At 38.5% G+C, this 72,089-nt stretch overlaps 2 protein-coding genes, 1 long non-coding RNA gene, 1 other non-coding gene and 1 pseudogene across 4 annotated transcripts; 1 reads left to right on the plus strand and 4 right to left on the minus strand.

Annotated features, from left to right (window-relative positions):
- The first annotated feature begins 17,653 nt into the window (after nt 1-17,653).
- Nucleotides 17,654-19,204, plus strand: LOC147497493 (pentatricopeptide repeat-containing protein At5g27110-like). The gene is made up of 3 exons (XM_086562911.1): nt 17,654-17,817; nt 18,314-18,593; nt 18,707-19,204. The coding sequence occupies exons 1-3, from the start codon at nt 17,654-17,656 to the stop codon at nt 19,202-19,204; spliced, it is 942 nt and encodes a 313-aa protein (XP_086419037.1).
- LOC147497494 (small nucleolar RNA snoR114) lies at nt 17,799-17,883 on the minus strand. Its single transcript, XR_015197271.1, has one exon. It is a non-coding gene; the product is annotated as a small nucleolar RNA snoR114 (small nucleolar RNA).
- A 7,464-nt stretch (nt 19,205-26,668) lies between the features above and the next one.
- LOC147497495 (U-box domain-containing protein 44-like) lies at nt 26,669-27,560 on the minus strand. Its single transcript, XM_086559133.1, has 2 exons — nt 27,495-27,560; nt 26,669-27,041 (listed from the first exon to the last, which is right to left on the minus strand). The coding sequence occupies exons 1-2, from the start codon at nt 27,508-27,510 to the stop codon at nt 26,728-26,730; spliced, it is 330 nt and encodes a 109-aa protein (XP_086415259.1). The 5' UTR covers nt 27,511-27,560; the 3' UTR covers nt 26,669-26,727.
- A 6,101-nt stretch (nt 27,561-33,661) lies between these two features.
- Nucleotides 33,662-34,870, minus strand: LOC147497496 (uncharacterized). The gene is made up of 2 exons (XR_015197123.1): nt 34,240-34,870; nt 33,662-34,095 (listed from the first exon to the last, which is right to left on the minus strand). It is a non-coding gene; the product is annotated as an uncharacterized LOC147497496 (long non-coding RNA).
- Nucleotides 34,871-42,946: 8,076 nt separating this feature from the next.
- On the minus strand, nt 42,947-43,040 carry LOC147497497 (small nucleolar RNA R71; annotated as a pseudogene).
- Nucleotides 43,041-72,089: the final 29,049 nt, after the last annotated feature.

Genomic DNA, 72,089 nt, shown 5'->3' on the forward strand with positions numbered 1-72,089 from the left:
TGATAACTATAAAATGAATAGTCTACCTACGAAATGAACGATGAATTCAATCCGTAAGTAAACTAAAACTGATCTTACAAGTTTCTATTATCAAAGCTTCTACTCTCGATGCGAATTGCACTAAGTGGAGTAGGAAGTTCGTTCCACCCCTAGTTCCCTAGCATGGATTGTTTTCTAAGTCTAAGAAATCAGTCTTAAGTCAATGAGAGCTTTCACGAAAATGTTATGCTAACAAGGCGCCGTTAATTTAAATAACAAGATATAATAAATAACAAGATAAAATATAAACTAAAGTCAATCTACGAAAGCTACGGAATTACGATTGTTTGAATCTAGATAGAGAAATAGAGGGAATTAAATCCACCTCGATTCCAACTTAATAACCTAGTATAGATTGTCGTATCTCGATTCTTACGTTTTCCGGGCAAGAACTTCGAAGTTCTAATCCCTAGTGTTCATGGCATTCCTACCGGGATACTAACTAGCATGTGAGGTCGTCCACCCATTCTCATGGCGAAACACGACCTTCTAGAGTGGAATAGATTCTACAACCAATTCTATACTAACCACTAAGTTTTCATCAAGGCTTCATCAACCCCTCTAATGGAGGTTTTAGCCTTGAGTCATCAAAACATCATTTCCCATATTATTATAACTAAACATAATATCAAGATTCGAATTTTACTTAATCTAACAATAATGAATCTAATTTAATGGATGGAATGAAATAAGAACAAGAATTGAAATTAGATCTAGAATGGAAATAACCAAATTCGAAATTGACAAACTAACTATTTTATTTATCTAATCAATCAAGAACAATGATTCAAGAATTTAATCTAAAAGCAGAATTGAAATGGAACTAAAACTTAATTAATTAATAAAACTAGATCTAGAATTCTATATCTTAATTTAGGTCTAACTAGCTACCATTAACAAAGAGCTAAGCTTTTGTTTTATACATCCAGATCCAAAATCGTGCATGGGCTTGGAGCCATGTTTTGGGCAGAAGAATCGGGCCCAAAACCCAATTCTTCAATCCAAAAGGCCTCTTCAGCTGCAGTTCGCTTCAACAGACTTTTCGTCCACTTCTGCTCCTCTGATTAGGTCAAGGCTTGGACCATTGGAAAGCTCTTTCCGAGTTGGTCGTTTTGACATAAGGTAGGCCCAATTCCGAGGTCTGAGTCTAAAGATATGGTCTTCGGAAGTTCTGTTGACTTTGTGCACTTGTTTACGCACTGCGTGGACTTTGACTTTTCATCTTTTGACGAGGCTTTACAAAGGCTTCGTCTTCTTGAATCTTGGCCTTTAATCACCGAACTCCTTAGTAACTAACCATTGCTCCTTTATCTCATCAAAGTGGCACATTCCTGCACATAATTGACTTTGAAGCCCGAAATACATAAAAACACGTGTCGGTATTAACTCTTTACTTATTACTCACATAATTGGTCTAAAAGTATGACTGCTAAGGGGTTAAAACTACAGTTTTGGGCTCTTATCAACCACCCCCCAAACAGCATTTTGCTTGTCCTCAAGCAAATATGAGAAATTAGCATAAGTGACCAAAAATGGAGTTCTATCTACTCTGCGTCACCATTTGAGTCGCGATTGCATTGACCATATGCAACAAGGCCTTAAACCACTAGGAATTCCCTAGTGGGCCGAGTTATAACCTCGTGAGAGTTTTCGATGAAAGGTACTCACAAACTTCATCTATACTACAACGACTAAAAATTAAAACTATTGTTTTCTCCTTCATGTCTCAACTATCTATACATCTCACTAGCAAATACATAAGAATAACCCAGTCAGAACCCTAAACTAATATATGCATAATAATCAATCATCTAAAATAAACATATAACAATGAGTAATACTATGAAATGTAATAGCAGGTTCGTTTCTGAAAACTCGGAATAGCGTCCTTAAGTAGGTCCTCACATAAATGTCAAGACAAAAACCACTCTGATTTTTCCACTCAAGTTTCGCTGCTCCAGTGTGCAGTGGGCACACTTTACCTTACAATCTCAATGACAACAAGGAAGCCGGAGTCGATCAAACACATCTGCCACTTACTATCACACTAACCTATTCCTAATTGAGCTAGAGGTCTTTATTAGGTATTGCGGGGATTAGGAGATGGTTTAAGAAGGAAGGAAATGGATATTCAAAAGGACAAGTCTGAGATAATAGAGTCTTCATATTATGTAACTTAGAGAAAACCTTGTTATTTCCTTTTGCTTCTATACTTTGTTTCCATCCTTAGCCATATTTTTTTCTTTTTCTTTTCTTTGGCTTTTGACTCCTTTATTCTATTTTTTGGAGTTTTTATTTATTTCTATATATTATTTTTTTTTTTTTTCCTTGGATGGAAACTTCTTTTTTTTTTTCCTGAAGCAACTAACTAATTTTTGTTTACCGGGTTTTCTCTTCTTCTTTCTTCACTCATTCTATTCTCGGACTTATTCTAAATTGGGTAGGTTGATTTATTCTCTTTTTTTTTTTTTTTTTTGTTTTGTAGCGGGGTAAAGGAATTGTGGTTTATGGAAGGCTAAAGAAAGGCTCGAGGAGGCGACTAGCGGAAAAATAATTCATAGGTTTGAATTTCTGGCTATATCGATCCAAAGAGGGGGCCTAAATTCTAAGCTTAGGATATGGCATAGTGATCAAGCAAGTGGGCGTGTGATTTCTCTATCCGGTTTTACTTCTCCCTTGTGTCATTTCTCAAATGTTTAGGCTCATATAAGGCTTTAGGCTATATTCTCACAGGATTTGTAGAATAAGTACTCTAGCCTAGATTTCAGAAACTTACTGCTAACAATCATAGATACTCATGTAATAAATTTATAGATAGATGCAAAGATTATTACCTACATATTAACCTAAGTTTCTAACAATTATTCTGATGCAAAAGCTATGTGAGACTTCTAAATTGTTAAGAGCATAGAGAAAGAAAACAATACCAATATTCCTAAGTGTATAGCATACTTTTTTATTTATATTTTTGAATTTTTTGAAATTTTAACTAGAAAACAAGTGCATATTATACATATCTATATCCTAACAGATGTCTTAATTACACGTGTTTCTATGCCCCAAACAAGAAGCATGCTTTGTCCTCAAAGCATTTAAATAAAGAGGGTAGGAAAAATACCATTGAAGCGCGTGAAATTCAGGAACATCTGCAAAACAAGGTTAAAACATACAAATATAGTAATAAAAAAAACTGACGCAACTCTATAAGAGTTCCACCCATTATGGGGTTAACGGAATGAAATTGCTTGGGACATAAGCAGACACTAACTTAACTAAAAACTTACCTGCACCCCAGCATTTACTCGTCATCCTCCTCTTCTATATGAGGTTCTTTCGCATCCTGCCATGCCATAACAACTTGCCACGCCTTCCGTCGTGTATCATCAACTAGTGCTAACCTCTCTAGTGTTACTTGGTCTGATGGGGTGTAAGGGGCAACCAAATGTGGTTGCACCTGCCATCCCGGCCAAGTCATGGCTCGGAATGATCTTACCACACGATTGGTGGGTCTCATGGTTTCGACCCTTTCCCAATCTGTGTACTGTGTACAGAATATGGGTAGGCAAGCGGCGTAATCACGGCAAACCAAGACAGGCATAAGAAGGTACTTATGCCTCAAGGTATGGCCTCGGCCTGTAGCAACTAAAACTTCGGGGAATGTCATACCGGCGGCGTCCCTCAAAAGCAAGGAAAAGCGTCACCGGTATTATTGGCGTATAAACTGCCGTTCCCTAGAATGTTCATCATGATGAACAACATGGTTATGCCTACATTCAGCGATAGGCTACTTTCGAGGCGATGTTATATTGGTCTTGGTCCATGATCTGAAACACCCCTCCCCATAATACTCATGGAAATAGGCATATTCATATAGGTATGAGTTATCATCATATATCCCCACGTGTGCATAGAGGGTCGGGGTAATGGCAACCCGAAACCAAAGCTATCAATTGCTTCTTGAATTCCATAGTCGTGCCATCAATAGCAAGGGAAAATTTTTGTTCTCCTTCTTGGGTACAAAAAAGTAATATTATTATAGAAGAATTCAGTTAGCTTAGGTGAAAAGAATCGTCATCACTCACGGAAGATGCATGCATCCTAATCGCTTCGATCCGCTCGCGAACGATGCTCCATAGGTATCGGTTCCCATCAAGTCTTCAAATGACTGTTCAGGAATCACTATAGGAGGTGTCATCTCAAAACTACTCAGTAGAACAGCTCGCGAAAACCTGGAAGAAACCTCGAGAAAATTGAAATTTCACATTGCTTACGGGGAGAGAGGCGGCGCCATAGAGGCGAGTCGCTCGTAGGTTTTGGAATTACGGTGTTTGAAGCTGGTCGGTCGCTCTGCTTGAAGCGCTGGCGGCGCTCGTGAGTTTTTCGATTTACAATGTTGTAGGGCGAGTCGGCTCTGCTTGAAGCGTGCGACTCGACAAAAAATTTATGGAAGTGTATAGAGCGGTGGCGCTCTCTAAAGCGGCCTTTCGTAAGAATCTTGAAACTTGATGTTTACAAGAAAAACAAAGCGAGAAAAAGCTTGGAGTGAAAGGTGAGAGATGATTGTGGGGTGTAGTATGGGTTGTGAGTGTAGAATGATGGAAGTTTAAATAGGTTACGGGTTTCCCAAAGCGAATCGGCAAGTTGCCAAATTGTTTTAAGGCAATTTCGAAATAGAAAAAAGCGCCAAACCAGCGGAAACTAACCATAGTTTTGATTTCCTAACAACCCTGGTATCTTTTAAACTTGGTTTAGAATAGTAACTTCTAAACTCTCCTACATATCATGCTACCACTATAAAAAATCATAGATATGCCGATATCGGCCTAATTTTCAACTTTGACTCCAAGACAACCTTACGAAAGATGATCAAAATAAATTATATTAAAATAATATGAAATCCAAGCAATCGAAAACCAACAACTTAATATTTAAATCTAACTACTGAAATAAAATTCCACTAACAAAACAATAAAAAAAAATGAAATAACGGGACACCATGCGATGGGTGAACACCTAGGCGTGTGAAAGAAGATGGTCCACGAGATGGAGAGTTACGTGGTGAAGAATGGCGAGCCATCTGGCCTGTGGCGGCGATGCTCATGCCTCTCGGACTTCGGTGAGACGGACTCATCCACGAGTGGCATCGTCGTAGCATCTCTATCTGAACAAGCGTGTGCTTCCATCTCGATCTTGAGTCTCGCATCTTGGGCTTGGTGATTACGGTGGATAATCTCCAAGTTAGACAAGATATCTTCTGACCCTTTTTCGAGCATTTCAACTCGTCTGAAAAGTTCGTTTGCTTATTTCGAAGTATAATTTGTCTATGTCGGGATATCTTCACGAATCGATAACCGCGCCAAAAACCGGTTCGCGATATTATCATTAGTTCTAAATTAGAAGTATGACTATCGAAATTATCCTCAACCAACCATGTCATATCTTCCCTTCATTATCCGACTCAACTTCATTCTCTGCGGACAACGGCCAAGTCTCTTGGATGCATTCCTTATAAATACTTGCATTAGAATGCAATTTGATCTTAATAGGAGCAGATTTAGCGACAGCTCTAAATGAGAGCATAATCTTAGTGATCAATCACGGGAAGAGGCCATGCTCTTTCCCACTCCTCTAATCACATTCAAAATTAAATCGAGGATGCAGAAATTATACTCATTCGTTTGCAAAATCCAGGAGGGCGTCGCGGAACATCTTGAAGTCGATGTCGCCGACTTTGTCTTTCAGGGCGTTCCTACCAATCCAGCGAGCTACTGCCCGGTTGATTGGTTCTCGAAATCGTCTGGCGAACCCAATGAGATATCGTATTGTATTCACCCTCTATGACCGTATCTTTCATCAAAGCAGGAACTCCGATTATCGGGGATTCCTGAATGGTTAAATATCTAGGTTGGTTCTGAGTGATTCCTAATAGCTTCGACCAACAAGCTGTCTCGTTACTTCCCTCCTCGTTCTGCTATCCTAATGAAAATCCTATTTCCCTCCATTCTCGTTTCTTATAAAACTGTTCTACCAAATCATAGTGATAGAACTCATCTGTCGAATACCACAGTCTGTTCCAATCCCTCTTAATCATATTGGCGTCGTAAAATGGTGCGAAATGGTCGGCCTCAAATGCGTGCTCCGGCAACATTCTTCATCGTAGCGCCATTGAAGTTTCTTAGATAACTAATGGTTTTGTAGCACTGGGGGAGGCGAAGTTTGATAAAAACAATGAGAAACAATGGTGGTGGTGGTGGTGGATTCACGGTGGCAGGTTTGAAAACTTGAATTGGTGGGTGTTTTCTTGGTGGAAGCGGTTGGAGATTGTGTTGGTGTTTCACAAAGGCGTGGGTGGTCTTTCTATTTTGATGTATTCTATTTTTATTTTTATTTCTTTATTTATTTTTTATTTTTGGTTGCTAGGGTTTAATTTGAATTAGTGAAAGGCGGTTTGAGAAGATGAAGTCGCGATTCTGTTTTGGAGGATGGGAGGATGGCTGTGCGCTGTAGTATGGAGCGAAGAGTTGGCCCAAAAGCCAATTCGATTTTTCGATTTTAAAATCGATTTTTAAGCGCAACTTCAAACTAAATTTCCCGCCGTTATCGGTCCGATTTTTATTGAATGAGATATGGAAATGATCAGGAGAGAATTTCCAATCAATGATCCATAAACTACTGTATTCCGACCGTGGGTGACATATAAGATAGTGGAAAATGCCTCGAAGTGCGTGCATGGCGTAAGTTATCGCGAGCGAATGAACACTAAATTAGATGATGTCAACCCCAATGAACTATACTAATGGACCTAAGCAACACAAAATAGAAAGTTCGAGCAATCCGGATGGAAAGACTGATTTCCCACCCCAAACAAATTTTTAAACACAAAATTTGTTTTAACATGGAGTGGATTTAAAGTCGATTCCCAAGACTTGTTGTATTGCTAGTTCTCACGGGTTTAGATATATATCTATATCTAAAAATGCAAACAATTATTATTATTATTATTATTATTATTATTATTATTATTATATATATATATATATATATATATATATATATATATATTTTTTTTTTTTTTTTTTTTTTTTTTTACAAACTAACTATAAGCAAATAAAGACATAATTCACACCATAGAGAAACATGACTCAAAAATCCGAGAAAACATGCAAGAGTGGAAAACGTGAACTATGTGAACCGTGGACTTAGGATCCGGTACTTACAGCCACACACTCCATAGGGAGGGCCCGGTTACCTTAATGGTGCACTTACCATTAAATGGAAGTGAAAGGAAGTACACCAATGACAAGGGTCATTCCTCATATATAGGGTCCTGTAAAAGGACTTCCTCTATATCCAGGGGGACAAAGTTCATGAAAATGTTTTAATCGTTGACCGTTAACTTGAAAGGTACTGTTGTCCTTGGGATTTACCAAGGTAATTGCCCCGTAAGGGGTGACTTGATAACGAGAAAAGGACCCGGACCAACGGGTTTTAGTTTCCACAGGGAAAATATGTAGGCGGGGAGTTGTAAAAGCAAAACCTTTTGTCCGACCACAAACTCTTTGCGCAAGATATGTTTATCATGAACCGCGTTTCATGTTGGCTTTATAATCCTTGGCGAGATCGTAAGAATGCGCTCACGAATTTCTTCAAGCTCATTTAATTGTAACTTGCGTTTGACACCCGCCTCATAAATATTGTAGTTAAGGCTTTTATAGCCCACGAGCCGCGGTGCTCTAATTCAACGGGCAAATGACATGGTTTCCCAAATACAAGTCTAAAGGGAGACATACCTATAGGAGTTTTGAAAGCAGTTCTATATGCCCATAAGGCATCCAATAGGCGCAACCCGACCGATCTTTCCTATCGGGGTTTCTGTTGTTTCTAAAATCTTTTTGATTTCCCTATTAGAAACTTCTACTTGTCCGCTAGTTTGTGGATGATAAGGAGTTGCTACTTTGTGTGTAACTCCATACTTTTTCACTAGGGATGCAACAACTCTGTTGCAAAATGTGTTCCACCATCACTAATGATGGCTTTAGGAATGCCAAACCCGACCAGAAAATATATTCTTTAATAAAAAATACAACGGTCTTATGGTCATTTACTTTCGACAAGCTAGGGCCTCTATCCATTTAGACCGTAGTCCACGGCAACTAGAATATAAATATAACCGTGGGAAACAGGGAAAGGGCCCATGAAATCAATACCCCAAACATCAAAAATTTCTACTATCAAGATTGGATTTAATGGCATCATATTACGGCCGTGATTAAGCCCAAGTTGTTGTTAGCGAATACCGTCTTGCAATGCACTTGGGCATCCTTAAAAAGGGTAGGCCAATAAAATCAACATTGAAGAACTTTAGCGGCTGTTTTCATTCCACTAAAGTGGCCACCACACTCTTTGTCATGGCGAGCGATAGTACTTCATTATATTCCCAGGGGGAATGCAACGGCGAATAATCTGATCCGCACAATACTTAAAAGGTAGGGCTCATCCCAGTGAGTATAACTTGACTCGGCCAAGAACTTCTTACGTTCATTTCTTGACCAATTATAAGGCATAACATCAGCCGCTAAATAATTTACAATGTCCGCATACCATGGTGATGAAAAAATAGCATAAAGATGCTCATCGGGGAAAAGAGTCCGTATGGACTCGGAATCACTACTATCGTCATTTATAAGTCTAGATAAGTGGTGCGGCAACTTCGTTTTCGACCCTCTTTTGTCCTTTATTTCTAATGTGAACTCTTGCGGAGAAGAATCCATCGGATTAATCTCTGCTTAGCATCCTTCTTTGCAAGAAGGTACCTAAAAGAAATTGCATGGTCCGTGTAAACTAAAGTTTTAGAACCAACCAAATAAGGATGAAACTTATCTAAAGCATAAATGACAGCTAAAATTCTTTTTCAGTAGTTGTATAATTCCGTTGGCGTCGTTTAATGTTTTACTAGCATAATAAATAACATGGACTTATTATCTAGTTTACGTCCCAAAGACGGCACCAACTGCATAGTCACTAGCATCACACATGAGTTCGAAAGGTTTAGACCAATCAGGAGGCTGTATAATAGGTGCAGTGGTTAGGGCGGCTTTTAAGGTTTCAAAAGCATGTTTACAGTTAAAATTAAAATCAAAGATTGCATCCTTCAAAAGCAGGTTAGTTAAAGGCCTAGCTATTTTCGAAAAATCTTTAATGAAACGCCTATAAAACCCTGCATGGCCTAGAAAGGCTCTAATCTCACGGACGATCCGTGGTTTTAGGTAGGGTAAGCTATCTTATCTAGTTTGGCTTTATCTACTTGATGCCATCACTAGATACAATATGACCTAATACTATGCCCTTTTGACCATGAATTGACACTTTTCCCAATTTAAAAGCGAGGCTCTTTTCTTCACACCGTGTCAAGACCTTAGACAAGGTTAGACAAGCATTCTGTAAAGGAGTCTCCATAGATAGAAAAATCATCCATGAACACTTCCATAAAGCTCTACCATGTCACTAAATATATGAAGCATACATCATTTGGAAGGTACGGGGGCATTACAAAGGCCAAAAGGCATTCGTTTATAGGCATATGTTCGAAGGGACATGTGAAGGTTATCTTTTCTTAGTCATCAATATCAATAATAATCTGAAAATAGCGGAGTAGCCATCCGAGAAAACAATAAAAGGCATGACCAGCTAGGCGTTCTAGCATCGATCTATAAATGGTAAGGGAAAGTGATCCTTTAGGTGTCATAGCATTTAAGCGTCACGTAATCAATCTGATTCTCCATTTCATAGGACCTTGAGTGACAACATAGTCACCCTTCCCGTTCGTACCATGGTAACTCCCCGATTTCTTAGGAACTACATGAATGGGACTTACCCATTCGCTATCGGAGATTGGGTATATAATACCCGCGTCGAGTAATCGCAAGACTTCTTCCCTAACCACCTCTTTCATGGCGGGGTTCAAGCGGCGCGAGGTTCATGAGAAGTCTTCTCGTTATCCTCAAATGGATCGATGAGTGCAAACATTAGGGTCAATTCCCTTAATGTCGGCTAGGGACCAACCAATCGCAGACCGATGTTCCCTAATCACCCTTATTAAGCATGTCTCTTCATCCTTAGTTAACAGAGAAGATATAATTATCGGGTGACTACCATCCGGATCAAGTTGAATATATTTTAACTCGGGGAAGAGGTTTAAGCATCGGGTGTGGATGGAATGTCCGTTGATGTTTCATAAGTGTCCTTATCTTGCGTAATGAAGACTTGCTTGGTAGCAAGTCTTAAAATCGATATATGGAGCAACCGACGGTCTACAATTGGTGTGGACTCGGGATGGTGTTGACTTCCTCTAAGTAGGAGTCATTTTCAAAATCTGAAGTTCCAAAAAAGAAAGGAATTTGTACATATTGTTTTCGTGAAACGTGTTGTTAAAATAATCTTGAGCTAAACTCTCGATCATGCTAACCTCCCCATCTACGGCGAATCACGGTAATTGTTTCATCATTTTAAAACATTTACCTCGGCGGAAAAGATGGCCAAAAGATAAGGACATCTTTCCATCGCGACAATTTATAAAGCGCGTTGGCGGTTGCCAAGAAGGGGCGTCCTAAGATGATCGGTGCAGAGTCATTAGCGACTTACGTATCGAGGATAACAAAATCAGCGGGATAGTAGAAATCATGAACCTTAACAAGCACGTTTTCCACTACACCTTTAGGATACTTAATTAACACATCCGCTAATTGCAACGTTATTTTTGTAGGTTGCATTTCACCGTAGACCTATTTGTTTATACAAGTAATACGGGGAGTAAGTTAACACTTTCGCCCGTGTCTAGTAAGGCGGTTAATCGTGTGGGAATCTCCTAAGGTGCATTTTACTGATGGGGCGACCGGGGTCCTTGTACTTAACAATTCCATTATTTTTGGGATAAAGTTGGGAACTGCTCAGTTAAAAGGCGTCTTTAGGTATGTTGGTCTTACCCTAGTAGTGCACAACTCTTTAAGAAACTTAAGCGTGGTTAGGTAGCTTTTAATAGCTTCGAGAAAAGGAAGGTTTATCGTTAGATTCTTGAAAACGTTCCTAATTTCCTCAAAGTTTGTATCCACGGTTAGCATGGCTAATTTTTGAGGAACGGTGGTTTAAAACTCTATATTTAGCATATGGCTCTACTTGTTGTGTAACCTTGGCTTTTCGGTTTCTTTGGTTGTGATTTAACCGGTACCTCTACCGTGGTAGGCTCCTCGATTTCTATTCGCGGTATCTAGTTCGATATCTAGGTGTAGAGAATCTTGATGGGGTAACTATAGGCGTAGTTACTTTGTTATCAACCACTCTTCCGTAAGCGGAGAGTGGTGATGGCATTTAGGTCACCTACGATTGTAGTTTCCGTGACTAGAATTACCGTTTACCTCAAAGGCTGTGTTTGCTGTTTTAGGGTTTGGTATCGCTTGTCACGGAAACACCTTTTTTGTTGGGCTTTAAGCTTGGGCTAACTGTTTGTATGCCCCGATTTATGGATTGTAAAATCTGTTGGTTTGATTGAGTCATTATGCGGAAAAGTTGTTGGGTAACTTGTATAAAGGCGTCGATCTGATCGGTTGTGTAGGTGTAGTAGTCACGGGTGGTGCGATTTGGAACTATCTCTCATTGATTATTTATGGGTGGGTTGTGATAGTTATTATTATTAACCTGGAGCGATACCTCTATTGGTATTATAATTATTATAATTATTCTAACCTTGTGCTTGACCTTGTCGTGGTTTAAGCTTGGTTGTTATAATTATTATAATTCCCTAGACCTTGTCCTTGTCCTTGTCCTTGCCTAGGTGGAGCTTGGTTATAATTGTTTGCTTGCCTAACGCTTTTGATTATTGTACCACGGAGGTGTTACTTGTTGATTATTTCTCCAACCGAAGTTGGGATGTTGTCTCAAGGGGCGTTAGGAATAGGATAGTTATTAATAGAGTAAACATTATCTTGTTACGGTGGTTGTTGTTCATAAGCTAGAGGACAATAATCGTCGAGTGCTCTGGACTCAAACAGAAATTACATGGGTTGGAGTTTACATTCATGACGGGGATAGGCTTTTGTTGAGCAGAAATAGCCTCTACTTTTTAGTTAGAGATTCGATTAAATTTTTAAGTTACGGATCGGTTTTATTCTCAAACATACCGGCGTGACCTTGACTGAAGAAGAAGAACTAGGCGGGGGGGATATCATCACTACCCCCCAATTATTATTCCGTTTAGTTTGGTCTTCTAAAATTTGTAAGCCTCAGGGCTCCTTTACTTAGGAAACTACCCCATTCATTATGTCAAGGACTTCTTTATGGTGGTGTAGAAGACCTTTGAAAAGGCACGAAACTAACGTGTCTTTCACTAAGTTATGATGTGGACACTCTATAAGGAGATCGGTGAAAAGCGATTCCATGCCTCGAAAAATGATTCATGAGGATTACGCCGGAAAAAAATGAATCTTGGAAAGCATCTCATCCGTCTTTAGGGGTGGGTAAAATGTTCCATAAACAACTTTGAACAAGTTTAGCCCACGAGTCCACGAGAATTAGGCGCTTGGGCAGTTAACCAAGACGCCGCCTTATCGGCTAATGTGAAAGGGAATACCCTCAGTTTAATTTGTTCCGCACCTACCGTAGGATGATGGAATGTTGTAAGGACTTGTTCAATCCTACGCGTGTCTTTTGATAAGGTTTTCATGGTCTAACCCATGAAAAGCGGGTAACAAATTAAATATGTTTGGGGGATTCGAAAATCCCCAACTGGGTCTGCTAGAACGATGCACGATTTAGGGCTATCGCTCAAGGCTTTGTAAAAGTCGGAGAGAGGAGTCTCTCTTTCTTCCCCCATTATGTCAGGTGGTGTGTGTGAAATAGTAGCTAGAGGTGTGTAGTGTGTGGTATACTAGATAGACTTGTTTGTTGCCGTGTAATTCGTTTGTTGTTTTGTTCGACCCGGACCTTAATCTCATGCAAGACTAAGTTGAGCTTAACTAAACATGCAACACTCCAAACAATTCTGATATACTAGTAGAAAACCTCTAACGGAAATCACGAGGTATGGAAGAAAGGAATACGATAAGCGTCCTTGCTTAAACTTATAAATAGCGTCTTGTATGCGCGTGTTCGGTGTATATAAGAGATTAGAACACTGAAAAAATATGAAAGATCAAAGTTTGAATCAAAACTGTCGAAATTAGAAAAATTTAACCGCAGTGCCCAAGCGCGCGCCAGAAGCGATGATCGGGCTCCCGAAGTAATTTTCAAATTACAGTGTTTTTAGCGCGGGTCGCGCTCCACATGGGGGCGGGTCGCGCTCAGTGTAAATTCGAGTTCCAGTGTTTTAGCTCGGGTCGCGCTTGGTATGGGCGCGGGCGCGCTCAGTGGTAGACGAAATTCCAGTAACTTAGCGCGGGTCGCGCTCTCCTTGGGCGCGGGCGCGCTCCGTGTATTTTCTCGCGGAATTTGTCAAAGCTGAAATGGGCAACCACAGTATGAAACAAACAAGGGTGGGTGGGTTTAATGGGACTTAAAAATGACTACTTCTACTATGAAAACAATGCTAAAGTGCAACTAAGATGGCAGCGGCGCCATTTGATAAATATAAAATGAATAGTCTACGTACGAAATGAACGATGAATTCAATCCGTAAGTAAACTAAAACTGATCTTACAAGTTTCTATTATCAAAGCTTCTACTCTCGATGCGAATTGCACTAAGTGGAGTAGGAAGTTCATTCCACTCCTAGTTCCCTAGCATGGATTGTTTTCTAAGTCTAAGAAATCAGTCTTAAGTCAATGAGAGCTTTACGAAATGTTATGCTAACAAGACGCGTTAATTTAAATAACAAGATATAATAAATAACAAGATAAAATATAAACTAAAGTCAATCTACGAAAGCTACGGAATTACGATTGTTTGAATCTAGATAGAGAAATAGAGGGGAATTAAATCCACCTCGATTCCAACTTAATAACCTAGTATAGATTGTCGTATCTCGATTCTTACGTTTTCACGGCAAGAACTTCGAGTTCTAATCCCTAGTGTTCATGGCATTCCTACCGGATACTAACTAGCATGTGAGGTCGTCCACCCATTCTCATGGCGAAACACGACCTTCTAGAGTGGAATAGATTCTACAACCAATTCTATACTAACCACTAAGTTTTCATCAAGGCTTCATCAACCCCTCTAATGGAGGTTTTAGCCTTGAGTCATCAAAATATCATTTCCCATATTATTATAACTAAACATAATATCAAGATTCGAATTTTACTTAATCTAACAATAATGAATCTAATTTAATGGCTGGAATGAAATAAGAACAAGAATTGAAATTAGATCTAGAATGGAAATAACCAAATTCGAAATTGACAAACTAACTATTTTATTTATCTAATCAATCAAGAACAATGATTCAAAAATTTAATCTAAAAGCGAGAATTGAAATGGAACTAAAACTTAATTAATTAATAAAACTAGATCTAGAATTCTATATCTTAATTTAGGTCTAACTAGCTACCATTAACAAAGAGCTAAGCTTTTGTTTTTATACATCCAGATCCAAAAATCGTGCATGGGCTTGGAGCCATGTTTTGGGCGGAGAATCGGGCCCAAAACCCAATTCTTCGAAATCCAAAAGGCCTCTTCAGCTGCAGTTCGCTTCAACAGACTTTTCGTCCACTTCTGCTCCTCTGATTGGGTCAAGGCTTGGACCATTGGAAAGCTCTTTCTGAGCCGGTCGTTTTGACATAAGGTAGGCCCAATTCCGAGGTCTGAGTCTAAAGATATGGTCTTCGGAAGTTCTGTTGACTTTGTGCATTGTTTTACGCCGTGGGACTTTGACTTTTCATCTTTTGACCGGGCTTTACAAAGGCTTCGTCTTCTTGAATCTTGGCCTTTAATCACCGAACTCCTTAGTAACCAACCATTGCTCCTTTATCTCATCAAAGTGGCACATTCACGCATTATAATTGACTTTGAAGCCCTGAAATACATAAAAACACGTGATCAGTATTAACTCTTACTTATTACTCACATAATTGGTCTAAAAGTATGACTGCTAAGGGGTTAAAACTACAGTTTTGGGCTCTTATCACACACATAAGCCTTGATTGAGAATTTTGTCAATTTTTACTATCTTCCATCATAATCTATGAGTTTTTGCAGCAATGTAGTTAGTAATGGAGACCGTCTGTTAGAGTAAGTACTAAGTGGGTACGGAATTTCTCTCTCTAAAAAATACTATCATTCTTGAACATGCTATTGATTGATTTTGTGGGTATATCACCTAAAAACCCTCACGAGACTATAACTCATCCTTTTTGGGGAACTTAAAGGTTTAAAGCCTTGTTGCATATGGTAAATGCAATCGCGATGCCTGCGAAAGTGAGTTAGGATTTTATTTTTGTTTTATTATGATGTGATTTTGATCACTTATCTATTTTTTTATCTTATTTTCTAAGAGACTAACAAAAGGCTAGTTGGGAGTTGTGATAAGTGCTCAAAAAATGCAATTTAACATTCGATTATGCCTCTTGTTTAGCCATCTTAGTGGACTAATAGTATTTGTAAGTTATGTTTTATGATTCTACGGGTGAAAAAGAGAGTTTTGTGGAATGTTAGAGAAAAAGGGGTAAAACGGAGCAATTCAGAGCATTAAAGATCACATGGGAAGCCCGTGGACAATTATGGAGAAGGCCAAGGAATTGAAGCTATTAAAGATGCGACTTGGACCTATTTTAAAGCCTATTTGGAAGCCCAAGGCCAAAGGATTTGTTGCTTAGACCAAAGCCCACAAAAGAGGATAGAAGGATAGAGCAAAAAAAGGCAAATAGACTTCCGCGTCTGGGACGCATAAATCGTGCATCCAGACGCATTGCTCGTATCTGAGATGAAGTTGGACTCTAAAAGAAGTTGATTTGTATTAGGAAACAAATGGTAGTTTGGAATGCTTCTAGAACTCATTGTAACCCCTATAAATAGAGGACCTAAGTGCCTCATGTAATTTGTCAATTCACTTATACTCTTACCTCCAGAACTTGAGGCAGAGAGAGATTAATAATAAAATATTCAGTTTTAACTAGCCGAGTCTTAATAAGTTAATCTTTCTAGTCTTATGTTCTTTAACTCTTCTTCTTCTCGTTCTTCGTGTTCTTTCTTCTTTATAGAAGGGTAATTTTCTCCTTTAAGGGAGGAGATGAAGTCGATGCTTAAGGTTTAATGATTCTTCTAGTTCATGGTGTTCTTCAATCATGTTAGTTCTTTATGTTTTTAGTTATTAGTTACATTGCCCACACCATGGGATGGAAGTATAGAATAGGGTTTATGTTTTGCAATATTAATATCATGCTAGTGTTCTTTACTTTTCTTCTAGTAGTATAGTTTTTTAGAGTTAGGAAAGTATTCTTTGTGTTGCCATAGAAGGGGTAGCTAGGGGAGTGGCTGCCTAGGGGAAGTATTCTTCGTATTTTCCTTAAGTGGTGATTCATTGAATGGTCGCCCTATTAGGAAGTACTCCTTGATATTGCTCTCGGTAATACATTGAATGGCTGCCCGAGCTTACATAAAAGGAAAGAAGATATTAATAGCATAAACATAAGAACAACCTTAAGTAAAGTTAATTGTTAATGATGTTTCGTCCAAGAGGGCATTGGCACTCGCTCGATTGCTTAATTGTAGTTTACTTGTAAGAACAACCATGAAGCAGAAGGTCATAAGTCAAAAGTATTGGTGGATTCTAATCTCTTAAATTCCCTCTCTTATAAATTCTCAATAGTTTAGTTAATTTAGTTTAGTTTAGCATTAGAATCTAAAATTTCTACAATCATAGTTTTTAATCCCTCAACCCCCTTTCCAGTTCTGTCCTTCACATAACATACACTTAAAAGTGGAACGATACCCTACTCATCATTTACTTATTGAGGGATAATTAGGTTTTGATACGCTTCTATTTGTTCAACGACCATCATCATCCATCTACATCATCCATATACCATCTCATCTACACAAAAAGGAGCGCGTATCAATGTCTAGTAATTCCATATCCGAGAACGAGAGACTCTGAAACTATGGAGAAACAATCTCAGTCTACAAAAAAGGAACGTATCCAAGCCGCCCCCAATCGTGCTACCGAAAATGGAACATGATATGTTGGATGTCTCTTTGTATGCAGCTGTGTGAGCCAGTTTCCTGACCACTAACATCACATGTAGAAGAGTTCCAAGAGATTACACTCAGAGAAAATAAAGGCACAAGATTATAACCCAAAAAGGAGAAGAGAGAGAGAAGTGTACCTTGTATGGTATTGGGCTAAAGAGATGGGCCCAATATCATAGAGGTCCAAGGACTTTAACCTAAAAGGTGAGGGGAGAGAGAAAGGAAAGGGAGGAGGTAGGGAAGAAAGGGGAGGAGAACTACGGACAGCTTGATCCCTCGGTAAGGGGGTATGTAAGGAACCTAATGGGTTCAGCTGATCGATAAAAATGGGGAACATTTCCCATCTTCAAGATGAAAACGAGGGAGTGGAGACCTCGAAGATTAGAGGGTATGAATTGGGTTCATACAATGGCGTCGTCTATGGGGAACGATGAGTAGAGAGATGGGGGTGAGAAAAAATGTGCTCGCGAACACTATATGGGGTTTGGGAGAACCAGAGAAAGGTGGCACCTTTCTAGAGAAGAGGGAAAAGAAGCGTAACAGAGAGAGGAGGGAGTACGAGTCGAGATCTAGTGTGGTGAAAGAAAAAGCTCAGAAGCGCAAGCTGTCCGCCGTATAGGACGAAAGTGAGAAGAGACCCAACTCTCGCTTTAGCGCAACTCTTCACGGCTTGAATAGTGCATCTTCACAGCTTGGGTGCAAGTCCTTGTCAGGTACGTGCGGCAGTGCACTGGCCATGAAAATAGATGTATATTCCTCCATCCAGTCTCGTCCTTCCTCAAAACAACCACCCAACAACTACTTTCTCATACACCTTTCTTATCAAGCAACTCACTTCTTCTAAATGATACTTAGAATCCCTTTTCATTTTCAAGAAACTTCTTAACAACTTATCTAAACCCGCTTACCCTTTTCTATTTCCTTCACTTTTTAAGTCTTGCGTTAACCTTAACACTCCAAATGTCGGGTTTAGTATATATGGGTATATAGGTAAGTGTGGGTTTGGTGATTAGGTTGTTAATAGTCATTCTCTTGTTTATATGTATAGTAAGTTTGGTAGAGTTTTTTATGGTTACTTACTGTTTGATGAAATGTCTGACAGAGATGAGATATCGCTTAATTTTTTTATTTTTAGTTTTGGGTCTAATGGGTTTTATGAGGAAGTGTTGACTGTTTTTCATAGAATTGTAAAGTCGGGATTTATACCGAATACTGGTTCTTCATTGTATGCCATTACGGCGTGTACTGAAATGAGAAGTCTTGAGAATGGGGCTCTGATTCACGACTTTTTATATCGAAATGGGTTTGGTTGGAATCTTCGTGTTGTTAATTTGTCGATGTCTATGTACACTAAGTTAGGGAGATTGGATCTTGAGCGTCAAGTTTTTAATGACATGCCTAAGAGAGATTTAGTTTCTGGAAATTCAATGATCACTGGTTTTGCACATAATGGGAATTGGATTGAAGTATATGACCTTTTTTTTTGTCAATGAAGAAGGAGAGAGATTTGGTACCTAGTCGGGTTACGTTCTTGGGTCTGTTATTGGCTTGTGGACAAGCTCGGGATCTTGATATGGGAAAGAGTATTCATGGGCATTTAGTTCATTCTGGACTAGTATCAGATTTTTGCCTGGGTACTTCCGTCATTGATATGTTCTCAAAATGTGGGGAAGCTGAGTGTGCTGGAATTATACTTGACGAAGAATTACATGGAAAAAGTCTAGTTTCATGGAATTCCTTACTTACAGGGTATTCACAAAATAGATGTGACTTGGAGGCAGTTTTTCTCTTTCAGCGAATGCTATGGGATGTGAAACCTGATTCTATCACTATTGCTAATGTGATCCCTGCATGTGCAAGATTAGCCGATATGCAGATGATTAAGTTGGTTCACTTAATCATAATAGAGAAAGGTCTTGATTTGGATAGTGATGTAGATTTGGCTACATCAATGGTTGATGCGTATGGGAAGTGTTTGGCTACATCAATCTAGTATATCTTTGAATTAGTAAACTTACAGGTGTGCTCAAGGTCTGTGTTATCCAAATAGAATGTAACACCACCACGGCCAATAGTTCCATCAGCAGATCCGTGACTACGAGCCACCAACTGGCCTCCCAGTGGCGGTGTAAGAAGGACTTTATAATTTAATGTTTGCTTTGTTAGTACAAGGTGAATCTTGTGTCCCTTTCGAGATTGACACTTCCGCTCTTGAGACAAGGTATGGGCACTAGCCCTTTTTAATATCCTAAGAGCATGTCAAGCTTGAGTATCATGATTTTATTTGCTTAACACATTACCTGAGATGATACCATGTGACTCTAGCATTCAAACTATATTATTCCCTGAACATATTTTCTTGTCATGCCTTTATAACATCTATGGTAGTAGTGTTAGATGAATTGTCAGGTGGCAGATTTCCAGTATCGTATTTCAAAAGATAATGTCACAAAGTTATTCTAGTACGTAGAGACAACGGAGGGGATGAGCCCTTCGTGGATGATGAGGTCCAAAGTCAACTTGGGGGCAAACTGAGCTGCCCCCAACATCTCCAAGGAAGTAGGGGGGGGGGGTGGGATGAGCCCTACGTGGACGATGAGGTCCGAATTCAACTTAGAGGCAAACTGAGCTGCACCCAACACCTTTAAGGCAGCAGGGTGGATGAGCCCTTCGCAGACGATGAGGTTTGAATTCAACTTGGGGGCAAACTGAGTTGCCCCACGCGGACGATGAGGTCCGAATTCAACTTAGAGGCAAACTGAGCTACACCCAACACCTTTAAGGCAGCGGGGTGGATGAGCCCTTCGCAGACGATGAGGTTTGAATTCAACTTGGGGGCAAACTGAGTTGCCCCCAACATCTCCAAGGCAGTGGGGGGGATGAGCCCTTCGCGGACGATGAGGTCCGAATTCAACTTGGGGGCAAACTGAGCTGCCCCCAACATCTTCAAGGCAGCGGGGGGATGAGCCCTTCGCGGACGATGAGGTCCGAAGTCAACTTGGGGGCAAACTGAGCTGCCCCCCAACATCTCCAAGGCAGCGGGGGGGATGAGGTCCGAAGTCAACTTAGGGGCAAACTGAGCTGCCCCTAACATCTCCAAGGCAGCGAGGGGGATGAGCCCTTCGCAGACAATGAGGTCTAAATTCAACTTGGGGGCAAACTGAGCTACACCCAACATCTCCAAGGCATTGGGGGGGGGTGAGCCTTTCGCGGACAATAAGGTCCGAATTCAACTTGGGGGCAAACTGAGTTGCCCCCAACATCTTCAAGGCAGTGGGGTGGTGAGCCCTTCGCGGACGATGAAGTCCGAAATCAACTTGGGGGCAACTCAAGTTGCCCCCAACATCTCCATGGCAACGGGGGGGATGAGCCCTTCGCAGACGATGAGGTCCGAATTCAACTTTGGGGCAAACTGAGCTGCCCCCAACATCTCCAAGGCAGCGGGGGGGGGGAATGAGCCCTCCATGGACATGAGGTCCGAATCAAACTAGGGGGCAAATTGAATTGCCCCTCATCAAACTCCACTCCATAGCATAGACAGCAGGGGGGGATGAGCCCTCTGCGGACATGACATCCGAATCAAACTTGGGCAAACTGAGTTTCCCCTCATGAGACTCCACTCCATAGCAGAGACAGCGGGGGGGATGTGCCCTTCGCGGATATAATGTTGAGTTCTACAAAAGACAACGGGGGGATGAGCCCTTCGCGGACGTTGAGGTCCGAATTCAACTTTGGGGTGAGCTGTCCCCAACCACAAAGACAGCGGGGAGGTGAGCCCTTTGCGGACGTTGAGGTCTGAATTCAACTTGGGGGCAAACTGAGCTGCGTCCAATGCAAAGACCGCGAGGGATGAGCCCTTTGCAGAATCAACTTGGGCCCCCAACTGCCAAAGACCGCGTGGGGATGAGCCCTTCGCGGATATGCTTTGCGCTATCCGGCTAGTGTCAAAGGAATACACAAAAGAAAACATGAGATCAAGTTATATGGTTCTGTGAAGGTTTAGAATTCAAGTACGAGTACAGGAGAGGTCATGTAAAACCCCAAATTTTACCTTTTGGGCCTTATCTTATCACTATCGATATGGTGTGTGACATGTTTAAAATGCATGTAGCTAATTACTAAAAAACAATTTGATTAGTACAACCAAATGTTTGAGTCGAGTGGCGGCTGTATAGGTAATCATTTGTTTATTTAGTTGTATTAATCATCCCATTTCATGTTCTAATGGTATGGTATGGTATGTACAGGAGTGTATAGCTAGTTGTTTATGGCTTTTATAGCTAAGGTTTTAGTGTGTGCATGGCTATTGTTAAATTTTATTCTTGGCGATTGAGTACACATGGGACCTAGTATTCTTTGAGTTTGGTATCCTTGTGTATTAGTGTGAGATGGAAGAACTACGTATGGCTGGATCCCTGAAAGGGAAGCGGCTATGCCGGGCGGCTTCCCTAGGTAGGTACCCATCCCGTATAGTTAGTTCTTTGTTTATGATGTTTGATTGTTGCTTTATTTAAGTAACTATATATATATATATATATATATATATATATATATATATATATATATATATATATATATATATATATATATATATATATATATGTTAGAGCGTGCTTAGTTTGATCTGTGTGTTATGTTTAATATTGGATCCTTACGTATATCATTTGGTTACAAATAGGCAGATGCGGGCACTACTAAAAAAATGGCTTTTTATGATAGCTTTTAGCTGTCATGAAATACATATCATGACACTTTCTGATTGAAAAACTAGCCGTCATTACTGGGGGTGTCATAAAAAGTCAACAAAAACCGTCATTAAAATTATGACGGTTCATAGAAAGGTGTCTTAAAAGTTCCTCCCATTATGACATATATTAGTCTTTAAAACGTCATTGTACGTAAATTTTATTATGACACCTCATATGTAAGCATCATAAATTATAGTTAAAACCATCAAGAAATTCATAATATTTTCTAACACTTCACGTCAGAACTATCAAGAAATGCCCACTGACTACTGTGGAACCGTCATTTTATGGAAGAAAAATACGTCAACAAATAGTTTACACTATGATAGTTCTTCTAAAACCGTCATCTAATTATTATTATTTTTAAAAAAAAAAATATTTTATTTATAGTATTATTATATTTTTCTTGCCAAAAATACTGCATAATAACCTGTAATTCAATTCCTAATCTGTAAACTTATTTCACCAATAAAACAACTATAAAATTCTCAAAAATAAAACTAGAACATCCATAGTAACTTTAACCCCATGAATTGCATTACCAAATAAAACCAAAACATGATAGAAAACTTTTCCATTTCTGAATTTATTAGTAGCATAATAGTAAAAAGAAGACAAAAATTTAATTACATTTGTCCACATGTACATATCCTAGTTAAAAGTACATGTTGAACCTAATGCATCTAACAAATAGAGTTTTCGATAGTCTGACTAACAAAAGAAGCTAGCTTTCCATTGTTTGACTCTCATTTGAACCTAAAGAAGATTTCCACGATAAGACTCTTTCAATCGAAAATCTTGTCCAAACCTAGCTAAAACAAACATAGGTAAGAACAAATGGGTTAGTTTGTTTCTATAATAAAAAAAAATGGAATAATCAATTAATCAATTATATAATACTTAAAATCAGCAAAAAACTGAAAAAAATAATTAAAAAATCATCAATGCAAATAATGCACCATACATGGTAATTAACCCTTATAGGTAGCGTTGATGACAAACTATTCGATCTTCACTTAAAACTGCATATCGGTTATCCCATTCCATGGAATAAAATCATCTAATGAAACAAATGCCTAAATGTGTTACTAAACATGGAATTCGTACTTAGTATGCCTAACTAGGAACTAATTCTTAACTAAATATGCAATATCAGGTAATGAAACTTATGTGGACAGTCAAAAGTCACAACCCAATTTCCGTATAATTAAAAACGATAATAGTTATACACGGTTCGATCTTAATCTCAAGTTGCATTAGTTCAGGCCAACTACTTGTTCATTAGGTTTCAACAAGCCAAGCAAAAAGAGTACCGATGAACTTGACGCCCTATAAAAGATCCAAACATAATCAAAGTTGCAACAATTACAGTTAATTTCTACTAAGAAATTAAACAAGCCGGGGGAAATTTAGACCCCGACAACATCCCTTTCCCAATATCCCATTTCAGATCCTGCCACAGTTTTCCTTGGTTTAGTCAAGAAGTTCCAAGAAAAACTCGGGTGTGTAATAATGAATACAATACAACAATATGTGATTACCAATTATACATATAAATGATTCAATAATAAGGCAATAACTTCAATTATATATATATATATCAACTTTAATACTTGTAAATATATCGAAATTTCTTCAACTGTCTTCCAACTTTCCTCGAGCTGTTCGAACAATATTCACAAAATGAGAAGATTATGAATGTGTTCCCAACTATACATGTGTACCATTCACAGGTCACATAATCCCCAAAACCACAATTAAGATAATTCATTTGTAATATATAGTACAAAAGATCACTAACCCAAATTGAACTCTGATGGTTCTGTCTCAATTTGACTGAAAAAGACCTTGCACCCATTGCTCAATGCATAATTATGTGTCTGTTATTAGCAAAACAAAATCCAAATAAATTGGATCAACCAGTAGTTATCCATCATCTTTGAGGGAAAAAGCTATAACATTGTATGGAAATTAAAATTGGGAGTTACCGGCCAGATAATTAGCTTTTAGCACAACAAGTCATCCTCAATCTCAAAATGCTTGTCGTACATCTTTTGCTAGCGCTGCTCTTCAGCGTTGTTGCTAGCTATTAGGAATTTATTCAAACAAATCATATGTACTTGCACTAAGACCCCAGGGTAGCGAAACAATGATATGTTGCATTATATTGGTGAGAAAGTCAAAGAATATAACCAACCATTAAACCCCTTGAGGAAACCTTTACTTCGTTGCTGCTCCTTACTTTGTCAAGTTCCCTCACTTCCCCTTTCTTTTGGAGAACAAACCATTGAATTTAAAACAAGAAAAGCGAAACTTTTTTGTTCTCGTTAATCTGAAGATTGGTATGAGTAGGATATCAATAATGGAATTTCGTTTTTACCAACTATAAAAAGGATAACATATGTGTAAAGATTTAAAAAAATTTGATGGAAGGGTGAGAGAAATGAGTTTGTGAGGAAGGTGAATGGAAAAGGGATGAACTAAAATCATCAGGGAATGCAAGAGAGGGACACTGGAAATTAAATTTAGAATTTATAAATTTTTTTTTTTGTGAAGCTAAGCAAGCCGACCCTTAATTACCCTTTAGTCTACGAGTCTATCTTGGCATACGTACATCTGACGGCTCACGTTTTCTTTTCTTTTTTTTTCTTTTTTTTCATCGATAATCTTCGATAGTTCATTAGGCATTGACTCAATTATTAAAGATTAGAAAATGACAAACCTGTCATGAATTTTTTGTAGTAACATAACTTGACTTGATGGCTCCTCAATAAAAGTCACAAAATTCTATTGTTTTAGAAATATTAGATTAGACAATTTTTCACATGACGCTTGTCAAAAAAAACACAAAAATTAGACACGGAATATAAAAAGAGCCAAGAACTTTATGATGGCCGACTTATAATCGTCAACAACATTTGACATCAAGCGTCATAAATATGATGATAAGTTACAATTACTAGACACATACCTTGACACTTCCACATAAAAAGTCGAGAACTTTATGATGGCTGACTTAGAACTATCAACCTTTGATATCAAGCATCATAAAGAGGGTGATAAATTAGAATTACTAGACACATACCTTGACACTTCTTTAAAAAGAGTCAAGAAATTTATGATGGTTGACCTAAAACCGTCAACATTTGACATCAAGTATCATAAAGAAAATGCCAAGTTACAAATAATGACGACTTATAGGAAAGCCATCAAGGAAAAAAAAATAGCCGTCATAAAAAGTCCTTTTTTTAGTATTGGGGAATTGCACTGAGAGTAAAGTTTTACTATAACTTGAATAGTTATTGCTATGGGTGTCATTATTTCTAGTCATATTTGTATCCACCTGGTTGCAAGATTAGAGATATATTCAGTTGTTTAGTTTGTTTAGTCGATATTAGTTTGTTACTCAAGTGATTTGGCATTTATCCATCCTTCGTTTATGGGTGTATTTGGAATATATAGGGTTAGATGGTTTTGTTGAGGTTGTTCTGATAACGTGGAGATGTATGTTAGTTGCATTGTATAAGTCATATATTAGGGATCTCTGGACTGTTGTTTGTATATTTATAGTTTTCTTCTTATTCAAGGATTGGTTACTTGACTTAACTGGCATTGGTCGAGATGGTTAACTAGCTGGTTCTACAAATCAGTATATCTTTTAGTAGTTGGGTTTACGACTAAGGCATGAGGTTTTATATTTAGTTTGGATGTATTCTTATTAAATGTTCAGGTTATGACAGGTTATTATGTTTATGACATGTTGAAAGTACAAAGGAGGTTCTGCCAAAAAAATTCCAGAAAGGTCACGTCTTAGGTACATTTGTTTGAGTTTTGAGGCGCTACAGGTCAAGGTCTTCTCGAGTCCGCCGCCGTCTTCAGCGATGGACCCGAGAGAGAGCATCTATGTGAGCCAATTTCATGACCACTAACATCACATGTAGAAGAGTTCCAAGAGATTACACTTAGACACTACTAAAAAAATGACTTGTGATGACGGCTTTTAGCCGTCATGAAACAGGTTTAATGACATTTTTTCGTTTAAAAAACAACCGTCATTATAGAGCCCGTCATAAAAGTTAACAAAAAACGTCATAAATTTGATGACGGATCTGGAGAAGCTGACATCAAAGCTCGAATTTAATATGACAAAAATTCATTTATAAACGTCATAGCTGGATCTTTTTGCATGACATGTTTTACTTAACCGTCATAGTTTATTAGAAAAAGCGTCAAGAACTAAAACTTTGTTTATGACTATTTTTATTTAAGCGTCACCCTGAGAAACAAAAGCATCAAGAAATTAACACTAAAAACTGTCAATAATTGGTATGTAGCACGACAGTTCTTTGGAAGCCGTCATAACTTTTTTTTTTCCTGTAAATCTGAAAATAAATTCCTATAAACCAATACATTCAGACACCTGACAACTGAAGTCCATTACGGAAACAATAATCATACTTTTATTACCAACATAAATCATTCCAAAAACTTATTCATATTACATGATTTATTCACGGATAAAAAAAATAAAATAACTCAAGCACTTGATTCAAAATCAAGTATCATAATCCAACAACAATTTATCATAATCCAAGTATCATAATGCAATTTATATAACCCATCCAACAAATTGCTAATCAACTGATCCATCTCATACAAACTTAATTGATCTACCATGTTATCTCACTTCTAACCTAAAAAACAATATAAAGAAGAATGTGTTAGTTTGTTTAATAAGTAAACTAAAAATATAATCATATAACGACTTCTACAAGAGAAGATTAGCAAGGATTGTTGCAGAGACCTCTTTCAGCCGCGTGGGAAGCTGATTTGCACCACTAGTGAAAAGGTCCTTGACAAGTGGGGGCAGAATCCCTACTTCTATTAACACCTTTGCACTGGCATCAGAAGATGATATATGATTCAAAGCCTTCAGTGTAGCTTCTCTTGACTGCAGGTTGCTACTTCTCATGACGTTCACCAGTGAAGAACCCACCCTTCTAGCAACAACAACCTTTACATCATTACTAAGAACCAGCTCACCAAGATATGCACCCATTGCTAACTTGGTTTCAAGTGGACCTGCACCAAATTTCAACCGCTAAGACTGGTATAAAAACTTTATGATATATACCAATATAAAAAAATTATGTCATATTAACAAACTAAATTGACATTCAGGATGCTACTGGTGTACCTAAATCATTCAGGCAAAAAAAAAAGGGAGTCAACAAGATAAACAAACACAACAAAGTCAAGTCAAGGCCAAGCCACATCTAAACAAGCCATTGACATAAATGTTGAGACAATGTAACTTTTTGATGTTTTATACACAAGTGTTGAAAAAATCGTAGTGGGATATACGACACTGAAAGAGGGAAAAAAATGAAGGAAGCAGTGAAACGAGATACTTTGATAAATAGATAATAACAAAGTGATTACTACATACCTATGACAAATGCAACCGAAATACTACAAACAACCCAGATACAAGGAAAAAAAAGATATATATGTATTCAAGTAATGCTTATTTACCTGGACACGCTGCCATTTTGGTTCCACTCTCTTTCCTTCACCCAATGCTAGTGTTTTGATCCCACTACAAAATCACTTTGCAAAACTAGTTAAAAATTATGTTCGTGACAATAATAGCTTACTTGTTCTTTACAAAATAATAATATGGGTGAGACTTGGAAGTTTTCCAGATAATCCAAGCCACGCACTAGCCATCAGTATCGTGTCTTCTTAGATAGTTAAACTACCAAAATCACTTTCAACTCAGTATCCTAGTAAACGATTAAGTGCTTTGTCAGAGCAAAACATAAAAAGAGTTTCAGAGTTGTGATGCACGGAGGTGCACAATTGAGGAATCTCCATATTGGACAGCAATAGAATTTGCTTTAGGGCATTTGAAGACTAGGACGTCTCACTCTTCTATATACCTTAACTTTTCTCATTAATTAGAAACCACTCAGGAATTCAAACACCATTCACTTTCTTATCTAAATTTCAAGCAACTGATATCCAAATTTTATGCATTATTAAGATAAAGGAACGAATAACCAATAATAATTAAAAAACGGAAATCACCGCTTAATGAAAAAAATCAAAATAAGACTTACTTGAACATCTCTGCAAAACTCATAGCTTCATAAATTCCATGTATTACATTTGTTAACCAGGTATTCCAGGTATTACACTTGCGTGCAATACGTATGCCATCAATTGAACCATCATATTTGATGAAACATAAAACAATAGCGAAAAAAAAATTATATATAAAAAAAAAAAAAAAAAAAAAAAAAAAAAAAAAGAAAACAAGAAAAATAAAAAAAATGATTTTTTCAGATGAGATAAGAAGAATAGAGAACTTCACTTCGTATTACCAAACACATGGGTTCATATTAGACATAAAGGTGTGCACAAGAAAAAAATAAACAGTTAGAAGCAAAATATGAGCATTCACCTGATCAATGTGTTGACTTTCTTTGTCTGAATGTCATACATCTTCTTGACTGCAGCCTTGATCTTCTTCTTGTCAGCACAAATATCAACAATGAATACCAGTGTGTTATTGTCCTCGATCTTCTTCATTGCAGATGCACGGGAAGAGTCTTATCTATCTCTCTGCATTTAGTTGTGATCCTTAGGATTAGACTTTACTCATTAAGTTTGTGTGTCGGGGAAGGATAGCAGGCAGAAAGACTAAGCTTAGGTGCGTCAAGCTCGTAGCATCTGAGAATAGTGCTTACTTTCCTGAAAGCTTAGTAAGGAGATTCACCCTTTGCCATGTATGGCAATTGATTTCTCTTTTGATCTTAGTTACCACCCCGTGGGTCCTTCAAAGCAGGCTATCTCCTACAAATCCGATGATCCCATATCACACAAGGTCGCGAAGCCTTGTTCACGTAACATTAGGTAACGGATTGACTATTGGGATAACTTTCACGGCTAAGACGATTAAAGGGTACTACAAGTGTTGTGATGAGATCTGTATTTCAGCTTGGTCGATCAAAGAGTCAGAGTCTCCTCTGTCTTAACAAAGAAAGATTTGCCAATCCTCTTAGGAATCGATCTAGACTAGCTGCCATAATGAGCTCAAGAGACAGTCCTGGAATGCGAACCCATGCTGCAACTTTGGTGATAACATCCTCTGCCGGCTTGAAGTTAGGCCGCCACTTCCTTAGTCGTGAGCGGATACTTCAAAATCTGATAGTGGTCGAGCTTGTTCCTCGGGGTTGCAGTGATGCGAGGGTACTTGGGGTCTCTCGCCTTTTTCAAAGTCTTTGGACGATGAAAGGTAACCTAGGTACAGATCTTCTTGGCTTTCTTCTTTAGAGTTGACGCACCTGATTTCACTGCCTTATTGGTAGCCTTCAAGGCATGCGCCTTTGGGTCAGCCTTCTTTGTGGTAGAAAGCTGCGACTTTCAATCGTCTTGGCGTTGATGGAGGATGGAGAAGGGTCCGGTCATTGGAGAAAGAAAGGTTTTGGGTTTTTCTGTCTCGTAAGTTTTAATTTTCTCAAATGAATCAATCTACCAAAAATACCCTTTTAGGATTTGTTTAATGCTTGGAAATAATAATGTAACATTAGATGCTAATAGAATCTAACGGTATGGATTTGGAGTGAGATTGGAGTCTAAATAAGTGGAGTCTACCTAACAGCTACCATACCCTAATTGAATGCCATTTTTATTTGTTAAGTTGTTGATGGTTTAAGTGAAAGCGAAAATGGTCCAACCCAACTGGTGCCCAAAAAATTGTGAGAAAGTTCACGGTTTATTCTATTGCTAATTTGACTGTTTTAGAAACACCATCATATTTTTTTGACGCTTGTGTCATACACGACATAATATTGTAACAACCGTCATAAAATTATTATATTTTCTTGACGCTTGTGTCATACACGACATAATGTTGCAACAGCCATCATAAATTTATTATATTTTCTTAACGATTGTCTCATACACGACATAATGTTGCAACAGCCGTCATAAATTTATTATATTTTCTTGACGCTTGTGTCATACACGATATAATGTTGCAATAGTCGTCATAAATTTATTATATTTTCTTGACGCTTATGTCATACACGACATAATGTTGCAATAGCTGTCATAAATTTATTATATTTTCTTAACGCTTGTGTCATACACGGCATAATATTGCAATAGCCGTCATAAAAATATTACTAAAACACCTATCTTGACGGTTTTTAACAAAGTCATCAAGATAGATAAAAAACAAGCGTCATAATATGTCATTTTTTTAGTAGTGAGAGAAAATAAAAGCACAAGATTATAACCCAAAAAAGAGAAGAAAGAGACAAGTGGACCTTGTATGGTATTGGGCCAAAGAGATGGGCCCAATATCATAGAGGTCCAAGGACTTTGAAAGGAAAGGGAGGAGGCAGGGAAGAAAGGGGAGGAGAACTACAGACAGCTTGATCCCCGGTGAGGGGGTATATAGGCAACCCAATGGGTTCAGCTGATCGATAAAAATGGGGAACATTTCCCATCTTCGAGATGAAAACGAGGGAGTGGAGACCTCGAAGATTAGAGGGTATGAATTGGGTTCATACAGCAACAAATACTACACCAGTCCAACCTGCAGATCACATTACGATGGTTTTTCTTGATGATGACGTGATAGAGGCGATGAAGCTTATAGACGACATAGTTTTTTTCTATTGATTTTCTACTGAGATGGTCGAAGTGTATATGAATAACCAATTGCTACTAGAAATGAGTTCAAGGAAAGCGAAAGGCGTAGAGGAGACTTTAGAATTGTATATCATTGGGATGCAAAAATTTCAAGAAGTAAAATAGATACATATATATATATATATATATATATATATATATATATATATATATATAGCCCCAGCTCTTAAACGGATGTACTTATACTTCTAACTTACGGACTTGATAAAAAAAGAAAATCTCACGTGAGAAACAAAAAGAAAACCCCAGCCGCCACAAAAAAAGGCAAATATATCTCCTATTTCCCCTCTTCGTGACTCTCTCTCTCCCTAATATTCTCTCCCTCCAAATTCTCTCTCCTCTGTCTCAGGCTTTCATCTCTCTTTACTTGTTCTCTTTTCTTGTCTTGCCACCATACATGACAACATTGTATTGTGACGGAGGCTGAGGTCATTGAGGTTGCGACTCTAGTGAATGCCCACAAGTTCATCTCAGCATTACCTGATGGATACAAAACATGGGTTGGGGTGAGGGGAGTCTAGCTATCTGGTGGGCAGCGACAAATTGCCATAGCTCGAGCCTTCATAAAGAAGGCTGAAATAATGCTACTTGATGAGGCAAGTCAGACAACAAGTGCATTGGATGTAGAGTTAGATAGAGGCGTCCAGGAGGCACTTGAAGGGAAAATAACAATTGTTGTAACACATCGACTATCGACGATAAGGAATGCCCATGTAATAGCAGTGATTGATGATGGGAAGGTGGCTGAACAAGGGTCACACTCTCATCTCTTGAAACATTATCGGGACGGATGTTACACCCACATGATACAATTGCAACGTTTCACTCATGAACAAGTAATGGGATTGGTATCAGGTTCCACTTCTGCGATTCCCTGAGAGGGCGAATAGAGGAAATCCAAATGAGAAAATTAACACGAATAAGGCATCGCGGTTGGTGTCCCGAGGGCTTTCGTTTTCTTTCCTTTTTCACGGGGTGCACAAGGGAGTCCTTGTGAATGGTTGAAAGGACCTCGGGGTGCACAAGGGCACCAGCGCTAGTGTTAGTGCAAGGCTGCAAAATCTTTGCGTTGCTATTTTGATATACAAAACAAATTTGGGGCCACTTGGAAGTATAAATACATTGGAGTCAATAGGAATACATTCTACACGGAAAGCGGGCATTATTTATTGACATCTTTGCAGCGATCCAAAGTCCAAACGGTCTCCTTTTTTAACACAACTATGACACATCTGACTAAACAAACCAAAGTCGATTACATTACGATTCTCATACAAATACAAATACATATATACATACGACATGAAAAAAACATGTGGTAGATGACTATGTGCACTACAAGGTATAGGTTACATTTAGATATATGCATGGAGAAGCTTAGCGAAAGAGTATAAGATTTAGCCGGGGAAGATAGTAGTCCATCTTATCCACCGAGATTCAGAACCGATGTTTCCACACGTAATAATACACAATAAGGTGTCAAACAACTTGAAACGGATTTCCTTTTACCCTACTCTCTCAAAAAACAAGTCTCTTACACAAAACGGATTTAAGTTAGACGGTGACATTGGGCTAAAAACTAATGTACCTCTTCAAAAGGCACAAAGACAAAAGGATTCAGTCCCCTCCTATGTGAAACTGCAGGCACATCCAGGTTGTGGGTTTCCTTATTTGTTGCCTGACTTGCCTCATCAAGTAGCATTATTTCAGCCTTCTTTATGAAGGCTCGAGCTATGGCAATTTGCCGCTGCCCACCAGATAGCTGGACTCCCCTCTCCCCAACCCATGTTTTGTATCCATCAGGTAATGCTAAGATGAACTTGTGGGCATTCGCTAGAGTCGCAACCTCAATGACCTCAGCCTTCGTCACAATGCAATGTTATCATATGTATGGTGGCAAGATCGACAAGAAAAGAGAACTAGGAAAGAGAGATAAAAGCCTGAGACAGAGGAGAGAGAATTTGGAGGGAGAGAATATTAGAGAGAGAGTCACGAAGAGGGAAAGTAGGAGATTTATTTGCCTTTTTTTGTGGCGGCTTGGGTTTTCTTTTTGTTTCTCACGTGAGATTTTCTTTTTTTATCAAGTCCATAAGTTAGAAATATAAATACATCCGTTTAAGAGCCGGGCTATATATATATATATATATAATTTTTTTTTATTTTTTTTGTTTTGTTGTTTGTATGACTTACTAATATTGAATTCTTGGACTTTGTTTACTGCAGGCTAAGGAGAGTTTTGCTAAGGTGATGGAAGTGTTGGATAGAGAGAAAGAATCGACACTAATGTCGTTAATGATGTATGTGTTGCAAAAAGAGAATGAGGAAGCAAAAGCTAAAGCCGCTAGAGCGCGCTGGGCTCTTAAAAGAAAAATTGGCACTGTTGACATACGAAAAAAAAAAGGCTTGGCGCATCAGAATTCAGAGATGTCGAAAGCGATAAAGAGGAAAGATAAAGAATGTAAGAAAGTTATGCGAGAGCTGCGCGAGGAGAAGAATACACTATCTGAACTAAATCAGAAACTCTCTTCGGCTATGTTGGAGAAGTCTCATCTTAAGGCTTTGTTGAAAAAGTATGATGATTCTTTGAGTAGAGCGCGAGATGTGATGAGTAATGCCTTGCAATATTACACTTCGCTATACAATTTCAGCGCGAAAAAGGAGAGTTGCGAAGTACTGGCTCCAAGCACCTTGAAGGAGGCAATTGAAGACCGTGTACTTGAAGATGGAGTAGGATAGGATGGAGTAGGATAGGACCTCATGTTATTAGGGGGGGAGGGAGTCACCATTTAAAGTGGCATTATGCTATATATTTGGAGTGGCATAAGTAGGACTTATGATCTATAGCTAGATAGGTACAAGAAATAGGCGTTTTTGCATTCCATTCTTTTTGCTTATTGTAATGTGGGACAAGAGATCAATAAAATAATTATGTTGCTCCCTATGTTCATATTGTAATGAAACCAATTGCATTAGAAGTCTTGTTTGCAACCATTGCCTGAAGTTTAGTTAGCTGGTGGATGTCTTCCCATATAAGCATGATTCATTATCTAGTAACAATCAATTTCCAAGTGTACGTCCTAGCTTATTGCAAATCTGATAGACTGGTCTTGAACTTCCAAGTAGTTAGAATGCACTGATAGTTAGAACTAGATCCTATGTAAAATGATCTACCTCGACCTCTTCCACTAAAAGAATTTCTTCCTCTATTGGACTGAAAATTGCTTGTAGCAACAAATGCTTGTGCTGGAGTAGAATTTTTTTCCTTGAAAGAAATTTGATACTTCCTCATTCATTGTAAGTTCTTCACTTAAAATCAAGCTATGTAACACATCTGGAGTAACATGAAGTTCTCTTGTCCTTATTGAAGTAGTAAAAGATTTATACTCACAATCTGGTATAATGTTGCCAAAAGCTGCTAAGAGATAACAAGTTTTTTTAGTGTTTTGCAAATACTTGACCATAATATTAGATCCTTTCTTTATATTCTGCAATCTATTCTTTAACTGAAGCATATGAGATCTTAACTGTTGCAGAAAACCTTTTATCTAACACATACCATAACTCAAAAGAAGAGGTTATACCAACCACATAACGAAGCAAAGACTCGGAGATTGTAGCATTGAGCCATATCAGTACTTGTTGATCTCTTTTTTTCCAACCCAAAAACTTATCATTGAGAACTCTAGTTGTTATGTTCACAACAGTAGTCTCAACATACTTATCAAGACAAGGATTTGAACCATCTGCAAAACCAAGCATATCAAAACTAGATAAAACTGGAATGGATAAGGATTTCCATAAAATGTAGTTATCTTTTGTTAAGTTGATTGAAATGTAGATAATGATATTGTGAAAGGTTATATTTTGAGAAAAACTTGAAGTAGTTGTCATTGTTTGAATCAATTGTTGAAAAAGAGGATGAAGAAAACTATCAAATTGAATGAAAACACTACTAATTGAAGAAGAATGAAAAACTTATCTTGATTTTGAAGAAAATGTGAAGTAATAACGATGATTTGAAGAAATGAGCTTTAATTACTCATCAATGGCGGATAATGGCAGATCGATTTGAAGAATTGAACTTCAATCACTCATCAATGGTGCATTGCTTCATCGTGAGACTAAAAACTCTTTGATACCATAATAAATGAAGATAGAATTGAGAAATAAATTGAAATTTTCATTAATTGAGTCTCTAAAACTTATTCCATGTATTTATAGTATTATAGAAAACTAGACAGCTGTGTTGAAGTATGTAGAGTCACCGTATCTTAATTAGTAGTTTCTATTTCGGCAAAATCTATCACCCAATATAAATATATGAATTGTAGGTTAGAGTAAATAAACTCTAAATCCTACCTTCTTCTTGTGCCTCCATCTTTTCTTCTTTTTCTTATCCACTTCATCTCTTTAACCTAATTAGCTAACCACTATATGGCTAGCATAATTTAATATGGTATCAGGAGCCGACTCTGTTTAGAGAATGCTAGGAGAGAGATATGCAATTTCAAGATTCCAATTTTAGTATTAGTTGTTGTCTTAGTATTGTTTTGCTTCTACAATCTCTCGGTATTGATAAAGATGAGTACATCAGGTTTTCAAAGGGGGAAGGCGTGGTATCGTTATCTCACTGTATCTCTCAATTTCTACATGCAGGTGCGCACGCGCTCAGTTTAAGAAGTCCTCGAAGCGCGCACGCGCTCGAAGTATAGTATCTCGCAGTTTCTTCCTTTCCATCAAGTGAGTTTTTCTTCTCTTTACAATGACTGATATTGTTCAAAATTATGATGAATTCAGTAATACGTCTGTTTTCTTTGTTTGTATGACCTTTGTCAAATTGGAGGGTGTAGCCAATTACCTTCAATAGGCAGAAGCAGTTACTGTTTATCTTACTGGAAAAGATAAGGAAAGTCATCTAACAGATCCCTCAGATGATAAAGGAAAGACAACCTAGACCAAAGATGACGCCTTGGTTAAGAATTTTTTGTGGAATACTATGAAGAAGGATGTTTGTAATAATATTGTGCGGTTTTTCAAAACCTCTAAAGAGATTTGGGAATATCTACAATAATCATACTCTCAATCTCAGAATACTTCTCGTATCTTTCAGTTGTATGAGAACATCTTTGATCTCACTCAAGGCGATATGTTTATCTCTGAGTATTATAATTCTCTTCGTAGTAAGTGGGAAGAACTGATTATTTATTACCCACTTACTATAGACATAAATCAATTGAAGAAACAAAATAAAGGAATTTCGAGTTTCAAAATTCCTATTTGGGCTACGTCCCGAGTTTGCTAATGTGAAAGCCCAAGTTCAAGCTGAATCTAAGAGCATCTTTAGCAGAGCAACCAAAAAAACACCAAATTTTTTAACCAAAAAAACACCAAGCAACTTTAGGAGCAACATCAAAAAAAACACCAAGCAACTACGTGGTTTTGCCAAAACCACGCCATATAGCCCAAGCGATTTTGCCAAAACCGCGCCACTAAAGCCTAACTGACAGGCCCAAGCCCACGCGGTTTTGGAAAAACCGTGCGGTGTTCAGAACACCGCGTGCTACTTTTATATAAACAGCTCCAAAGCCGCGCGGTTCAGTCACTTTCACCTCTTCTCACAATTATAAAACCCTCTCCTTAGTTAAAAAAAAAAAGCAAAAACCTACCTAAACTCTTAAAATTTGATATGGATCTTTTTGAACCTTTCGACGGTGATGATTGGCGATTACCACAGAGGCGACATTGGCGATGAGGGAGAAGAACCCGAGGGAAGTAGAATCACGGTGGGGAGAAGACATGGGGAAGAAGAACCCGAGGATGTCGCTACCGATATAGACATCCCTATGTATTGGAGTATCGGATGAACGACTTGGATTGGCAATTTGCACTGGAGAAGCACTTGATATGGAAGTTGTGTCTTCTACACGTGATACAAAACACGGTCGAAAGTCACGATGGCTAATACTCGGGTAATTAATTAGTTTTGATTAAATATTTTGAATATTAATTAGTTGAGTTGGACCAATTAATTATTTATCTTATCTGCATTATTTTTTTTTTTATAATATCGGCATGTTGTTGACTACCGAGTTAGATCGACTTTACTTGGTGTTAGAGAGTGGTGGAAGGTTATTAGGAGTTTGGATGAGTTTGTACATATTAGAGATAGTATTTTGTATACACCTTTGGGTATTTTGATTGATACGGATTATGAGAAGGCTGATTAGGCAGTGGTCATAGCTTTAGTAGAAAGATGGTGGAGTAGAACTCATACATTTCATTTTCCTTGTGCGGAGTTAGGGTTCATACCACTAGACTTCACTATGATTTATGGGTTGAGTATCGGTATAGGCCAATCGATACCTTTTCATACAAATTATGAGAATATGGATAGTATGCTTATGAGTTTTCCTCGTTTGGGTGCGGATGCTTATGATTCTTCTGGGATTAAGCTATCTCATATTAAGACTGCATATATGGAACCCCTCTTGCATCCTGATACACGAGCGGAGTTAGCTTTGATTGTTCTACCGGGTAGTGAGGGTGTTGATCAATATGTTAGGGATTTTTTTATGTTTGTTATTGGGCATATTTTGTTTCCCAATGGTTATTCTACAGTACGACTGGAATATTATGCTTATATATCTGATTTGCATATTATGAGAGATTATGACCTGGGTAGCTCAGTATATGCCACATTGATATCGACGTTAGATAAAGCTTCACAAACATTCGAAGTAGAAGTCCTCGAGTTAAAGGGATTCACGGGACTTTTAGAGATTTAGTTTTATGAGTACTTTCGATGTCTTTGTCCTAACATAGACATGATTCGCCGATACTAAGCCCTAGATTTGCTAGTTGGTCGGGGCCTCACTTGACTCGTGAATGTAGGGGGCAGATTAGGAATAATATATGTATGGCTCGTGCTTTCAGATTGATATTAGATCATTGTCATCTATTGAGTGGAGACCTTGGCGTTTGTCTACTGCCTTTGACGATCGGTTATGCAACATGCTTGTGTGTTGTCACGTCCACGAGTTGTTTTTGCCGCATGTGTATCGCGGGTTTGGTCTTGTGGCGGATGTTGGAGCGCATGACCGGATGTTATGGAGTTCCATGTGCTCCCATGCCAGATGTTAGTGATGCAAAGTCGTGGGGTAGAATTCAAGTTCATGAAGTTCATGCGGTGGTGGTCCTTGGCGGATCGTCTTCTTTTGTTGTTGAAGCGCATCATTGATCAAGATTATAGATGGTGGAACCGTGTCTCCATGGGTCCGTTGTTACCTCCTGTTGGTCGGGCTAGCAACTTTGAGTTTGTGGGCCTGGAAGGGATGAGACGTGAGCTACGTATTCCTCATCCGCCACGCGACTGTTTACAACCCACAACCTCTGAATGCATATCGGCCCGACTCACGTATTGCGCGATAAATCCTCGGATGTTTGCCGTGTGTGGACTGATGGGGAGCCTACTTATATTTCCATTCCTCGAGGTGCCTCATGCTCGTTTCTCGAGTTAGAGCCGCGTATTGATCAAGATACCATGGTGAGTTTAATTGTTTTATTTATCTTCTTCATTATATATATAATATGTACTCACACCGCATTTTCTTGGATTTTCAAGCTGAGGTTTGGGAAAGATATGAGAACCGTGTTCTTATGTTTGATGGGATGAGGACTGCCCTGTATCATTATAGCCAAGAAAGAGAGGAGGCATATTCTCGGACATATCGGCAATCCCAGCGTGCATATGACGAGACTTCGGAAAGCGATGAGGATATGCGACAAGTGTACATGCAAAGAACATCGGGGATATGAGGAAACTTCAGTCGAAGTAGTTAACCTCCGTCTTGCGCAGAGAAGATCATCGATCTCGGATTAGGAACTTAGAGGAGCAAAGCTTCGAACGTCCAAATAGAGAGAGGAGAGGGATCGAGTGGTAAGGGCGAAGAAGATAGCTAAATAAATTTGATGTAATATGATAGGTTTTTATTATTTTGGATATTATATGATTATATCATAATCATAGATTTTTATTTGCATAATCATAATCATAGGTTTTAATTTCTTTACTTTTTTTATTTTGAATTACAATTCTTAATTTCTTCAATTGCACAATTGTTAATTTCTTAACTTCTATGCACAACTCATAATTTTTCAAGTTCTATGCACCACGGTTCTAATTTTTTGAAAAAGCGACGCGGTTTTTGCAAAACCGCGCCCATTGAAGCCCAAGCCCATGCGGTTTTGCCAAAACCGCGCCATAGAAGCCCATTTAGCAGCCCAAGCCCACGCGGTTTTGGCAAAACCGCGTGAGTGATTTGATACAGCACCAAACCTGGAACCAAATATTGGTCGATTTGGTGTTTGGTTTGGTGTTTTTTTGGTGTTTTCATCAACATGTAGTTCTCCTGAAGTTGAAAAAATACCAAATTCTTGGATGCTAGGTTGATATCACTGCTAAAGATGCTCTAAGCTCCCTACTCTGTCTGAAGCCTACTCTTGTCTTTCTCGTATTATTGCACCTCCTCCAAGGCACAATGACAGTGCGGCTTTATTGATCCCTCCAAGCAGCAATAACAACCCCTCCTCTGGTCGTGGTATTGGCAGTTTTGATCCTTGTGAGCATTGTGGGCGCATAAATCATAGTTCTGATTTTTGTTGGGATATAACAACACGCCCACCTTTGCACAAAGCCAACAATGCCATAGTAGTTGATCAAAAAGTGATGATTTTCAACAAGTTCAAGAAGACCTTGCAGCCCTGATGAAGTGGATACAAGCTATTCCAATCAATTCATCGAGTTCATCCAACCAATCCACTGCAACCTTAGCCGATTTAGGTAAAACATGTCTTCATACAAGTGGTAACAACTCTTGGGTCACTGACTCAGGAGCTTCTGATCATATGATAGGTAATCCCCAGTTATTTTCTAATCTTGAGTATACTCACACACCATCATATGTCACATTAACAAATGGGGCTAAGGTTAGTATTCTTGGTCGGGGTACGATTTAGTTAACTCGTAATATATCACTTGTCTCTGTCTTGCTTATTCAAAATTTCCCCTTTAATCTATTGTATGTTCATCGTCTCATTCAATCTCTTCACTGTAATGTCATGTCTTCTTCCACTCATGTTGTGTTTCAGGATCTACAGACAAAGACACTAGTTGGTGGGGGGTATGAGCACGGGGGCATCTATTACTTTCATGATGGTTATGGGCACTTTCACCATAAGCAGGCTTTAACAGTCTCAGTCTCTCCTTATTAGTGGCATAGACGTCTTGGTCATCTTCCTCTAGCTAGTTTGCGAAGTTTAGTTCCCAGTATTTCTTCTAGTATTCAGTATTTAAGTTGTGAGGTTTGTGAGTTAGCTAAACATCGTTGTGCTACTTACAAAAATAGGTTAAATAAGTGTTCTAGTGCTCCTTTTCAGTTATCTCATTCAGATGTCTGGGGTCCTTGTAGAACCACTGGCCTTTTTGGAGCCAAGTACTTTATTACATTTATTGATGATTTCTCTCGTGTTTGTTGGGTATATATTATGGAAAATCATTCTCAAGTATTCTCTGTATTTCAAAAATTCTATGCTGAGATTACTAATCGGTATTCTACACACATGCATGTTTTTCGAACTAATAATGCCAAAGACTATACCTCCGCAATATTCAAGTGTTTTTTAGATGACCATGGCATTACACATCAAACCTTCTGTGTGGATGATAAGAGCCCAAAACTGTAGTTTTAACCCTGTAACAGACATACTTTTAGACCAATTATGTGAGTAATAATTAAGAGTTAACACTGATTACGTGTTTTTATGCATTTCAAGTTTCAAAGTCCATTATGTGCAGAAATGTGCCACTTTAGCAAGATAAAGAAGCAAAGGTCGGTTACTAAGGAGTTCCGTGATTAAAGGCCAAGATTCAAGAAGACAAAGTCTTTCTAAAGCCTAGTCAAAACCTGAAAAGTCGACGCGGGCAGAATCAACACACAAAGCCAGCAGAACTTCCGAAGGCCATATCTTTGGACTCAGACCTCGGAATGGGGCCTACCTTATGTCAAAACGACCGGCTCGGAAAGAGATTTCCAATGGTCTAAGCCTTGACCCAATCAGAGGAGCAAAAGTGGATAGAAAGTCTGTTGAAGCCAACTGCAGCTGAAGAGGCCTTTTTGGACTGAAAGAATTGGGTTTTGGGCCTGATTCTCTGGCCCAAAACATGGCTCCAAGCCCATGCACGATTTTTGGATCTAAAAGTATAAAAACAAAAGCTTAGCTCTTTGTCAATGGTAGATTTCTTGGTAGATAGTTAGACCTAGAAATAGATTAGATTAGTAGCCTCCATTAATGAATTCTAGATCTAGTTTTTCATGTAGAATAATTAAGTTTAGTTCCATTTCAATTATTGTATTAGATTAAACCTTTGAATCTTGTTCTTCATTTTGATTAGATCAATAAAGTAGTATTTTTATCAATTTCGATTTTTGTCATTTCCATTTCTAGATCTAATTTCAATTCCTGTCCTTATTTCATTTTAGTCATTAAATTAGATTTTATTATTGTTTAATTAAGTAAATTTCAATTCTTTATATCATGTTTAGTTTAAATGTAATCAGAAATGATTATGTAATGATTCTCGGCTAAACCTCCATTAGAGGGGTTGAGAAGCCTTGATGAAAGCTTGATTCGAATATCGTAGAATCGCCGTAATTTCCTTTCCACTCTAGAAACGATTAGTTCACCATGAGAATGGGTTTAATCGCTCACATGCTAGTTATGAATTGGTAGGAATGTCATGTGTAATTAGGGATTAGGAAGAACCAAATTGTTCTCGCGGCGCTTCAATTCGATTACTATTAAATTCGCCGATTAATAGGATTAAGTCGAAGTTAAGGTGGAATCAATCCCCCTCTAATTCCTTATCATAGAATCAATGTATCATTCCCTTAGTTGTCCTAATAGTTGACTAGTGCATCTCGTGGGTAGTTGCATCGTAGTCTAGTAGCCTTTTCATAAATCTCTCATTAGACCTTAGAGTTAGAGTACTTACACGCCGCCACAAAGATGCGTAAGGACTGAGTGGAACGAATCACTCTACTCCACTATATCTCATAGGATTGAGAGTAGAAATCTTTGATAAACATATATGAGTACAAGATAGTTTTAGTTTACTTACGTTTTGAGTTTTATCGTTCATTTCGTAGGTAAACTATTAATTTTATGTGTTATCAAATGCATACCGCCATCTTTAGTTTCACTTTCGCATTGTTTTCGTAGTGTTAGTACTTTTCTTAAAGTTCCATTTCACCCACCCACCCGTGTTTGATTCATACTATGGTTATCCGATTCAACGTTGGAAAATTCCGGGAAAAATTACACTAAGCGCGACCGCGCCCTAGTAGAGCGCACCTGCGCCCTATAGCCTGGAGCAAGAGCGCGACCCGCCCTAAAAATGCTGTAATTTGAAAATTACCCGAAGCGCGACCACGCCTCTATCTGGCGCATCATACGCTTTGTTAATTTTTCCGGATTTCGAGCGGTTTTGATTCAACTTTGATTTTTCATATTTTTCAGTGTTCTAACCTGTTATATACACTAACACGCCAAACAAGACGCTATTCATAAAGCGAAGCAAGGGCCAATCAAGTATTCCTTTCTTCCACACCTCGCGATCTCCTCGTTAGAGTTTTATACTAGTATATCGAATTGTTTGGAGTGTTGATGTGTTTAGCTAAGTTTGGTTTTAGCCTTGTATGAGATTAAGGTCCGGCCGAACAAAACACGTAACGTAATTACACAACAACGTCAACAAACAAGTCTATCTAGTATACCACCCACTACACCTCTAGCTACTATTTCACACACATCACCTGACACAATGCCCGACGAAGAAGAGACTCCTCTCTCTGACTTCTACAAAGCCTTGAGCGATAGCCCCAAATCTTGCATCATTCTAGCAGACCCAGTGGGGGATTTCTGAATCCCCCCAAATATTTTTAATTTGTTACCCGTTTTTTATGGATTAGACCATGAAAAACCTTATCAGCACATGTGTAGGATTGAACAAGTCCTAACAATATTCCACCATCCTACGGTTGGTACGGAACAAATTAAATTAAGGGTATTCCCTTTCACCTTAGCCAATAAGGCGGCGTCTTGGTTAACTGCCCAAGGCCTAATTCTCAGGACTCGTGGGCTAAACTTGTTCAAATTGTTTATGGAACATTTTTACCCACCCCTAAAGACGGATGAGATGCTTTCCAAGATTCATTTCTTTCGACAAAATCCTCATGAATCATTTTCAGAGGCTTGGAATCGTTTCACCGATCTCCTTATAGAGTGCCCACATCATAACTTAGCGAAAGACACGTTAGTTCGTGCCTTTTTCAAAGGACTTCTACACCACCATAAAGAAGTCCTTGACATAATGAATGGGGGTAGTTTCTTAAGCAAAGGAGCTTCGGAGGCTTATAAATTTTTAGAAGACCAAACTAAGCGAAATAACAACTGGGGGGGTAGTGACGATATCCACCGCTCCGCTAGTTCTTCTAATACAGTTAAGGTCGCCGGTATGTTTGAAATTAAACACGATCCTGAGCTAAAAACTTTAATCGAATCACTCACTAAAAAGGTAGAGGCCATTTCGGTTCAACAAAATCCTATCCCCGTCATGAATGTAAATTCAAATCCATGTAGTTTCTGTTGGAGCCCTGAGCATCCCGACTCCCACTGTCCTATAGCCTATGAACAGGCTTGTTCCATTAATAGTGAACCTAACGCCCCTTGGAGACAAAATCCCAACTTCGGTTGGAGAAATAACCAAAACGTCACACCTCAAGGGTACAATAATCAATATGTTAGGCCTACGCACAGCTTTAACCAAGCCCCACTACGACAAGGACAAGGTCAATGGAATTTTAATAATTATAACAACCAAGTGCAACCTCAACAAGGTCAAGCACAAAGTCAAGGTAGTTATAATAATTATAATGCTAATAGAGGTATCGTTCCGGTAAATAATAACTATCAAAATCCACCCATAAATAATTCACGTGAAATAGTTCCAGTCACACCACCCGTGACTACTACACCCACACAACCGGATCGTCTTGACACCTTCATACAAATGAGCCAAAAACTTTTCCAAACCATGGCTCAATCTAACCAACAGCTTCTATAATCCGTTAATAATTTAACCCAACAGTTGGCTCAAGATAAAGCCCAACCCAAAGGTGTGTTTCCAGGTCACGCAATACCTAATCCTAAAACAACAAATACAGCCTTTGAGGTAACCGATAATACTAGTAATGAATATGAAAATGTAGGTGAGCTAAAGGCCATCACCACTCTCCATTCTGGCAAAGTGGTTAATAACAAAGTAACTATGCCTATAGTTACCCCACCAGTAGCCCCTACACCTGCTATTTTACTAGATACCGAAATAGAAACGGAAGAGCCTACCACTGTAGAGGTACCAGTTACAACACAACCTAAGAAACAGGAAGCCACGGTTAAACATCCAGGTGATACCATTGCTAAATATAAATAGAAACCGCCGTTTCCACAAAAATTAGCCATGTTAACTAGGGATACAAATTATGAGGAAATTAGGGACGTTTCAAGAATCTAACTATAAACCTTCCTTTCCTCGAAGCTATTAAAAAGCTACCACACCATGCTAAGTTTCTTAAGGAATTGTGTACTACTAGGTGTAAAACCAATATACCAAAAGACGCCTTTTTAACAGAACAATTCCCAACTCTATCTGAACATAATGGAATTGTTTAAGTACAAGGACCCTAGTCGTCCTACTGTACAATGCACCTTAGGAGATTCTTATACGACGACCGCGTTATTAGACTTGGGGGTTAGTGTCAACTTACTTCCGTTTTATTTGTATAGACAAATAGGTCTAGACGAGATGCAACCTACTAAAATGACGTTGCAATTAGCTGATCGGTCTATTAAGTATCCTAAGGGTGTCGTCGAAAATGTTCTGGTAAAAATTCAGGATTTTTACTATCCGGCTGATTTTGTCATCCTCGATACAGAAGTCGTTAACGACTCTGTCCCGATAATCTTAGGGCGTCCTTTTCTGGCAACTACCAATGCGCTCATTAATTGCCGCGATGGTTCAATGTCCATGTCTTTTGGCCATCTTGTTTGTTGAAGTCAATGTTTTAAAACAAAGACACGCGGTTACCCGATTCATCTATGGATGGAGAGGTTAGCATGATCGAGAGCTTTGTTCGAGATTATTTCAACAACACGTTCCCTGATAATCATATGCCCAAATTTCTTTTCTTTGGAAGATCAGACTCCAACATTTCCATTCCTACACTAGTCGATACACATATTACGGATGAGGAGGAGATAGATGATTTTCTCAAAGATATAGAGGACTATCATAGTAACGTGGATATGACTAATCTAGATGAGGAATTCGATGAGTTTCTTAGAGCAGGTGATGATTCACCCTATCAAGAACTACTTTGCACAACATCCACCTTGATTCCCTCCTTCCACCCTTTCAAAGGAATCTCGAGTTTGCACTTTCGATCCCATTTGTTTCTTCCGTCTTCATAATTTTTTAAATTCACCTAGTAAACAAATACTTGGAAGGACAAACCATTTGACACCTTCATTTTCAGACTTGAGAGTCCCTACACACACGATGAATGAGTTTTGTGCTAAAACCACATCCTCATTGGATCTGTCGTCTTTTCTACAACTTATCCATATCCACCATATTCTCCACAACCATTCACTTTTCCACACTTATTTACTAGAACACCCACTCATTCAAAAATGAAAAATAAGGTGCATGATAGGTTACGTAATAGGGTTATCCGACTTCGCTTTCATTTCCCTAGGTTGAGTCATAGGAAATCTTGGTGCTTGATTGTGTTTGGATATGTTTTCTGTGATATTTATTTATGAAATGATCCACAACTATTTCGGTTGTTGATATATGATAAACTGCATGTTCATACATATGTTTAGATAAAGTCTCGAGTATCGACTATAAACGACTCAACTTTTGTGTTTGGTGCATTTCCTTTCATTTCCATATATTGGTGAGTGCACCATTAAGGTAATCGGCCCCTCCCATGGAGTGTGTGGTCATGAAATCTTGATAAGAGCCCAAAACTGTAGTTTAACCCTTAATAATCATCTTGTTAGACCAATTATGTGAATAATAAGTAAGAGTTAATACTGATTACGTGTTTTATGCATTTCGGGCTTCAAAGTCCATTATAATGCGTAAATGTGCCACTTTAGCGAGATAAAGGAGCAAAAGTCGTGAGAACTTCGAATGCCATATCTTTGGACTCGGACCTCGATTGAGGCCTACCTTATGTCAAAACGACCGGCTCGAAAGCGCTTTGCAATGGTCTAAGCCATGACCCAATCAGAGGAGCAGAAGTGGACGAAAAGTCTATGGAAGCCAACTGCAGCTGAAGAGGCTTTTGATTTGAAAGAATTGGGTTTTGGGCCTGATTCTCTGGCCCAAAACATGGCTCCAAGCCCATGCACGATTTTTGGATCTGGATGTATAAAAACAAAAGCTTGACTCAGTGTTAATGGAGTCAGAGCAGTTAGGTTAGGTAGATAGCTTAGAATAGAAAGTAGCCATTAAAATAGCTTCTAGATCTAGATTTAATTGTTTTATTTAATTAGTTTCAAATCATGTATTAGATTAAACCTTTGAATGATTGTTCTTGATTGATTAGATTAATAAAATAGTTAGTTGTCAATTTCGAATTTCGTCATTTCCATTCTAGATCTAAATTAAATTCTTGTTATTATTCCATTCCAGCCATTAAATTAGATTCATTATTGTTAATTAAGTAAATCTCAATTTCTTACATTATGTTTAGTTTAGATTCAATGGGAAATGTTAGTTTGATGACTCAAGGCTAAACCTCCATTAGAGGGGTTGATGAAGCCTTGATGAAAACTTAGTGGTTAGTATAGAATTTGGTAGTAGAATCTATTCCACTCTAGAAGGTCGTGTTTAAGCCATGAGAATGGGTGGGCGACCTCACATGCTAGTTAGTATCCGGTAGGAATGCCATGAACACTAGGGATTAGACTCGAAATTCTTGCCGTTAAAACGTAAGAATCGAGATACGACAATCTATACTAGGTTATTAAGTTGGATTCGAGGTGGATTTAATTCCCCTCTATTTCATTATCTAGAGTCAAACAATCGTATTTCCGTAGCTTCGTAGATTAACTTTAGTTTATATTATATCTTGTTATTTAAATTAACGCGTCTTGTTAGCATAACATTTCGTAAAGCTCTCATTAGATTTAAGACTGATTTCTTAGACTTAGGAAACAATCCATGCTAGGGTACTAGGAGTGGAACGAACTTCCTACTCCACTTAGTTCAATTCGCGACGAGTAGAAGCTTTGATAATAGACACCGAAAATAGTTTAAGTTTACTTACGTTGTGAATTCATCGCTCATTTCGGTAGGTAGACTATTCATTTTACTTTTATCAAATGGCATACGCCATCTTAGTTCACTTTCATATTGTTTTCATAGTGTTAGTACTGTTTTAAAGTCCCATTTCACCCACCCACCCTTTGTTTGAATCATACCGTACCGGTCCCCATTTTAGAGTTGAAAAATTCGAGCAAAATTTACACCGAAGCAGCCTCCTCTCCTGCGACCAGCCCTATGTTTCTTGGACGAGCGACCGCCGCCCCATGTGGAGCGCGACCACCTAAAAACACTGTAAATTGAAAATACCTACCTGAGCGCTTCTATCTATCTGCAGAATGTTTAAATTTTTCGATTTCGGCGGTTTTAATTCAACTTTGCTCTTTCATATTTTTCAGTGTTCTAACTTGCTATATACACCGAACAAGCGTAAACAAGACGCTATTCATAAAGCGAAGCAAGGACGAATCAGGTATTCCTTTCTTCCAAACCTCGATCTCCCTCGTTAGAGGTTTTATACTAGTATATCGAATTGTTTGGAGTGTTGCATGTTTAGTTAAGCTCGACTTAGTCTTGCATGAGATTAAGGTCTGGTAGAACAAAACACCTAACGTAAATACACAACAACACCAACAAACAAATCTATCTAGTATACCACACACTACACCTCTAGCTACTATTTTACACACACCACCTGATATAATGGGGGAAGAAAGAGAGACTCCTCTCGCGGACTTCTACAAAGCCTTGAGCGATAGCCCCAAATCTTGCATCGTTCTAGCAGACCCAAATGAGGGATTTCAGAATCCCTCCAAATATTTTTAATTTGTTACCCGTTTTTCATGGTTTAGACCATGAAAAACCTTATCAGCACATGCGTAGGATTGAACAAGTCTTAACAACATTCCACCATCCTACGGTTGGTACGGAACAAATTAAATTAAGGGTATTCCCTTTCACCTTAGCTGATAAGGCGGCGTCTTGGTTAACTGCCCAAGCGCCTAATTCTGTGGACTCGTGGGCTAAACTTGTTCAAGTTGTTTATGGAACATTTTTACCCACCCCTAAAGACGGATGAGATGCTTTCCAAGATTCATTTCTTTCGACAAAATCCTCATGAATCATTTTCAGAGGCTTGGAATCGTTTCACCGATCTGCTTATAGAGTGTCCACACCATAACCTAGCAAAAGACACGTTAGTTAGTTGCCTTTTTCAAAGGACTTCAACATCACCATAAAGAAGTCCTTGACATTATGAATGGGGGTAGTTTCTTAAGTAAAGGAGCCTCGAGGCTTATAAATTTTAGAGGACCAAACCAAGCGAAATAATAATTGGGGGTAGTGATGATATCCCCGCTCCCGCTAGTTCTACTAATACGGTTAAGGCACGGGTATGTTTGAAATTAAACACGATTCGAGCTTAAAACTCTAATCGAATCACTCACTAAAAAGGTAGAGGCCATTTCTGTACAACAAAAGCCTATCCCCGTCATGAATGTAAATTCAAACCCATGTAGTTTTACATTTGGAGTCCCGAAAGCATCCCGACTCCCATCGTCCTATAGCCTATGAACAGGCTTCTTCCATTAATAGTGAACCTAACACCCTTGGAGACAAAATCCCAACTTCGTTGGAGAAATAACCAACAAGTCACACCTCGAGGGTACAATAATCAATATGTTAGGCCAACGCACGGCTTTAACCAAGCTCCACTACGACAAGGACGAGGTCGGGGTAATTTTAATAATTATAACAACCAAGTGCAACCTCGACAAGGTCAAGCACAAGGTCAAGGTAATTATAATAATTATAATGCTAATAGAGGTATCGTTCGATCAATAATAATTATCGAGAATCCACCTATAAATAATTCACGTGAAATAGTTCCAAATACACCACCCGCGACTACTACACCCACACAACCGGATCGCCTTTGACACCTTCATACAAGTGAGCCAAAAACTTTTCCAAACTATGGCTCAATCTAACCAACAGCGGCCTACAATCCGTTAATAATTTAACCCAACAGTTGGCTCAAGATAAAGCCCAAAACCAAAGGTGTGTTGCCAAGTCACGCAATACATAATCCTAAAACAACAAACCACAGCCTTTGAGGTAACGGATAATACTAGTAATGAATTTGAAAATGTAGGTGAGATAAATGCCATCACCACTCTCCGTTACGGAGTGGTTGATAACAAGGTAACTATGCCTATAGTTACCCCACCAAGAGTAACCCTACACCTACTATTTTACTAGATACGAAATAGAAACTCAAGAGCCTACCACGGTAGAGGTACCGCCACAACACAACCTAAGAAACAGAAAGCCACGGTTAAACATCCAGGTGATACCATTGCTAAATATAGACAGAAACCACCGTTTCCACAAAAATTAGCCATGTTAACTAGGGATACAAATTACGAGGAGATTAGGGACGTTTTCAAGAATCTAACTATAAACCTTCCCTTCCTCGAAGCTATTAAAAAGCTACCACATCATGCTAAGTTTCTTAAGGAATTGTGTACTACTAGGCGTAAGACAAATATACCAAAAGACGCCTTTTTAACAGAACAATTCCCAACCTTATCTGAAAATAATGGAATTGTTAAGTACAAGGACCCTGGTCGTCCTACTGTACAATGCACCTTAGGAGATTCCTATACGACGACCGCGTTATTAGACCTGGGGGCTAGTGTTAACTTACTCCCATTTTATTTGTATAGACAAATAGGTCTAGACAAGATGCAACCCACTAAAATGACGTTGCAATTAGCTGATCGGTCTATTAAGTATCCTAAGGGTGTAGTCGAAAATGTGCTGGTAAAAGTTCAGGATTTCTACTATCCGGCTGATTTTGTAGTCCTCGATACAGAAGTCGCTAACGACTCTGTCCCGATTATTTTAGGGCGTCCGTTCTTGGCAACTGCCAATGCGCTCATTAATTGCCGTGATGGTTCAATGTCCATGTCTTTTGGCCATCTTGCTGTTGAAGTCAATGTTTTTAAAACAAGGACACAGCACCCGATTCGCCTATGGATGGATGGAGTTAGTTGAGCATGATCGAGCTTTGCTCGAGATTATTTCAACAACACGTTCCCTGATAATCATATTACCAAAATTCTTTCCTTTGGAAAGTTAGACTCCAACATTTTCATTCCTACACTAGTCGATACACATGTTATTGATGAGGACGGGATAGATGACTTTCTCAAAGATGTAGGGACTACCATAGTAATGTGGATATGACCAATCTAGATGGGGAATTCAATGAGTTTTTTCGAGTAGGTGAAAATTCACCCTATCAAGAACTAACTTGCACAACATCCACCTCGATTCCCTCCTTCCACCCTTTCAAAGGAACCTCGAGTTTGCACTCGATCCTTTTGTTTCTCCCCGCTTCATAATTTTTTTTAAATCCTCCTAGCAAAACGGATACTTGTAAGGACAAACTATTTGACACCTTCATTTTCAGAATTGAGACAGTCCCTACACACACAATGAATGAGTTCGGTGCTAAAACCACATCCTCATTGTGTACAAGCTGTCTTTCTAGAACTTATCCATATCTACTATATTCTCCACAACCATTCACTTTTCCACACTTATTTACTAGAACACCCACTCATTCAAAAATGAAAAATAAGGTGCATGATAGGTTACACAATAGGGTAATCCGACTTCGCTTTCATTTCACTAGGTTGAGTCATAGGGAAAATTGGTGTTTCATTGTGTTTGGATATGTTTTATGTGATATTTATTTATGGAATGATCCACAACTATTTCGGTTGTTGATATATGATCAACTTCATGTTCATACATATGTTTTAGATAAAGTCTCGAGTATCTGACTATAAACGACTCAATTTCTGTGTTTGGTGCACTTCCTTTCACTTTAATATATTGGTGAGTGCACCATTAAGGTAACCGGGCCCTCCCTATGGAGTGTGTGGCTGTAAGTACCGGATCCTAAGTCCACGGTTCACATAGTTCACGTTTTCCACTCTTGCATGTTTTTCTCGGATTTTTGAGTCATGTTTCTCTATGGTGTGAATTATGTCTTTATTGCTTATCGTTTTTCCTTCTAAAAATAAAATAAAAATAAAAATAAAAAATAAAAAATAAAAATAAACATAGTAATCTAGGAAGTCTCGGGAATCTGACTTTAAAAGACCCATTACTAAAAAACAAATTTTTAAGCTTCGTTGTAAAAAATTTGTTTAAAGGGGTGTTAAATGTTTCGTAATAAATGTTTTATGTCCCATTAGAGTTGCTTAGGCCGTTTTATTGTATTACACTTTCGGATTGACATAATCTATTAATTTAGAGTTCATTCGCTTAAGATAACTTACGCCATGCACGCGACTTCGAGGCGTTTTCCACTATCTCGTATGTCATCCGAAGTCGGAATAGAGTGTTTTATGGATCATTGGATAGGAAATTCCCTCCTGATCATTTCCATATCTCATTCGCAAAAATCGGACCGTAACGGCGGCAATTTTGATTTGAAATTCACGCGAAAAAATCGAAAAAATCAAAATTTCGATTTTTGGGCTTGGGCCCAACCAGCCCACGACCGGTAGCTTCACTCCTTTACCTTCTTCAGCAACAGTTCATCGTTTTTTCATCTTCCACCGCCATTAACAAGCTCCAAACCTAGAAAAATAAAAATTAAAAAGAAAATACCATAAACCCACGCCAAAAATCAAATCCTAACCCCAAATCTTCTCTAAAACCAAACCACCACAACCCCCACCGATTTAAATAACTAAAAACCACCAAAAATTCACAAATTTGGTGCTGCGCCGCCACCACTCCACCACCACCACTGTTCTTTCAGTCGGTCAAGTCAAACCACCACCACCACATCATATTTAAACCCTCACTCCATTTCAAACACTAAATGGCTCAACAACGCCGAATTATACCGCAAAAGTTTCATCGCCGACCATTTCGCTCCGTTTTACGGTGATGAATGGCTAGTAGAGACTGGAATAGTCTTCGGTACTTTCGACCAAAGCCTTCTACCACGAAGACTTGGTCCGACGGTTCTACAACACCGGGAGTTGGAGGGGAGTAGGATTTTGTGATGGTAAGGAAGAGAAGGGAGTTGACTACACGATCGTTGGTCGAGATTCTAGGCATTCCGCCTAGAATCCATCCGAGTCTACTTTTACAGAGCCCCGGTTGACGGGTAGAGCCATTGATGGGCGCATCGTCATCAATGGAGCTACAATACAAACTCCCATTGTGTTCGCCAGCATCCTCAGGACCAACCACCGGGTATTTCTGACCGATGGATTGGTCGGATGTCCTAGGGAAGGACAAGGTCAGCGACATCGGTCCGACCTGCCTCCACATCTTATGGGTACTCTAGGAGCGTAATCGATTTTCACGTATCCGGAGTTTTGCTAATGCCATGATTAGGGGGTCATGATTAGGGGGTCGGAAGGTCTTTGGCACCTCTTCCCGTGTTAATCACCAAGATCATCTGAGGATGATGAAAAGAAGGATGGAGGAGCCGAGAATGAAGAGGAGGATGAGGATGCCTCCGGGATGAGGAGGACGTGACCTGCTTTGATGCAGATGCCTTCCGTGAGGTGTTGGTTCGACGCGAGAACGCATGGCTATGCTTCATAGGGGCATCGTTCACTAAACACTATCTGCAGACCTCCGGACTCGACGACAGCGACTATTCATCACAACTTCGAGATCCGCACCCACGAGGATGAGAGATGGGAGCAGGCGAGGGCTGAGATGGAAGCCCGCCGGTTTAGAGTGGATATGCTTGCACGCTTCCCACCTCATCGCACTACTGCTTCCGAGGACACAAATTTACGAGGCATGAGCGTCCCGGCGAAGGAGACGATCTCTTCTGACCTTCGGAGCCGTGGAGCCACCACTAGAGAGTGCCCTCCTCCACCGTGGCGAAATTGTTTAGAGTCCGAGGATTGATAGTGGTTGTTGTTTTATTTATTTTTGTTGTTTTTATTGTAATGTAACTTTTATTTCCGTAATTTGAATTTTGTAGTGGTAATTCGAATGAAATTTTAATATAAGGGCCTATTTTCATTATGCATGGTTGTTTCATATTGACCCCACCTTCCCAACTTGTTTGGGGTGGTTTTATCAATTCAAGCATTATTTTTGTATAACCCTCAGATTAGAGTTAATTCATGGGAGTCAAGGTGAAAATATGGTTGTTTAGGCAGAAATATGATCAAGTATCATTGTAGGATGAAATCTAGATTAAATAGGTACATTCTATCATAAAATCAACCTAAAAGATACCGGGTTTGAATTAGAATCCGTGTTATGAGTTGTTTCCGCTTTTCGAGTTTGGAAATTTTAGGATTTCGAACCGCTGCCGTAATTAGTTTTGGCAACTTTCCGATCCTTTTAGCAACTTTAAACCTATATAAACTTGATACAAACTATTCTCACAACTCACACTATACCTAAACTCCATCACTCACTCTTCTTCACACCCGCGATTCCCGCTTCGACTTCATTTTTGCAAATCACTCAGCTTCGGGCCAGCGCCAGCAAAGTAGCTAAGCGCTCTCTACACTACACTTCAAAAATTTTACTAAGGCGCCACCGCTTCCATAGAAGCGCTGACTTCGCTAAAACACTGGAATTCAAAAATACTAAGAGCGCCGCAAGTCAAGCGACCATACTATACTTATCGGAATTCCAAAATACAAAGAGCGACTTCGCCCTAGTTTAAGGCGCTTTCGGCCCGACTTCTTCCGTGGACCAGAAATTTTCCAGTTTTCACGCCGTAGTATCCGGATCTTTCGCAGCTATTCCAAAGCATAATTTTGAGATGACATCTCCAACATTGATACCGAACAATCTTTTCGAAGATTTGTTCCAAAGCACCACTTTTACGGTGCTTGGTTTCGCAAGGTGATCACATATGTTGGCTGGGAACCTCTTATGGTAAGACCGGCTGAACTTTATTCTCCAGCACTTGCATCTTATTTTTATAATAACTGCATTTTCTTTGAGAGACCGGACGGAGAACAAGTGTTCTCCATCAACATTGACGATGAACCAATGGAAATTACCAGGTTCTTGCTAGCATTTGTTCTTGGACTTGCTATGCCCGCTGAGATACAAGACCCATGGTGCTATTGGGTCGATAATATGCATGTCTACACTTATGAGTTTTTGCACGAGGCTTATGGGGCAGGCATTTTCCGTATTGAGGACCAAGGGGACTATAACGTTGCCCTTGGTAGCCTGTCCATGAACATAGGAACTGTTATGTTTTGGATTATGCTAAACATTTTAGGGAATGGCGTTTTTCTTACGTGAATGACGCCACTTGCAGCGCTTTTCCTTGCTTTAGCCACGGACGCCGGTTCTATGACCTTCCTTAACTTTGATGTCTAGTTTAGCACGAGCCCATACCATGAGGCATAAGTACCTTCTTATGCCCGCTCTAATTTCACGTATTATGCTATGTTTCTTTCCTGTTTTTTGTACACGCTTTTCGGATTGGATTAGGGTAGACACGGTCGCGACCACCAATAGTATTATTCGATCTTTCCGTGCAATGACGTAGCAAGGGTGGCGGATACAACCTCACCAGGTTGCACCCTACACCCCATCAGACCAACTGGCACTTAATAGGTTAATTAGCAACCATAGATGATAAATGGCGTGAGGCCTGGCAAATTATCATAGCATGGCAGGACTCGAAGGAGCCTCACTTCTTTATAGAAGTGGAGGATGACGAAGATGACGAATAACAGCGGGAGTGGAGGTAAGTTTTAGTTTCTGTTAGTGTTGGCTTATGTCCCAAGCAATTTCATTCTTTTAACCCCATAATGGGTAGAACTCGTATAGAGTTGAGTCAGTTTTTATTTCCTATATTAGTACGTTCTAACTTTGTTTTGCAGATGTTCCTGAATTTCACGCGTTTCAATGGTATTTTTACTACCCTCTTTATTTAAATGCTTTGAGGACAAAGCATGCTTTTTGTTTGGGGGGGCATAGAAACACGTGTAATTAAGACATCTGCTAGGATATAAATATGTATAATATGCATTTGTTTTCTAGTTAAAATTTCAAAAATTTATAAATATAAATAAATAAGTTATGCTATACACTTAGGAATATTGGTATTGTTTCTTTCTCCATGCTCTTAACAATCTAGAAGTCTCACATAGCTTTTGCATCGAATAATTGTTAGAAACTTAGGTTAATATGTAGGTAATAATCTTTGCATCTATCTATAAATATATTACATGAGTATCTATGATTGTTTGGCAAGAAGTTTCAAAATCTAGGCTAGAGTACTTATTCTACAAATCCCGTGAGAATATAGCCTAAAGCCTTATATGAGTGAAACAATTGAGAAATGACACAAAGGGAGAAGTAAAACTGGATAGAGAAATCACACGTCCACTTGCTTGATCACTAAACCATATCCTAAGCGAGAATTTAGGCCCTTTTTGGATCGATATAGCCGTAAATTCAAACCTATGAATTATTTTCCGCTAGTCGCCCCAATCGAGCCTTTCATTAGCCCTTCCATAAACCACAATTCCTTTTTTACCATGTTACAAAACAAAAACAAAATAAAAAAAAAATATATATATATATATATATATATATATATATATATATATATATATATATATAATAAATCAACCTACCCAATTTAGAATAAGTCCGAGAATAGAATGAATGGAGAAAGAAGAAGAGAAAAACCTGTGTAAACAAAAATTAGTTAGTGCTTCAGAAAATAAAGAAAATAAGTTTCCATCCAAGAAAAAAAAAATAGAAATAAAATAAAAACTCCAAAAATAGAATAAAAGGGAGTCAAAAGCCAAAGAAAAAGAAAAAAAAATATGGCTAAGGATGGAAACAAAGTGTAGAAGCAAAAGTAAATAACAAGGTTTTCTCTAGTTACATAATATGAAGACTCTATTATCTCAGACTTGTCCTTTAGAATATCCATTTCCTTCCTTCTTAAACCATCTCCTAATCCCCGTAACACCTAATAAAGACCTCTAGCTCAATTAGGAATAGGTTAGTATGATAGTAAGTGGCAGATGTGTTTGATCGACTCGGCTTCCCGTGTGTCATTGAGATTGTAAGGTAAAGTGTGCCCACTGCATTAATCGGAGTAGCTAAACTTGAGTGGAAAAATCAGAGTGTTGTTTCTTGACTATTATTGTGAGAACCTACTTAAGGACGCTTATTCCGAAGTTCTCGAAACAAACCCTCGCTAAACATTTTATAGTACTACTCATTGTGTATATGTTTATTGTAGATGATAGATTATTATGCATATATTAGCTTAGGTTTTGACTTGGTTATTCTTGTTCATAGCTAGTGAGACGATATAGATAATTTGGAGCATGAATAAGGAAACAATAGTTTTATTTTCTTAGTCGTTGTAAGTATAGATGAAGTTTGTGAGTACCTTCATCGGAAAACTCTCACGAGGCTATAACTCGTCCACTAGGGAATTCCTAGTGGTTTAAGGCCTTGTTGCATATGGTCAATGCAATCGCACTCAAATAAAACGAGATTAGGTAGAACTCCATTTTTGGTCACTTATTCTAATTTCTCATCTTTGCTTGAGGACAAGCAAAATGTTTGTTTGGGGTGGTTTGATAAGAGCCCAAAACTGTAGTTTTAACCCCTTAATAATCATACATCTTTAGACCAATTATGTGAATAATAAGTAAGAGTTAATACTGATTACGTGTTTTTATGCATTTCGGGCTTCAAAGTCCATTATGTGCGAGAAATGTGCCACTTTAGCGAGATAAAGGAGCAAAAGTCGCCAGAACTTCCGAATGCCATATCTTTGGACTCGGACCTCGGATTGAGGCCTACCTTATGTCAAAACGACCGCCTCGGAAGAGCTTTGCAATGGTCCAAGCCTTGACCCAATCAGAGGAGCAGAAGTGGACGAAAAGTCTGTGGAAGACAACTTTAGCTGAAGAGGCCTTTTTGGACTGAAAGAATTGGGTTTTGGGCCTGATTCTCTAGCCCAAAACATGGCTCCAAGCCCATGCACGATTTTTGGATCTGGATGTATAAAAACAAAAGCTTGACTCAGTGTTAATGGAGTCAGAGCAGTTAGGTTAGGTAGATAGCTTAGAATAGAAAGTAGCCATTAAAATAGCTTCTAGATCTAGATTTAATTGTTTTATTTAATTAGTTTCAAATCTCAGTATTAGATTAAACCTTTGAATCTTGCTCTTCAATTTGATTAGATCAATAAAGTAGTATTCTTTATCAATTTCGATTTTGTCATTTCCATTTCTAGATCTAATTTCAATTCTTGTTCTTATTTCATTTTAGTCATTAATTTAGATTTCATTATTGTTTAATTAAGTAAATTTTAATGCTTTATATTATGTTTAGTTTTAATCTAAATGGAAATGATTATGAATGATTCAAGGCTAAACCTCCATTAGAGGGGGTTGAGAAGCCTTGATGAAAGCTTGATTCCGTTTACCGTAGAATTCGCCCTAATTTCTATTCCACACCCGTAAATAATTAGTTCACCATGAGAATGGGTTTAATTGTTCACATGCTAGTTATAAATTGGTAGAAATGCCATGTGTAATTAGGGATTAGGAAGAACCGATTGTTCTGCGTAGCAGTTCAATTCGGATTACGACGACTCGTCACTAGTGGATTAAGTTGAGTTAAGGTGGAATCAATCCCCCTCTAACTCCTTAACATCGAATCAACGTAGCATTCCCTTAATATTCTGATAACCGACTAGTTGCATTTCGTGGGTAGTTGCATCGTAGTCTAGTCCCCTTTTCGTAAAGCTCTCATTGACTTTAAGTAGAGTATTGAGACTAGAATACAAGCATACGGAAGGACTAAGAGTGGAACGAACTTCCTACTCCACTTTATCTCATAGGATTGAGAGTAGAAGAAAACTTTGATAAACAAGTAACAAAAAATAGTTTTAGTTTACTTACGTTGTGAATTCATCGTTCATTTCGTAGGTAGACTATAAATTTTACGTTTATCAAGTACCGGATCCTGAGTCCACGTTTAAACATAATTCACGTTTTCCACTCTTGCATGTTTTTCTCGGATTTTTGAGTCATGTTTCTCTATGGGATGAATTATGTCTTTTTTGTCTATTGTTTTTCTTTTCAAAAAAATTAAAAAAAAAAATAATATATATATATATATATATATATATATATATATATATATATATATATATATATATTAAAGAATAAGCATAGTAACCTAGGAAGTCTCGGGAATTTGACTTTAAAAGACCCACTGCTAAAAATAAATTTTCTAAAATTCGTGTAAAAAATTTTGTTTGGGGGTGGGGTGTTCGTGTTTCCGTACTAAATGTTTATGTCCCATTAGAGTTGCTTAGGCCGTTTTATTGTATTACGATTCGGGTTGACATAATCCAAGAATTTAGAGTTCAATTGTTCGCATAACGTACGCCATGCACACACTTCGAGGCATTTTCCACTATCTTATATGTCATCCACGGTCGGAATAGAGTGTTTTATGGATCATTGGATTGGAAATTCTCTCTTGATCATTTCCATATCTCATTCGCAAAAATCGGACCGGTAACGAAGCGGCAATTTTGATTTGAAGTTTCGGAAAAATCGAAAAAAAAAAAAAAAAAAAAAAAAAAAAAAATCAAATCACAAATTTCGATTTTGGGCTTGGGCCCAACCCGCGCCCACCGACAGCGCGACCGCGCCCTTACCTTCACCTTCCCTTCATCGTTTTTTTTTTTACAACCGCCATTAACAAGCTTAAAACAAACCTAAAAAATAAATAAATAAATAAAAAGAAAACCTAAATTAACTCACCCCCACAATCAATACCCAACCCAAATCGACTCTAAAAGCTTCCCACCACAACCCCCACCGATTTACATCACCAAAAACCACCGAAAACTCCAAATTTTGGTGCTACCGCGCCACCACTCCACCACCACCACTGTTGCTTCAGTCGGTCGATTTAAATCCCACCACCACATCCCATTTAAACCCCCACTACATTCCGAACTTCCAATGGCTCAACAATGCCAAATTTTACCGGAGCAAGCTTTTACCGGCGACCACTTCGCGCCGTTTTACGGTGATGAGATGATCAGTCGAGACTGGAATAGCTTGTGGTACTCGACTGAAGCCTATTACCACGAGGACTTAGTCCGGCGGTTCTACGATACGAGGGAGTTGGAAGGGACTAGGATTTTGTTGTTGTGGGCGAAGAGGCGGAAGGAAGTGACGACCGGTTGTTATCGAGATTCTAGGCATCCCGCCTAGAATCCATCCGATGTCACCCCCTGCAGGAGTCCCAACATAATGGGGTAGAGCCATTGATGCACGGGACAGTTTATTGGAGGCGACTACAATGCGAGATCGCATTGTGTTCGACAAGCTTCCCTTAGGACCAACCACCACCGGCCGCAGCTCGGATGGATTGGTCTAACGCCCCGGGAAGGAGAAGGTCACGACATCGGCCCGAACTGCCTCCATATCTTATGGATACTCCGGGAGCGAAAGTACGAAGTTCTCAGATCTTGGAGTTTCGCTAGCATGATTAGGGGAGTAGGGAAGTCCGTTGCCCCTCTCCCCGTGTTGATAACCAAGATCATGTTGAAGTTGAGGCAGCTCGCCACCGATAGGGCGTACATCACCCTACACCGTAACCCGCGCATCTATAGGGAGTGTGTCCAACGGGTTTGGAGGTTTGAGGATAGAGAAGAAGAAGAAGAGGCTGGTGGAGAGGAGAATGCCGAGGAGGCTAGGGGAATCGTAATGCCTCGGAGGATGAGGAGGATTTGACGGTTTTGACGCGATGCCTTGGAGAGGTGCCGGTCGATGCGTAACGCATGGCTATGATTCATCGTGGCATGCGTTAAACTCAACACTATCTGCGAAGACCTCCGGACTCGGCGCAACGATGCATCATAACCGAGGTCCGTACCCGCAGAGGGGCGAGAGGTGGAATAGATGAGGGCCGAGCTAGAAGCTTCGGCGCCAGGTTCCGGGAAGAGATGCTTACACGAGTCCCACCTCACGAGGACTCTCCTTCTGAGGACACCCCATCGAGGCACGAGCGTCGTCGCCGAAAGACGAATGGTGCTGGCACATCAGGAGCCCAGGAGCAGTCTCCGGACCATGTGCCCTCCGCTACCAGTTCCGGAGTAGTTAGGGATAGTATAGTTTGATGTTTTATGTTTTATTTGTAGTTTCATTCTCGTCATTTATTTTTATGTAAGTTTATTTCCGTAATTTGAATTTTGTAGTGAAATGTACTCGAATGAATTATTTTTAATATAATGGGTTATTTTCATTATCGCGTGGTTGTTTAATATTGACCCCACCTTCCCAACTTGTTTGGGGTGGTTTTATCTATTCCAAAGATGAGTTTTATATAACCCCTCTCGTGTTAGAATTTATTGGGAGTCAAGGTGAAAATATGGTCTGTTTAGGCATATATATGAATAAGTATCATGGTAGGATGAAATCTAGATTAAATAGGTACATTCTATCATAAAATCAACCTAAAAGATAATGGGTTTGAATTAGAATCAAGGAAATGAGTTGTTTCCGTTTTCGGTTTGGAAATTTTAGGATTCCTCCGAACCTGCCGTAATTAGTTTTGGCAACTTCCCGATCCATTTTAGCAACTTAAAACCTATATAAACTTCATACAATCTACACTCACAACTCACACTACACCTAAACTCCATCACTCACCTTTCACTCCCACATTCGATTCCCGCTTTTGGCTCATTTTTCCGAAGTTTCAAAGAACTCCGAAGCGCATTCTCAAGCTGCTTCTACAGAGAGCGCGACTCGCTCAGATATTTTTTTAGTATTTGTCGAGCGCCGCTTCGCCCCAAAACTGCGACCGACCAGCCAAACATCGAAATTTCAATTTCTTCAGAGTGCACTTCATACTATCGAGAGCGCTCTTTTCGCGGGACCGAAAAATTTCCAATTTTCCGTGGGTACTTTTCGGATCATTCGCAGCTATTCCAAAGCGTAATTTTGAGATGACATCTCCAACATTGATACCGGAACAGTCTTTCAAGATTTGTTCCAAAGCACTACTTATGGTGCTTGGTTTTGTGGTTTATCACATACGTTAGGCCGGAGCCGCTTTTATGGTAAGACCCAATGCACTTTATTCTCCAACACTAGCATCTTATTTTTACGATAACTGCATTTTCTTTGAAAGACCAGATGGAGAACAAGTGTTCTCCATCAACATTGATAATGAACCAATGGAAATTACCAGGTTCTTGCTAGCATTTGTTCTTGGACTTGCTATGCCCACTGAAATACAAGACCCATGGTGCTATTGGGTAGATAATATGTATGTCTACACTTATGAAGTTTTGCATGAGTCGTATGAGGCGGGCATTTTCCCGTAATCGAGGACCAAGGGGACTATAACATCGCTTTTGGTAGCCCGTCCATGAACATAGGAACTGTTATGTTTTGGATCATGCTAAACATTTTAGGGGAATAAGCGTTTTCTTACGTGAATGATGCCACTTGCGGCGTTTTCCTTGCTTTAGCCACGGGACGTATGTGTCATGACCTTCCCGAACCTTGATGTCTAGTTTAGCTCGATCCCATATAGCATGAGGCATAAGTTCCTTCTTATGCCTGTTCTAGTTTCCCTATTATGCTATGTTTCTTTCTTTTTGTACACGCTTCCGCGGATTGGATTACGGTGCGACCTTTAATCGCATCGACCCACCAATAGTATTATTCGATCTTTTCCGCGGTAATGACTTGGCAAGGGTGGAGGATACAACCTCATCAGGTTGCACCCTACACCCCCGTCGGACCAAGTGGCTCTTAATAGGTTAGCAATAATAGATGATAAATGGCGGAAGCCCGGCAAATTATCATGGCATGGCAGACGCCTTAAAGGAACCTCACTTCTTTATGGAAGAAGAGGATGAGGAAGATGATGAGTAATCGCGGGGAGATAAGGTAAGTTTCATTCTATATAGTCCCAAGCAATTTCATTCTTATTAACCCCATAATGGGTAGAACTTCAGATAGAGTTGCATCGCTTTTATTTCCTTTATTAGCACGTTCTAACTTTGTTTTGCGGATGTTCCCTCGAATTTCACACGCGTTTCAATGGTATTTTTCTTACCCTCTTTATTTACAATGCTTTGAGGACAAAGCATGCTTCTTGTTTGGGGGGCATAGAAACACGGTAATTAAGGCATCCGTTAGGATATAGATAGAGTTAATATGCATTTGTTTTCTAGTTAAAATTTTAAAAAATTCAAAAAATATAAATAAATAAGTTCATGCTATACACTTAGGAATAGTGGTATTGTTTTCCTTCTATGCTCTTAACAATCTAGAAGTCTCAATGAAGCTTTTGCATTAGAATAATTGTTAGAAACTTAGGTTAATATGTAGGTAATAATCTTTGCATCTATCTATAAATATATTACATGAGTATCTATGATTGTTAGCATGTTTTTCAAATCTAGGCTAGAGTACTTATTCTACAAATCCTGTGAGAATATAGCCTAAAGCTTTATATGAGTGAAACATTTGAGAAATGACACAAGGGAGATGTAAAATCCAGATAGAGAAATCACACGTCCACTTGCTTGATCACTATGCCATATCCTAAATTGTGAATTTAGGCCCTTTTTGGATCGATATAGCCAAAAATTCAAACCTATGAATTATTTCCGCTAGTAAGCCCCTCCGAGCCTTTCTTTAGCCTTTCATAAACCACAATCCCTTTACCCCTACAAAAAACAAAACAAAAAAAAAAAAAAAAAAAAAAAAATCAACCTACCCAATTTAGAATAAGTCTGAGAATAGAATGAGGATGAAAGAAGAAGAGAAAAACTTGTGCAAACAAAAGTTAGTTAATTGCTTCAGAAAATAAAGAAAAGAAGTTTCCATCCAAGGAAAAGAAAAAAAAATAGAAATAAATAAAAACTCCAAAAATAGAAGAAAAGGGAGTCAAAAGCCAAAGAAAATAAAAAGAAAAAGAAAAATATGGCTAGGGATGGAAACAAAGTATAGAAGTAAAAGAAAATAACAAGGTTTTCTCTAAGTTACATAATATGAAAACTCTATTATCTCAGACTTGTCCTTTTTGAATATCAATTTCCTTCCTTCTTAAACCATCTCCTAATCCCCGCAACACCTAATAAAGACCTCTAGCTCAATTAGGAATAGGTTAGTGTGATAGTAAGTGGCGATGTGTTTGATCGACTCCGAACTTTCCTTGTTGTCATTGAGATTGTAAGGTAAAAGTGTGCCCACCGGTCACTAGAGTAAATAAACTTGAGTGGAAAAAAAATCGAGTGTTGTATCTTGACTATTATTGTGAGAACCTACTTAAGGACGCTTATTCGAAGTTTCGTGGTTTAACCCGCTAGGCATTTCATAGTATTACTCATTGTATATATGTTATTGTAGATGATTGATTATTATGCATATATTAGCTTAGGTTTCAACTTGATTACTCTATATGCATTGCTAATGAGAGGTATAGATAATTTAGAGCATGAATAAGGAAACAATAGTTTTATTTCTTAGTCGTTGTAGTATAGATGAAGTTTGTGAGTACCTTCACTAGAAAACTCTCATGAGGCTATAACTCGTCCACTAGGGAATTCCTAGTGGTTTAAGGCCTTGTTGCATATGGTCAATGCAATCGCGACTCAAATAAACGCGAGATTAGGTAGAACTCCATTTTTGGTCACTTATTCTTAATTTCTCATCTTTGCTTGAGGACAAGCAAAATGCTGTTTTTTGGGTGGTTTGATAAGAGCCCAAAACTGTAGTTTTAACCCCTTAATAATCATACTGTTAGACCAATTATGTGAGTAATAATTAAGAGTTAACACTGATTACGTGTTTTTATGCATTTCAGGTTTCAAAGTCCATTATGTGCAGAAATGTGCCACTTTAGCAAGATAAAGAAGCAAAGGTCGGTTACTAAGGAGTTTCATGATTAAAGGCTAAGATTCAAGAAGATAAAGCCTTTCTAAAGCCCGGTCAAAAGCTGAAAAGTCGACGCGGGCAGAAACAGCACACAAAGCCAGCAGAACTTCCGAAGGCCATATCTTTGGACTCAGACCTTGGAATGGAGCCTACCTTATGTCAAAACGACCGGCTCGGAAAGAGCTTTCCAATGGTCTAATAAGCCTTGACCCAATCAGAGGAGCAGAAGTGGACGGAAAGTCTGTTGAAGCCAACTGCAGCTGAAGAGGCCTTTTTGGACTGAAAGAATTGGGTTTTGGGCCTGATTCTCTGGTCCAAAACATGGCTCCAAGCCCATGCACGATTTTTGGATCTGAAAGTATAAAAACAAAAGCTTAGCTCTTTGTTAATGGTAGATTTCTTGGTAGATAGTTAGACCTAGAAATAGATTAGATTAGTAGCCTCCATTAATAAATTCTAGATCTAGTTTTTCATGTAGAATAATTAAGTTTAGTTCCATTTCAATTATTGTATTAGATTAAACCTTTGAATCTTGTTCTTCATTTTGATTAGATCAATAAAGTAGTATTTTTATCAATTTCGATTTTTGTCATTTCCATTTCTAGATCTAATTTCAATTCCTGTCCTTATTTCATTTTAGTCATTAAATTAGATTTCATTATTGTTTAATTAAGTAAATTTCAATTCTTTATATCATGTTTAGTTTAAATGTAATCGGAAATGATTGCGTAATGATTCTCGGCTAAACCTCCATTAGAGGGGGTTGAGAAGCCTTGATGAAAGCTTGATTCCGAATATCGTAGAATCGTCGTAATTTCCTTTCCACTCTAGAAACGATTAGTTCACCATGAGAATGGGTTTAATCATTCACATGCTAGTTATGAATTGGTAGGAATGCCGTGTGTAATTAGGGATTAGGAAGAACCAATTGTTCCGCGAAACAGTTCAATTCGGATTACGACTATTCGTCGTTAATAGGATTAAGTCGAGTTAAGGTGGAATCAATCCCCCTCTAATTCCTTATCATAGAATCAACGTAGCATTCCCTTAGTTGTCCTAATAGTTGACTAGTGCATCTCGTGGGCAGTTGCATCATAGTCTAGTAGCCTTTTCGTAAATCTCTCATTAGACCTTAGAGTTAGAGTACTTACACATGAGAGCACAGCATGCCGAAGGACTGAGAGTGGAACGAATCACTCTACTCCACTATATCTCATAGGATTGAGAGTAGAAATCTTTGATAAACATATATGAGTACAAGATAGTTTTAGTTTACTTACGTTTTAAGTTTTATCGTTCATTTCGTAGGTAAACTATTAATTTTATGTGTTATCAGTGGATACACCTCAACAAAATGAAGTTGCTGAGAGAAAGAACAGACCTATTCTTGAAGTCGCCCATGCTTAATGTTTCAAACAAATCTCCCAAAGTTTTATTGGGCAGAGACAGTCCTTACTACCACATACTTGATTAATCGTATGCCCTCTTCAGTGTTAGGTAGAAAAACACCACACTTTGTTCTTTTTCCTGGTCAACCTTCTTTCCATCTTCCCCCTCGTATTTTTGGTTTTGTTTGCTTTGTTCATAATCTTCAACCGAGTCGTGATAATTTGGACTCTCGTGCTATTAAGTGTATTTTCCTTGGGTATTCACGTACATAGAAAGGGGTACAAGTGTTATAGTCCTCATCTGCGCAAATCATTTGTATGTGCTGATGTTACTTTTTTTGAAGATGTCCCATTTTACTCTTCAGAAAGGAAGGTGTCCTCTGAACCATTTGAGGATTGTGTTCTACCATCTGGTGTTGTTGATCTTCCTGCATTTATTGGTGTTAATGAGGGGGCTAATAATCAGGTTACCGCTACTAATGTTGGAGCTCTAGGAGACGGAGTGTGTGCACGCCCTACAGATGGCCTTACAGAAGCACGTGCATGCCCTTTGTATATAGTTGATGTTCGCAATCCAGTAGATGGAGTGTGTGCGCGCCCCATAGATGGCCTTACAGAAGCGCGCGTGCGCCCTTACCTACAGCTGTTATTCGCGAGTTTGAGACCGAAAGTTCAACTGCTCCGCTACCCTCCCCTCTTCCCACTATGTCTGTGGATCCTATTGCCATTCCGTCTGACCTCGATGTTCCTATTACCCTATGGAAACTTGAATGTCCACCTGCCAGTATGCATCTTCCTAGTAAGTATGCCCAGTATTTTATTTCTCAGTATGTTTCTACTGATCATTTACCACCATCTGTCAAGTCTTTTGCTATGTCCTTGTTGTCTGTCTTTGTCCCTTCTGACTAGAGGGAAACTCTATCCCATCCTGGCTGGAAGCAAGCAATGGATGAGGAGTTGAGTGCCTTGTATTCTAATGACACTTGGGTCCTTACAGATCTTCCTTATGGGAAGAAAGTGGTTGCTTGTAAGTGGGTTTTCACTGTTAAGCATAATTCGGATGGTACTATTTCTCGTTTAAAGGCTCGCCTGGTTGCAAAAGGTTTTACCTAAACTTATGGTATTGATTACTCCAAGATGTTTTCTCCTGTTGCAAAGTTAGCCTCTGTGCGTATTGTTATTTCTCTTGTTGTTCATCATCACTGGCCTCTGTTTCAGTTAGATGTGAAGAATGCTTTTTAACATGGAGATCTCTTGGAGGAAATCTATATGATACAACCTCCTGGTTTTGTTGCTCAAGGGGGGAAAGTCTGTTGATTAAAGAAGTCTCTTTATGGGCTCAAGCAGTCTCCTAGAGCTTGGTTTGCGATGTTTAGTCAGGTTTTGATGACTAATGGAATGACTAGGTGTGAATATGATCATTCCGTGTTTTACCAAAAGACCCATCAGGTAATTATTGTCTTAGTTGTGTATGTTGATGATATCATTGTCACAGACAAACAGGGTATTGTTCGACTTAAAGTCAATCTCTCAAGACAGTTCCAGACCAAAGATCTAGGAGAATTGAAGTATTTCTTAGGCATTGAAGTTACAAGGTTCCCTGGTGAAATTCATCTCTCATAGAAAGTATATATTAGACCGCTTTCGGTGAGACAGTAATTTAGAGCTTCGCCCGGAGAGAGACTCCTATGGATTCAACGACAAACTCCGACGACAACAACAGAGCATGGTTTTAGCAAAATGCCATACTCCATCGCTAAAGGTGCCTTTGAGCGTGGCAAAAGATCTGTCGCAACGCACCGGATGGCGCGTGGCTAAAAAAGTCGTCTCAAATACTCAAATGCAACGCCAAAGGTGGCGTGGCAAATGTTTCTAGTTTGTTGCGGCGCCTTGAGGGGTGCTACTATTACACTAATTCCGTTGCTACTTCATTTATTAAAATTAAATTAATTGCAAATTTTTTTCAAACTATTTATAAAAGCATGGCGCCACAAAAGAGAGCTTGTAACAACTAGGATAGCGTTGCAAAAAAGTGATACCTTTAGCTACACAACTAGGCGTCGCAAAAGGCAACCTTTTGCAACACTATTTAAGTTGCGGAAAGTTTAAATATTTGCCTACATAGTGCGGGAAATTTAAATATTTAGCTGAACATTTGGCGTGGCAAAAGACGTCCAAAATTTTAGCCACACACCAAGCGTGGCAAAAGATATCTACGTTACTGTAGAATCAAAGCTTTTAGCTACACCAAAATTGTTGCGAATGATATAAACTCCTGTGCTTTATTTGGGACGCATTTAGCATTGCAAATGGTGCAATTCATACATATACCTGTACATTTCCATTTACATAATCCTGCCCAAAACAATTTTTATAGAACACAATAACCCTAAAACAATTCACCACAAATCATAACAAAATGAATTTCATTACTAAATCATTCAATACAAAAGATCTTAAAGAATTCACATAACTATTTTTTATGAAAAAACATCGTCTCACATAATCTTAACAACGTTCAACTAAATTTAAACCAATTATTCAAGACTAAAATTCCACAAATAATGTCTATAACATGCTAATTTGAGCAGCATCCACTCGGAGCTTCTTCTTGATTCTACTACTTCTGGCGACCAATCGACCAATCTGGCACAACAAATTAAAAAAAAAAAAAAAAAAATCACGTAAGTAAATTTATTAGAAACATTAATAAACCTAATATATACTCAAGTTGGCAATGCATGTGAAACTATGCACCTCCTATATGCGTAAATTGGTGCCCATGGCCAAAAGCTTAGAAAGAACTTATCAAAGTTATAACTCGATCACATTCATGAAGGTACATATCAAATAAGAAGACAAAAATAGTCAAAAACTAATATAAAATGTAAGTAAAGGCGTAAGAAATTATACATAACAGTCATGTAACAGCTCCATATTACAGTAGCTAGATTTATACCCAACAAATTCCAGAAAGCAAGTGCAAATACCAAGATGATAAAGCACACAAGACAGTGAGATGCAATGTAATGCATCCACTTAATCCATAAACATCAACACAGTAGTTCTACTCGCAAAAAACAAAATCATCAAACGATGAAGTCAATACTGAAACTTGTCAAGTCATTTTGCGTATGGGTGATCAAGTCTTTGCCTTTGCTGAAATCCTACTTATGGATCATATTGGAGCATCTTACGCTTGTTTCAAGAAAAAGATTAATATGTTAATAAGAGTTTTTCCTATACTTCAATCGATTACTAGGTTTTAGCTGGTTTATAACTTAGCAACTGTACATTTAATGCCAATACACTCGGGAAAAATTGCTATGTAGACCTAATGAATGAAATAGGACAACAATGGCGATTAAAAAATGGTCATCAGAAATCCAACATTCGAAGCATTAAAACCTGACGTTGTTTCATCAAGTCCATCCAATGTTGTTATTTATTCGATTATTATGAATTCCATTAGCCAAGCTTTATGAGGTTCGTAAGACTTTATGAATTTTAGCATGCAACTTGACAAGTTAAATAAAACTTAGAAATGCAACTTGCAACTTAAAGCACCACTGATTACCGATAAAAGATCAACTCCCTCAGTTCCAAATTTGAAACTGCGACGCGCTAAGTTTTGAGGCTTCCATCGAGGATACTCGTGCCAATCTCGCAAATGAACTAACTCCCCGCCACACGATCCTCGATGGTGTTCCCAACAACCTTCAATGCAAAATAAGGTAACTCAGTAATATGCAAAAAGAAATAAGTAAAACAAAAGTAATCAGAAAAGAGCATATTCTCGAGCATAACTGTACCCACACGCTATGACTACATAAAGACAAAGATTAGTTAAAACATTATAAATCAGCTTATTTCAGTTTCATCCACAAATGATAAATTGTTGAAATACCAGCTCAACGAGATATTATGCAATGTATAGTAGCCAAATTGACAGTTTTATCACACAAACAAGAAGAAAATGAGCAAATTGGAAAATTCCTAAATCAGGGTGAACAGACCCAATCAATATTTTGCAACTTTAAAGATAAAATACATAATCTTTCAAATGCATTCCAGTAGAGGTGCATCACGCTTGACTTGACAAAAGTGTCATGATATTATACTATAAGACACTCTTCAAAGACAGCAAATAATGAGCTCCCACCTATCATGCTAAGGGGCAACCTAAACTCCGGAATCCCAACTTCATCTATTATAGTAGTATTCATATGTATAACTTGTTAGCAGTTTAGAACTATGCACATCAATCTCCTCACACAAACTTAAGAAACACAGGATCAAAGATGTCAACTTGTCATCAACTTCGGCTGTACTATCTATTGACTTGATGTCTAGACTCTAGTCCTCTTATGTCTCCATAGACCATGAAAGAGTAGATCCAGTTTGATCAGGCTTTATTGTCTGTTTTAATTAGGTTTGCCAAATCAACTTGGTGAGTAAAAACTAACAGCCAGCGGACAAATAAATTCTAAAAATAATAATACAGGGACAAAATATTATATTGTCTAAATGCAAGTTAAAATGATGGAAAATCGAGTTTCCTGCTTTCACCGGCATTATAATTTGGTTTGGTGAACGGTAAGCCGCGCTAACTATCATTTCCACGACCGCCAAAATGCAGCACATATATATGAAGCTCCGCATATATGAGTTGATCTATCCTAAAATGTATGTGATGGTTACTAGTTGCAAGTTCGGACCACTTCCATCTACCCTTTGGTCCGTGTTTCCAATCGTGCAATTAGGCATCTTCAAATCATTGCACACACACACATGAATCTTATCAGATCACATGCATGTATTGCCAAAGCTAGCATGTTAACAATTTAAATATCTTCTAGAAATAGCAAATAATATGAATAATTATGAAACAAGAGTAAACCAATCCGATTCCTGAATGAGGATATATATCTTTAATGACTTAGTAATGTCTCGACACTCAATTAATCTTTTGTACAATGAATTAATGAAATGGCTATAGATGTTCAACAATAATGACAAACGAAGGCAACGATATACCAAATAACATGATGGGATGATCCAATTTTAGACCTCTATCAAGTAATATTTGACTAACTCAAATGTAGTTTGACAAAAACGCAACAAAGTTGTTTCCTCAAGCAGAGCTATATGATTTATTTTGATCACACGCGTCTTTGAGCCACTCCATTCGCTTTGAGTCAGTCTTAGATGGGCACACTAAAACCCACTATTTTTTTCAAGTTGAGGCTCCTACCAATTTGAAATTTCAAACGTGTATGCATTATTTTAGGGTCTAAGTTTCTCCTCGATAGGATGCACTCAAATATATATATTTTTTTTCAAGGGAAGGTCGAACAAACCATTTATTACGCATAAAATCCAAAACGTCACGGTAATGGACATTCTCATATGAGCATAAATATTCCTTGGGTTTTTGATCATAAATGCATAATGAATCTACTTGTTTGTTTTTCTATTTACAGACTTTGTTTACTTTTAACATAATATTCAGTTGAGAATATGGTCTGAAAATATGAAATTAACATAAGGAGAAAAAAAAAAATAAAACAAACAAACAAAACTTACAACACCTATATATATCCAAAATGGGATGCACAAACCAAGCCGGTAGCTAGTGATTATGACACTCACTATTTCACTAATACTAATGAGTAATAATTATATATCTATATCTTTAATGATGATATGACGATAGCTATATATCACAAGAAATGGTTTATGGTTTAAGGCCTATATAAGGTCGCATCCTTCCATCGATTTTATATTCATCCGTGCATTTGTTAATCATCAACTATCTGCTGCAATGGCAACCAAAGCTCCCTGCTTTTATTGTGTTACTAGTTGTGTCTTCAATGTTTGTTATTTCCATTGCTAAGCCAAAGAAGCCACCACCTCAACTTAGATCACCACCACGATCGCCTTCCTTTAAGTTGGTGTCATCCCCATTTTATAGTAATAATATAGTAGAAAAACCACTCTATTAAATAGTGCGGGTTCACCTTTAGAAGTATTAGTTTCTCTAGAATCAACTAAACCTTCTGCATGTTTTATTCCATAAAGGAACGATGTGATGGTTTAAAAGCTTTAATTCACATACGATTGTGTATTTGAAGAGTGCCTCAAAACTTGTTTGAGGCAAAATTCTTCACTTTTATTTGTAGAAATATAAATATCCATTTCTACTTATTAAGGGAAAATTCTTTACGTAAGCAGTTGAACTATTTGCTTTGTGAATTTCTCGTAAAATCAACACAAATTTGTGATAGACAAAGCAAAGAGAGAGAGGAAAGTACCTAAATATATGAAGCAACCGCCCGCAGCCTTTCGGAATCACCCGAGGAAATAGGGCTTGTCTCCCCCCATTTCAGCTACACCAAGAAAAACAGTTTAGGAAGATGTAATTATTGTTGATTGAAAAATAAAAAGAATAGGGTTACGGACCAAATATGCATCCGGCTGCACCACATATCGACACCGGTGGAGTAGTGTGTTGAGCCGAAAGCGTAACCTCTCGAGCTCGTACCGCAGAGTTACAATCGGTAATAATAATAAGAATTGA

This window comes from Coptis chinensis, chromosome 5, assembly GCF_015680905.1.
Source record: "Coptis chinensis isolate HL-2020 chromosome 5, ASM1568090v1, whole genome shotgun sequence".
Lineage (NCBI taxonomy): Eukaryota > Viridiplantae > Streptophyta > Magnoliopsida > Ranunculales > Ranunculaceae > Coptis > Coptis chinensis.

Bases quoted from the DNA above. Each gene is read 5' to 3' on its own strand.
- LOC147497493 (XM_086562911.1), top strand. From the start codon at position 17,654: ATGGGGGTGAGAAAAAATGTGCTCGCGAACACTATATGGGGTTTGGGA. The intron at 17,818-18,313 runs GTCCGCCGTATA...AATGTCTGACAG, and splicing joins AAAGCTCAGAAGCGCAAGCT to AGATGAGATATCGCTTAATT. The intron at 18,594-18,706 runs GTTTTTAATGAC...TTGTCAATGAAG, and splicing joins GATTGGATCTTGAGCGTCAA to AAGGAGAGAGATTTGGTACC.